The sequence below is a fragment of the Micrasema longulum genome, unplaced genomic scaffold, assembly GCF_059751315.1.
Source record: "Micrasema longulum isolate JH-2025_06_02 unplaced genomic scaffold, ASM5975131v1 h1tg000287l, whole genome shotgun sequence".
NCBI classification, from domain to species: domain Eukaryota; kingdom Metazoa; phylum Arthropoda; class Insecta; order Trichoptera; family Brachycentridae; genus Micrasema; species Micrasema longulum.
Window position 1 is genome coordinate 363,476 of NW_028277491.1, and position 51,428 is coordinate 414,903.

The following is a 51,428-nucleotide window of genomic DNA, read 5'->3' on the forward strand; positions in this document are numbered from 1 at the left end:
TGATGTGCCACATCTTTTGAAGGGATTCAGAAATAATACGCTTGTGAAATATGTTCATTTTATTCTAAATTCCGTGGCAAAGATTGCAAAGTTATCCCATATGGCACAAGCATACATCTACAACCATACAAGGGGAGAAGACTTCTTTCAAATGCATAAATTAACAGATTGCCATATTTTACCCGATAAACTTAGAAAAATGAAGGTCAAGGTTGCTACCCAGGTATTCAACAGGACAGTAGGCACTACCATGAAATCTTTGGCAGGGAATGTGGATGATATTGACGATGGAGCATCACAGACTGCTGATCTTATCTTGTTTATAAATAAACTAAAATCATTTAAATTTGTAGATTCCAAAACCCACAAAACGTCAGTACCGCCTTCAGTCCGCAACTGGATTACAACTCTGGAAGCTATGTCATATCTGAGTGAGAAATTACTCGCGTATTATTAATCCACTTTTGTTCTTCCACGTAACCTAAACCAAGAACCGTTGAAAACTTTTTTGGTATGGTAAGAAGTCAGGATGCACGTAACATTAACCCCACTTGTTCAAATTTTATTGATACTTTCAAGTCGCTTCTGATGAAATTGTTCAAATGTTTGATGTGCCACATCTTTTGAAGGGATTCAGAAATAATACGCTTGTGAAATATGTTCATTTTATTCTAAATTCCGTGGCAAAGATTGCATAGTTATCCCATATGGCACAAGCATACATCTACAACCATACAAGGGGAGAAGACTTCTTTCAAATGCATAAATTAACAGATTGCCATATTTTACCCGATAAACTTAGAAAAATGAAGGTCAAGGTTGCTACCCAGGTATTCAACAGGACAGTAGGCACTACCATGAAATCTTTGGCAGGGAATGTGGATGATATTGACGATGGAGCATCACAGACTGCTGATCTTATCTTGTTTATAAATAAACTAAAATCATTTAAATTTGTAGATTCCAAAACCCACAAAACGTCAGTACCGCCTTCAGTCCGCAACTGGATTACAACTCTGGAAGCTATGTCATATCTGAGTGAGAAATTACTCGCGTATTATTAATCCACTTTTGTTCTTCCACGTAACCTAAACCAAGATCCGTTGAAAACTTTTTTGGTATGGTAAGAAGTCAGGATGCACGTAACATTAACCCCACTTGTTCAAATTTTATTGATACTTTTAAGTCGCTTCTGATGAAATTGTTCAAATGTTTTATGTGCCACATCTTTTGAAGGGATGCAGAAATGATATGCTGGTGAAAGATATTCATTTTATTCAAAATTCCGTGGCGAAAATTTCAAAGTGGTCTCATATGGCACAAGCATACATCTACAACCATGCAAGGAGATAAGACTTTTTTCAAATGCATAAATTAACAGATTGCCATATTACGAAAATATGAGCACATCTTGAAAGATGTTAAAGAGAGCAAATCTCAGAATTTAACGCCTAAGAAAAGGAAACTTTACAATAAATCTTTGCAGCTAAAAAAAGCCAGAGGAAACATGGAGAGGAAGATTAGAAAGATGGAATGCAAAGTAAATAAAGAGCGCCATGTATCCTTTAAAAATAAACTGAATAAACTCACTTACAGTCTTATGTCTCAATTGAGACATAAAAAAAGGTATATATAAATAAAGGAAATAACCATAAGCATTTGTTTTTACAAAAGGACCAATTAAATCTTCAAATTTAGTTGGTATCCTAAAATCAGTCAAATCAAATATTTTTTAAAGAAATTTGGAATTAGTTTCAGTAATTTGTGACCAGGGTAGCTTAAATGCTGGTGCAATAAATATCCGGAAAAAGGAAACCCATGAACAGTACCTTCGAAATGGTTCGGAATGTAAGATTTATAGGTTTGAAATTGACGGCTATGAAATTCTACAAATGTTTGATGTGCCACATCTTTTGAAGGGATTCAGAAATAATACGCTTAAGAAAGATGATCATTTTATTCTAAATTCCGTGGCAAAGATTGCAAGGTTATCCCATATGGCACAAGCATACATCTACAACCATACAAGGGGAGAAGACTTCTTTCAAATGCATAAATTAACAGATTGCCATATTTTACCCGATAAACTTAGAAAAATGAAGGTCAAGGTTGCTGCCCAGGTATTCAACAGGACAGTAGGCACTACCATGAAATCTTTGGCAGAGAATGTGGATGATATTGACAATGGAGCATCACAGACTGCTGATCTTATCTTGTTTATAAATAAACTAAAATCATTTAAATTTTTAGATTCCAAAACCCACAAAACGTCAGTACCGCCTTCAGTCCGCAACTGGATTACAACTCTGGAAGCTATGTCATATCTGAGTGAGAAATTACTCGCGTATTATTAATCCACTTTTGTTCTTCCACGTAACCTAAACCAAGATCCGTTGAAAACTTTTTTGGTATGGTAAGAAGTCAGGATGCACGTAACATTAACCCCACTTGTTCAAATTTTATTGATACTTTCATGTCGCTTCTGATGAAATTGTTCAAATGTTTGATGTGCCACATCTTTTGAAGAGATTCAGAAATAATACGCTTGAGAAAGATGATCATTTTATTCTAAATTCCAAGGCAAAGATTGCAAGGTTATCCCATATGGCACAAGCATACATCTACAACCATACAAGGGGAGAAGACTTCTTTCAAATGCATAAATTAACAGATTGCCATATTTTACCCGATAAACTTAGAAAAATGAAGGTCAAGGTTGCTACCCAGGTATTCAACAGGACAGTAGGCACTACCATAAAATCTTTGGTAGAGAATGTGGATGATATTGACGATGGAGCATCACAGACTGCTGATCTTATCTTGTTTATAAATAAACTAAAATCCTTTAAATTTGTAGATTCCAAAACCCACAAAACGTCGGTACCGCCTTCAGTCCGCCACTGGATTACAACTCTGGAAGCTATGTCATATTTAAGTGAGAAATTACTCGCGTATTATTAATCCACTTTTGTTCTTCCACGTAACCTAAACCAAGATCCGTTGAAAACTTTTTTGGTATGGTAAGAAGTCAGGATGCACGTAACATTAACCCCACTTGTTCAAATTTTATTGATACTTTTAAGTCGCTTCTGATGAAATTGTTCAAATGTTTGATGTGCCACATCTTTTGAAGGGATGCAGAAATGATATGCTGGTGAAAGATATTCATTTTATTCAAAATTCCGTGGCGAAAATTTCAAAGTGGTCTCATATGGCACAAGCATACATCTACAACCATGCAAGGAGATAAGACTTTTTTCAAATGCATAAATTAACAGATTGCCATATTACGAAAATATGAGCACATCTTGAAAGATGTTAAAGAGAGCAAATCTCAGAATTTAACGCCTAAGAAAAGGAAACTTTACAATAAATCTTTGCAGCTAAAAAAAGCCAGAGGAAACATGGAGAGGAAGATTAGAAAGATGGAATGCAAAGTAAATAAAGAGCGCCATGTATCCTTTAAAAATAAACTGAATAAACTCACTTACAGTCTTATGTCTCAATTGAGACATAAAAAAAGGTATATATAAATAAAGGAAATAACCATAAGCATTTGTTTTTACAAAAGGACCAATTAAATCTTCAAATTTAGTTGGTATCCTAAAATCAGTCAAATCAAATATTTTTTAAAGAAATTTGGAATTAGTTTCAGTAATTTGTGACCAGGGTAGCTTAAATGCTGGTGCAATAAATATCCGGAAAAAGGAAACCCATGAACAGTACCTTCGAAATGGTTCGGAATGTAAGATTTATAGGTTTGAAATTGACGGCTATGAAATTCTACAAATGTTTGATGTGCCACATCTTTTGAAGGGATTCAGAAATAATACGCTTAAGAAAGATGATCATTTTATTCTAAATTCCGTGGCAAAGATTGCAAGGTTATCCCATATGGCACAAGCATACATCTACAACCATACAAGGGGAGAAGACTTCTTTCAAATGCATAAATTAACAGATTGCCATATTTTACCCGATAAACTTAGAAAAATGAAGGTCAAGGTTGCTGCCCAGGTATTCAACAGGACAGTAGGCACTACCATGAAATCTTTGGCAGAGAATGTGGATGATATTGACAATGGAGCATCACAGACTGCTGATCTTATCTTGTTTATAAATAAACTAAAATCATTTAAATTTTTAGATTCCAAAACCCACAAAACGTCAGTACCGCCTTCAGTCCGCAACTGGATTACAACTCTGGAAGCTATGTCATATCTGAGTGAGAAATTACTCGCGTATTATTAATCCACTTTTGTTCTTCCACGTAACCTAAACCAAGATCCGTTGAAAACTTTTTTGGTATGGTAAGAAGTCAGGATGCACGTAACATTAACCCCACTTGTTCAACTTTTATTGATACTTTTAAGTCGCTTCTGATGAAATTGTTCAAATGTTTGATGTGCCACATCTTTTGAAGGGATGCAGAAATGATATGCTGGTGAAAGATATTCATTTTATTCAAAATTCCGTGGCGAAAATTTCAAAGTGGTCTCATATGGCACAAGCATACATCTACAACCATGCAAGGAGATAAGACTTTTTTCAAATGCATAAATTAACAGATTGCCATATTACGAAAATATGAGCACATCTTGAAAGATGTTAAAGAGAGCAAATCTCAGAATTTAACGCCCAAAAAAAGGAAACTTTACAATAAATCTTTGCAGCTAAAAAAAGCCAGAGGAAACATGGAGAGGAAGATTAGAAAGATGGAATGCAAAGTAAATAAAGAGCGCCATGTATCCTTTTAAAAAAAAAACTGAATAAACTCACTTACAGTCTTATGTCTCAATTGAGACATAAAAAAAGGTATATATAAATAAAGGAAATAACCATAAGCATTTGTTTTTACAAAAGGACCAATTAAATCTTCAAATTTAGTTGGTATCCTAAAATCAGTCAAATCAAATATTTTTTAAAGAAATTTGGAATTAGTTTCAGTAATTTGTGACCAGGGTAGCTTAAATGCTGGTGCAATAAATATCCGGAAAAAGGAAACCCATGAACAGTACCTTTGAAATGGTTCGGAATGTAAGATTTATAGGTTTGAAATTGACAGCTATGAAATTCTACAAATGTTTGATGTGCCACATCTTTTGAAGGGATTCAGAAATAATACGCTTGAGAAAGATGATCATTTTATTCTAAATTCCGTGGCAAAGATTGCAAGGTTATCCCATATGGCACAAGCATACATCTACAACCATACAAGGGGAGAAGACTTCTTTCAAATGCATAAATTAACAGATTGCCATATTTTACCCGATAAACTTAGAAAAATGAAGGTCAAGGTTGCTACCCAGGTATTCAACAGGACAGTAGGCACTACCATGAAATCTTTGGCAGAGAATGTGGATGATATTGACGATGGAGCATCACAGACTGCTGATCTTATCTTGTTTATAAATAAACTAAAATCATTTAAATTTGTAGATTCCAAAACCCACAAAACGTCAGTACCGCCTTCAGTCCGCAACTGGATTACAACTCTGGAAGCTATGTCATATTTGAGTGAGAAATTACTCGCGTATTATTAATCCACTTTTGTTCTTCCACGTAACCTAAACCAAGATCCGTTGAAAACTTTTTTGGTATGGTAAGAAGTCAGGATGCACGTAACATTAACCCCACTTGTTCAAATTTTATTGATACTTTCAAGTCGCTTCTGATGAAATTGTTCAAATGTTTGATGTGCCACATCTTTTGAAGGGATTCAGAAATAATACGCTTGTGAAATATGTTCATTTTATTCTAAATTCCGTGGCAAAGATTGCAAAGTTATCCCATATGGCACAAGCATACATCTACAACCATACAAGGGGAGAAGACTTCTTTCAAATGCATAAATTAACAGATTGCCATATTTTACCCGATAAACTTAGAAAAATGAAGGTCAAGGTTGCTACCCAGGTATTCAACAGGACAGTAGGCACTACCATGAAATCTTTGGCAGGGAATGTGGATGATATTGACGATGGAGCATCACAGACTGCTGATCTTATCTTGTTTATAAATAAACTAAAATCATTTAAATTTGTAGATTCCAAAACCCACAAAACGTCAGTACCGCCTTCAGTCCGCAACTGGATTACAACTCTGGAAGCTATGTCATATCTGAGTGAGAAATTACTCGCGTATTATTAATCCACTTTTGTTCTTCCACGTAACCTAAACCAAGAACCGTTGAAAACTTTTTTGGTATGGTAAGAAGTCAGGATGCACGTAACATTAACCCCACTTGTTCAAATTTTATTGATACTTTCAAGTCGCTTCTGATGAAATTGTTCAAATGTTTGATGTGCCACATCTTTTGAAGGGATTCAGAAATAATACGCTTGTGAAATATGTTCATTTTATTCTAAATTCCGTGGCAAAGATTGCATAGTTATCCCATATGGCACAAGCATACATCTACAACCATACAAGGGGAGAAGACTTCTTTCAAATGCATAAATTAACAGATTGCCATATTTTACCCGATAAACTTAGAAAAATGAAGGTCAAGGTTGCTACCCAGGTATTCAACAGGACAGTAGGCACTACCATGAAATCTTTGGCAGGGAATGTGGATGATATTGACGATGGAGCATCACAGACTGCTGATCTTATCTTGTTTATAAATAAACTAAAATCATTTAAATTTGTAGATTCCAAAACCCACAAAACGTCAGTACCGCCTTCAGTCCGCAACTGGATTACAACTCTGGAAGCTATGTCATATCTGAGTGAGAAATTACTCGCGTATTATTAATCCACTTTTGTTCTTCCACGTAACCTAAACCAAGATCCGTTGAAAACTTTTTTGGTATGGTAAGAAGTCAGGATGCACGTAACATTAACCCCACTTGTTCAAATTTTATTGATACTTTTAAGTCGCTTCTGATGAAATTGTTCAAATGTTTTATGTGCCACATCTTTTGAAGGGATGCAGAAATGATATGCTGGTGAAAGATATTCATTTTATTCAAAATTCCGTGGCGAAAATTTCAAAGTGGTCTCATATGGCACAAGCATACATCTACAACCATGCAAGGAGATAAGACTTTTTTCAAATGCATAAATTAACAGATTGCCATATTACGAAAATATGAGCACATCTTGAAAGATGTTAAAGAGAGCAAATCTCAGAATTTAACGCCTAAGAAAAGGAAACTTTACAATAAATCTTTGCAGCTAAAAAAAGCCAGAGGAAACATGGAGAGGAAGATTAGAAAGATGGAATGCAAAGTAAATAAAGAGCGCCATGTATCCTTTAAAAATAAACTGAATAAACTCACTTACAGTCTTATGTCTCAATTGAGACATAAAAAAAGGTATATATAAATAAAGGAAATAACCATAAGCATTTGTTTTTACAAAAGGACCAATTAAATCTTCAAATTTAGTTGGTATCCTAAAATCAGTCAAATCAAATATTTTTTAAAGAAATTTGGAATTAGTTTCAGTAATTTGTGACCAGGGTAGCTTAAATGCTGGTGCAATAAATATCCGGAAAAAGGAAACCCATGAACAGTACCTTCGAAATGGTTCGGAATGTAAGATTTATAGGTTTGAAATTGACGGCTATGAAATTCTACAAATGTTTGATGTGCCACATCTTTTGAAGGGATTCAGAAATAATACGCTTAAGAAAGATGATCATTTTATTCTAAATTCCGTGGCAAAGATTGCAAGGTTATCCCATATGGCACAAGCATACATCTACAACCATACAAGGGGAGAAGACTTCTTTCAAATGCATAAATTAACAGATTGCCATATTTTACCCGATAAACTTAGAAAAATGAAGGTCAAGGTTGCTGCCCAGGTATTCAACAGGACAGTAGGCACTACCATGAAATCTTTGGCAGAGAATGTGGATGATATTGACAATGGAGCATCACAGACTGCTGATCTTATCTTGTTTATAAATAAACTAAAATCATTTAAATTTTTAGATTCCAAAACCCACAAAACGTCAGTACCGCCTTCAGTCCGCAACTGGATTACAACTCTGGAAGCTATGTCATATCTGAGTGAGAAATTACTCGCGTATTATTAATCCACTTTTGTTCTTCCACGTAACCTAAACCAAGATCCGTTGAAAACTTTTTTGGTATGGTAAGAAGTCAGGATGCACGTAACATTAACCCCACTTGTTCAAATTTTATTGATACTTTTAAGTCGCTTCTGATGAAATTGTTCAAATGTTTGATGTGCCACATCTTTTGAAGGGATGCAGAAATGATATGCTGGTGAAAGATATTCATTTTATTCAAAATTCCGTGGCGAAAATTTCAAAGTGGTCTCATATGGCACAAGCATACATCTACAACCATGCAAGGAGATAAGACTTTTTTCAAATGCATAAATTAACAGATTGCCATATTACGAAAATATGAGCACATCTTGAAAGATGTTAAAGAGAGCAAATCTCAGAATTTAACGCCCAAAAAAAGGAAACTTTACAATAAATCTTTGCAGCTAAAAAAAGCCAGAGGAAACATGGAGAGGAAGATTAGAAAGATGGAATGCAAAGTAAATAAAGAGCGCCATGTATCCTTTTAAAAAAAAAACTGAATAAACTCACTTACAGTCTTATGTCTCAATTGAGACATAAAAAAAGGTATATATAAATAAAGGAAATAACCATAAGCATTTGTTTTTACAAAAGGACCAATTAAATCTTCAAATTTAGTTGGTATCCTAAAATCAGTCAAATCAAATATTTTTTAAAGAAATTTGGAATTAGTTTCAGTAATTTGTGACCAGGGTAGCTTAAATGCTGGTGCAATAAATATCCGGAAAAAGGAAACCCATGAACAGTACCTTTGAAATGGTTCGGAATGTAAGATTTATAGGTTTGAAATTGACAGCTATGAAATTCTACAAATGTTTGATGTGCCACATCTTTTGAAGGGATTCAGAAATAATACGCTTGAGAAAGATGATCATTTTATTCTAAATTCCGTGGCAAAGATTGCAAGGTTATCCCATATGGCACAAGCATACATCTACAACCATACAAGGGGAGAAGACTTCTTTCAAATGCATAAATTAACAGATTGCCATATTTTACCCGATAAACTTAGAAAAATGAAGGTCAAGGTTGCTACCCAGGTATTCAACAGGACAGTAGGCACTACCATGAAATCTTTGGCAGAGAATGTGGATGATATTGACGATGGAGCATCACAGACTGCTGATCTTATCTTGTTTATAAATAAACTAAAATCATTTAAATTTGTAGATTCCAAAACCCACAAAACGTCAGTACCGCCTTCAGTCCGCAACTGGATTACAACTCTGGAAGCTATGTCATATTTGAGTGAGAAATTACTCGCGTATTATTAATCCACTTTTGTTCTTCCACGTAACCTAAACCAAGATCCGTTGAAAACTTTTTTGGTATGGTAAGAAGTCAGGATGCACGTAACATTAACCCCACTTGTTCAAATTTTATTGATACTTTCAAGTCGCTTCTGATGAAATTGTTCAAATGTTTGATGTGCCACATCTTTTGAAGGGATTCAGAAATAATACGCTTGTGAAATATGTTCATTTTATTCTAAATTCCGTGGCAAAGATTGCAAAGTTATCCCATATGGCACAAGCATACATCTACAACCATACAAGGGGAGAAGACTTCTTTCAAATGCATAAATTAACAGATTGCCATATTTTACCCGATAAACTTAGAAAAATGAAGGTCAAGGTTGCTACCCAGGTATTCAACAGGACAGTAGGCACTACCATGAAATCTTTGGCAGGGAATGTGGATGATATTGACGATGGAGCATCACAGACTGCTGATCTTATCTTGTTTATAAATAAACTAAAATCATTTAAATTTGTAGATTCCAAAACCCACAAAACGTCAGTACCGCCTTCAGTCCGCAACTGGATTACAACTCTGGAAGCTATGTCATATCTGAGTGAGAAATTACTCGCGTATTATTAATCCACTTTTGTTCTTCCACGTAACCTAAACCAAGAACCGTTGAAAACTTTTTTGGTATGGTAAGAAGTCAGGATGCACGTAACATTAACCCCACTTGTTCAAATTTTATTGATACTTTCAAGTCGCTTCTGATGAAATTGTTCAAATGTTTGATGTGCCACATCTTTTGAAGGGATTCAGAAATAATACGCTTGTGAAATATGTTCATTTTATTCTAAATTCCGTGGCAAAGATTGCATAGTTATCCCATATGGCACAAGCATACATCTACAACCATACAAGGGGAGAAGACTTCTTTCAAATGCATAAATTAACAGATTGCCATATTTTACCCGATAAACTTAGAAAAATGAAGGTCAAGGTTGCTACCCAGGTATTCAACAGGACAGTAGGCACTACCATGAAATCTTTGGCAGGGAATGTGGATGATATTGACGATGGAGCATCACAGACTGCTGATCTTATCTTGTTTATAAATAAACTAAAATCATTTAAATTTGTAGATTCCAAAACCCACAAAACGTCAGTACCGCCTTCAGTCCGCAACTGGATTACAACTCTGGAAGCTATGTCATATCTGAGTGAGAAATTACTCGCGTATTATTAATCCACTTTTGTTCTTCCACGTAACCTAAACCAAGATCCGTTGAAAACTTTTTTGGTATGGTAAGAAGTCAGGATGCACGTAACATTAACCCCACTTGTTCAAATTTTATTGATACTTTTAAGTCGCTTCTGATGAAATTGTTCAAATGTTTTATGTGCCACATCTTTTGAAGGGATGCAGAAATGATATGCTGGTGAAAGATATTCATTTTATTCAAAATTCCGTGGCGAAAATTTCAAAGTGGTCTCATATGGCACAAGCATACATCTACAACCATGCAAGGAGATAAGACTTTTTTCAAATGCATAAATTAACAGATTGCCATATTACGAAAATATGAGCACATCTTGAAAGATGTTAAAGAGAGCAAATCTCAGAATTTAACGCCCAAAAAAAGGAAACTTTACAATAAATCTTTGCAGCTAAAAAAAGCCAGAGGAAACATGGAGAGGAAGATTAGAAAGATGGAATGCAAAGTAAATAAAGAGCGCCATGTATCCTTTAAAAAAAAAACTGAATAAACTCACTTACAGTCTTATGTCTCAATTGAGACATAAAAAAAGGTACTTATATATAAATAAAGGAAATAACCATAAGCATTTGTTTTTACAAAAGGACCAATTAAATCTTCAAATTTAGTTGGTATCCTAAAATCAGTCAAATCAAATATTTTTTAAAGAAATTTGGAATTAGTTTCAGTAATTTGTGACCAGGGTAGCTTAAATGCTGGTGCAATAAATATCCGGAAAAAGGAAACCCATGAACAGTACCTTCGAAATGGTTCGGAATGTAAGATTTATAGGTTTGAAATTGACGGCTATGAAATTCTACAAATGTTTGATGTGCCACATCTTTTGAAGGGATTCAGAAATAATACGCTTGAGAAAGATGATCATTTTATTCTAAATTCCGTGGCAAAGATTGCAAGGTTATCCCATATGGCACAAGCATACATCTACAACCATACAAGGGGAGAAGACTTCTTTCAAATGCATAAATTAACAGATTGCCATATTTTACCCGATAAACTTAGAAAAATGAAGGTCAAGGTTGCTGCCCAGGTATTCAACGGGACAGTAGGCACTACCATAAAATCTTTGGTAGAGAATGTGGATGATATTGACGATGGAGCATCACAGACTGCTGATCTTATCTTGTTTATAAATAAACTAAAATCCTTTAAATTTGTAGATTCCAAAACCCACAAAACGTCAGTACCGCCTTCAGTCCAGGGCTCCATGGTCACTGCCATCAGCTTCAACGCTGACTAGCCGAAGTACCTCTACTCATCGAGTGTGGAGAAATTTGGGCCCTCACTCGATCGGTTATAACCAAAATAAGGGTACAACTCTTACAATTGGAAGACCCTTTTCTGTAGCTCGATCTAAACGAATAGACGAACAATTGGTTCGAGCTATAGTCAAGCAGTATTACCCTTTTAATATTGTTGACCATCCTGAGTTTAAAAAGTTTGTAAACATGCTGTGCCCAAATTACAATATGCCAAGCAGAAAAACTATTTCAAATAGCATCATTCCACGAATGTACATAAGTGGTAAAGAAATGGTTTTCGCAAAGTTGCAAAATGTTGACGCCGTAAGCCTGACTACGGATGGATGGACCTCAATAAATAACCATAGCTTCATTGCAATTACTGCTCATTTTATCGGAAAAAATTAAAGGGGCTGTTTTCTTAATTCACATCTTGTAGGTTGTACAAATTTTAAGAGACATACGGCAGAACATTTAGCATGTCAATTAAAGGAACAAGTTAATAAATAGGGTTTAAAAGATTATGTGTTGTATCGGATAACGCATCCAATATTGTTGCAGCCATACGATTAACCAAGTGGCGGCACTTTCCGTGTTTTGCACACACAGTAAATTTAGCTGTTCAATCTGGAATAAATTCCATAAAACTTCAAGTCGATAAAGTTAAATCTATTGTAGAATATTTTAAACGTAGTTCATCTGCTTTGTTGAAACTGCATATAATGCAATTACAAAGCAAGACGTACTTACCAGATGGAATACTACTTATGATATGGTTAACAGAATTCTAAAAGTAAAAGATGCCGTGTTGATGGTTTTAGCTGTGGAGAATCCACAGCTAAACTCCTTTCTCAACTAGACTGGACTATATTAGAGAAAGCATTACTTACTTTAGAATTGTTTTATGACATAACCGTGGAAATATCCGCTGAAATATCAGTAACATTATCTAAAGTATTATTTTTGTGAAGGCAATAAGGAATCATTTATGTAAACAATTATTCTTTTCTCACTTAAAGTTCTTATTTATTTTTTATTTTTTTGTCACATTTAATGTTTATATCTTTTTAATTTATGAAAACCTAATTGGTCTTTTTATGTTAAAAAAATTGCTGTTTTTAATACTTATTTTGTATGACTGTATGTTTTCTGAATAAAATAAAATAAAATAAAACTAAACGTTCCAGAAAACCTCACAGAGGTAGTCGATACGATAAAAAATTAAACCGTTGAAATAAACAATAGATTTAAGTCAGTAGAAATAGATGAACTATCCACACAGGGCAACATTCCTTGACCCACGATTTAAAAAAATATGTGTTTTCTTCCCAGAGTAGATTTGAAGAAACTTCAAATAAAATTACTGTGAAAATAGAAAACTTCAAAATGTCACAACCTAGTCGACCAACTCCATCAGCTCCTTCATCATCTTCGGATATTACCGTTAAAAAATCTGCTCTTTGGGATGACTTTGATGATACGGTTCAGCATGTTATATGTAACTTCAAATAATCCATAAGTCGCTAGCATCATCGAGATAAACAAATATATAAATGAACCACTAATAAGACGAAATAAAGATCCATTACATTGGTGGGAGGAGAGGAAACTCATATATCCTCGATTATATGTTGATGCAACGGAGATTATGGATTGTTGCTACATCTGTACCCTGCGATAGAATATTTTCAAAAGCGGGATTACCAATAACCACAGAGCGTAGTCGCTTGAAACTTTTTTCTCCAACGTTATGGCTAAAATGGTCAACTATAAGTACTGCATTGTACCTAAATGCAAATGTACAACCATTACTCCAGATAAAATATTTATCAATGTGCCTTAAAACGAGGCAATATGAAAAAAAATGGTGTCATGCCAGAAAAGATGCCAAAAGAAAATGAAAAATTTAGCGGTAAAGTCTATTATTTATTATCTAGCAATTCATATACACTTACTCACTCTACATAGAAATCAGAAAAAAAATATCAAGATAGTTTTCAAATTAAATTTTGCCAAGGAATGGTATTTAGGATTGGCAGCATCATTTAAAACTATTTCGTAAGAAAAAGTTTGACTGGTTTTTAGATTTACTTTCCCAAAAAATGGTTTTAGGCATACTAAATCTAAAAGACCTAAAAAAATGTCGGCCTCGTTGTGTAATGGTCAGCGCGTTAGCCTGCCATGCGAGAGGTCTCGGGTTCGATTCCCGACATGGTTGATATAAAAATATTATTTTAAAGGGTGTTTTCACACTAGAAAATTTCATAGTCCCTGGACTGGTACCTGAAGTGTAAGACTGATCGTCTTACCTGCATGTAACAAAAATGATCAAGATACCCTGCGATTGGTGTACCAATGCAGTGCCCTATGCACCATTAGGTGCGGAAAGGAAATGATGATGATCAAATCTAAAAAAGGAAGAGTGCAGATTAGGTGTAACTCATTTGTCAGACTAAGCCTCGGTATCCCAATCAGAAGCCAAAACAAAATTACACCTCAACATGCAGACGCAGAGATAATTTTGCCAAATTTCTCAACAGAAATTAACATTTATTTGTTTATTATTTATGAGCTATTCATTGGCTGGTTAAACAGATCAAAATTCTGCTAAATGTTTGAAATTTTGTTACTTAAGTTGTATTTTTTTACCGCTTTTCTAAACACAGTTGATATTACTCGAATATATGTTTTAATGAAAAAGCACATGATTAAATACAAGAGTCACCAATAATAGAAAAAGAGGACCTTTGAAAATTATTTTTCTTTCTGTATATATACAAATAATATTGCGTAGTATATTTCGAGTGTAATTGACTCATATAATAAAGTTGTAATTTATATTATGCAAATTAATAAAAATATTTTATCATAAATTAATAGTCGAACTTGGTTCCAATTATCAGATACAAAGAGAGATAACAGATGCATTGTTTGGCAAGTTAATATAAAATTGAATAGAAATAATAAGATTTGAAAAGAAAACGTCTAAAATCACTTTTCATATAAAAGTTTGGTAGGTCTTGAAACCAAATTCGACTATTTAGTCAAAACAATTAAAAACGTCGCTTACTAATGGAAAACATTTAAAAAAACTACATGCTAATGATTTTCTATTTTTCATAAGATCTTTTAAGTATTTTAATAAGATCACATTTGTATAATTTAAAAATGCAATAAAACATTTTCACAATAAATAAATAGACTTTCAAACATACATTCTTCAATACATAAATATGTATGTTTTATTATTTAACATGAAAAATCATAAAGTTAATGCTTCAAATATTTATTTTATTTTATATTAAATTGTATTCGATAATATTATATGATAAAATATACAAATATTTAATTCTTTGATATTACATTCATTTGTCGAGATATTTTTAATTTTAATAACTTGTAAATCTTAAAATCACAAGAAAAACATATTTTTTTAAAATCATACAGGACAACAGTCATCATATTACATATTACGTACTCCTAGGGAGCCTGCCCTGCGAGTCTATTATTTTACATTCAAAACAATTATTAAATACATATGTACGTAAAAACCAAGCTGAGTTATTGTAATCTTGTGGCGTAGGACAATACGTGTAATAAAAATAAATATGATCAAACAGTCTCAACCTGATTTATAACTAAGATTTTTTTCTTGTGACAAAGTAGGATTAAATATACATTTGGAATAAAGCACGAATATGTCACGGTTTATTATATTCAACATAATATAATTTGACCAGAAATCTTGGAATGTCATTTGCATAATTGACACAGTAAATGTTCCTTCAATATGAATCAAAATTGTTAACTTGCAATTTAGCTTACCCTGTTAAGGGGCTCGGTTATATTTTGTCACCTTTGATTGTTCTCCTTTGTTCCACACCTCGTATAAGAGTCCCGAGAAGACCTTCCATTTCATTAGCCGTCTCTTTCAATTGAGTATTGTCGAAGCTTGTTTCTAAAAAAAAACAAAAGTTTCAACATTTCGATGTAATAGTAAATAAAAAAAAACCACAAAAATTATAAAACATGGTCATCGTTTCCCTATTCGCACCCAGTAATAAAATAACATTGTCTCGAGACAATTTTTAACAAAAGATATTTTAAAAAAAAACATAAACAATATAGTGAATGAATTGTACTACATAAAAAAATTACTTTAAATTTAAGTAATATTTATCGGACGTACAACAACAACAAACCATCACGCCGTTTCCCCGTAAGGGTAGAACGCCACATCACTTTATCTTTGCATACAGATCTCGCTTCATCTACATTCATACATCTTCTCATGCACGCGCGCCGATTATTCAGACTTTTGACATGTCCATCTTCAAGTATTTGTTGGATTTGGTTCCTCTATTTCTGCATCCATCAACATTCGCATTGTAAATATTCTTAGCCGTTCTTTCGCTCTATATGTCTAAACCAGCGCAGAGCTCCTTTCTTGATTTTGTCGATAATGCTTGTCTCAGCCATATATAACGTACGGATCTCAACATTTGTGCATCTATCGTACATAGTTTTACCACACATTCGCCTGAGAGATCGCATTTCGACAGCATTCAGCCGACTTTCATCCCTGTTTTTCCAAGTCCGTACTTCGCTCCCATACATCAGGGTCGGGACCTGGACTCCATTGTGAACGGCTAATTTTGTGTTTGCACTCTGTTTCTGGCACTCACCCTCCTTTCAATATATTTCTCAGTCATTCCATCCCTAGTAAACATACTTCCCAGATACACAAATTCCTCTACTTGTTTTAGTATAACTCCATTCACAGTGATTTCACATTTAGTTATACTTTCATTTCTTTCAAAAACCATCACATTCGATTTATCGACATTCATCAGTAAATCACTTCCCTCGAATACATCGTAGACTTTTGTTACCAAGAATGAGGAACGTCAGCCCTACGGGAAATTGGATACAAAAAATGTTTTCTTGCGCGTGGTAAAAATTAGAGCATTAAATTGTACAGTGAAATTTATTAAAAATGTACGAAAAAAATAATAATAAATATTTTAATAAAAACGCACTACTTTGAATGACGTCACTGGTTCATATGAACAATCCAATGATATGAGAGCATTGAAGGATATCCGGTTTGGTCAACGTAAACGAACCAATCGGAAGAACTGTCATAGAACAACCTCTGACGTCGCACGCGGAGTTATTTCAGAAAAACAAAACTTTAAAAAATCATAGCGCTGATAATACGATATATAAAAATAAAATTTTAAAAAAATTTGGCTTAGTTTAATATTCTATTAACAAATAAAAATAGTTCTTTCATGCACTTATCGATATACACGTTGAACGGACGTAAATGGTAGATGAGGGAAAAATGTGGGGACGTGTAAATGGTGGGTAAGGGCGAATTGCGAGGACGTAAGTGGCAGGTAAAAGCAAATCGTGGGAATATAAATGGTAGGGAAGTACAAATTACAGGGATGTAATTTACTGTGCATAGAAGTTCAGTTTAAAATTACCATCCAGAGTGAAGTTATTAGCTAAGATGGACTGCAGTCTGTCCAGAACACTATCAAGATCGGCATTCAGTTCTTTCATCTTGTTGTTAGACGTTGCCACACTCTCCAGGTCAGCGTTGAACTTGTCTTCTGAGCTGGAAGGGCACGGACCCAATACTCTCTTCTTTCTCTGGGACGAATCCTTAGTGTCTTTCTCCGCATGTGTTTCTAGTGAAAAACATTACAAATTTTATCAATTTCGAATTGCAACAAGCGAAACATAATATATCATTGAAACAGAACTAGAAAAATATGGTGAAGTTAATTGGTTTTTTCCTTTTTGCTTGTAAATCTAAAGGCACTGTAATATGATTTGCAAAGAAAGTGCCCGCCCTTTCCAGAAACTGTTCATAAAAACCAGTGTTTTTTACTGTAATTTTTTATATGCTAATTTGGCAAAAAATATTTCTTAACAATCAAACCACGAAAATTAACAAAACTTAGAAAATTCAAAAGCTTTAAATGTACTTCTCACTGCAGGACAGACAATTCTAGTTTTCCTATGCTAATTAAAATCAGCAGTAATATTTGGCGTGAAGAATGATGACATCGCAAGTGTGATGCAAGTGTGATGCAAGAAGCGTAAGACTGATCATCTTACCTTCATGTAACAAAAATGATCAAGATACGCTGCGATTGGTGTACCAATTCAGTGCCCTATGCACTATTAGGTGAAGAAAGGGAATGATGATGATGATGATAAATTAATGTTTAAAAAAATGTACCGTTCGAAAACCAGGAGCTAATATCACCCATGGAAACCTTGGAAATGCTATCGTCATAGTAATTTGACATCGGCATCAGTGCACTGCTAACTTTGTCCATCTTCGATCCCTCCAAGTTGGGAGTGACAATATGCTTGTGCTCCATAATGGTGGTTTCATTAATGCATTCCTTGGCCATGATGGGAATAGGGCTAAAGGCTTCGAAGGCCTCCATCCTCAGGTGGCGATGTTGAGGTAGTGTCTTGTTAATAACTTGGCTGTCAAGATTTTCTGTATCCTCGCACTCAGGAAGCAAGTTTTCCTGGAAATAAGACTGCATTTAGATATACCCGTCTATTTGAAGGCTCCTGTTTTACATGGTGGTTATGAGGGTATTATGTATTTGCAAACACGGCTCGTTCCAATACAAGTATGTTGGTGTGTACCGTGTTTGCAAATAATACCCTTATATATTCCATGCTATACCCTGTAAAAAAGTATACTAAAATAATGAAAATTGGTGGATAAGTTAGGTTTCCTTGTATAAAAATCGATTCGGGATATTGACAAAAAAAGTATTGTAACTTAATTTTATTTTTGAAAATGAATTTAAAGAAATGGTAACAGCGATAATTCATTATCGCTTATCGCATGGACCTACCCGTTTATGTACATTTAGTACAACATCGTTTTCATGACTTGAGATATCCATAACCTTTATTTTATCTCAATACCAGTAGTAAGCACATGTAAATGGAGTAGGAAAAAAACAAAAATAAATACATCGCATTACCGTTAAGATTTTTTAAATTAATGCTCAAAAACATAATTTTTTAGAAGTGTTACATATTTTGAAACCGCGTAAAACAGGAGTCCGACATACTCCTCATGCTTACTTTCCAGCTTCATGGAATGTATGTCCTGTGTTAAGCCAGAACTAACAAAATGCACAAAAGCGTTGCTTATGCTCCCAGGTTTACTATATACATACATCTTTATCATTTATACCAGGCCATTTTTGCCAGATAAATGGTTTTAAAAAAGAGGCTACCCTATTCTACCCTACCCCCCTAGTGGATTTTTTAAAGCTGGGGCGTTCGCAATACTTACACAAACGCATTCTGTAGTATCTGTGAATAAGCTGTCTCTCTCGCGCTCAGACGCACTTATGAGCGTGACATAGACAACTATTGCTTTGTTAGTTGCTATTGATATGGTAATAAAATATACACAGGATGCTTCTGCGTTCGTCTGCATTTTGCTGCGATTCTTAATAGTAAAAAAATAAAAATATGTATTCGATGTAGATGTATTCAGCTATGGATTAAATACATTGGTTTATAAATATATATTTTCATTTAATCAAATCATGTATAGTGCTGGCGTTTTCGCAAAACTTACACAAAAACATTTTTAATGGACAGAATATTGATTTTAAAAATCTTGATATTATTTTTGATGTTTTTAAAAATCTCCTTTGGATTAGAGTGAAAAAAAACAATCACTTAGGAAAATATCATATATTTATTTATTTTTAAACAAGGATGTTTTTTGTTTAATATTTCATGTTCATTATAATAATAATCAATATAGTGTAATTAAAATGCACAGTACAAATTATATTGGAGACAATATGTATACAAACTTATTGATAAACAATAAAGATAGCACATTTGGTTAAAATTTAATAAAAGCTATTTTTTAAATCAACATCCTGTAGATTTTAAATGCATTTGTGCGGGTTTTGCGAACAGGACAACTTTAGTTAAACAACCAGTACTTTGCATGACATGACTTGGCACAAACCTCAAATCTGTTAACATCAAAAGTAGACCTAACCGAAGGACATCTATGACAAGATGTATGTCAATCCAGATCCAGATGCATGTGGCATTGGGAAATGGCGTAATGACAGTAGTAAGTTAAGTATTTCTTCTAACCTTAAACATCTTGAGTCGGTTAATTTGCACAGCAATCTGTCCCCAGTGACTATCCACCTTGTACTGAATCCTCCGGTCCATACTGTTTACTTGCTGCGCCTCATTTAGTAAACTTGACAAATTCTTAAGCGCTCTGTAATACATACACACAAACTTTATCAAAATATTTTTTAAATAATGCAAATATGTTAATGTTTTACCTAATTTTAGAGTTAAGAAACCCGACATAGGTAGCTTGGGTATTTGCTTGGGATTTTTGTCCATTCTATATAAAATATATTAGGATTAAAAATGTTAAGAAACTAATGTATAGTCTGGTTAAGGGCATCGGAAGCAAAGATAGCAAACTCCCGTTTTGGTGTTTTCGAAAAAAATAACAAAAACTGCTACACTAATGCCAAAAAGAGTCTTCATGTTAGAAATGTTATTTTCACTGAATTTAAACTTTAAGATACTAATAAATTAGCTTTAATAGAAACACGAATTCAAAAAACATTCTTAGTATTTGTATGTCACGGCCATTTTGAAAATTTGAATCTCGAGCCTGTCATTGGTCAAATAAAATGGCTGATGGATATTGCTATGTTTGCTTCCAAACACTATTTTCAAACCATCAGAAGTATGATTTTAAACTACATTTGCAACTCAACTCATGTTTTTCATAAAAATAAAGTTGATAAAATACAGAATGACATCATGACCAAAAAAAATTTTTTTTTGGAGGTTGTTATCTTTGCTTCCAATGTCCTCAGTTATCCTAAGAGTGAACTATGGCCGCACATCTTCAGGCCCTGTAGCCTCTCAATAATTAATATGTTTAACCCCTAGTGTCGTGAGATTTTAAAGAACTCCTGTTTTCAAAATTTAGTATTTTTTAAGTATTGAAAAATACATTTAAACAAGAAAAAATTAAAAATAATTTAAATAATAAAAACCGACCGAAGAGCTTGATTTCAAAATACTGTCTGTATACAGTGATTTTTAGTAACTCATTCCTTAACCCTGTATAGAATGTGGTGCCTGCTATTCCTAGCCGCACTCCCAGTTCATTTTAAAAGCTGCTATTTTCCGTAACATATACTCCCAAGTATTTGAAACTCTCGACCCTTTCGATAACTTGATTTAACAGTCAGGGGATATTGGGCATCGAGGCACAAAGTGTTACACAGTACATGGGTTTTTGCAATATCGATTTTTAAACCCATGCATACGGAGTACCTATTTAGCCTATCTACAGTGACTTTTAAACCCCCGACTTAATCATTAATTATAACTGCATTATCGGCATACTCTAGGTCGCAGAGTTTCCAGAAGAAGATGGATATTCCACGATCTAGTGGAATTGACGTTCTTAGGATTATAAAAAGGAATGGTGCAAGGACACAACCTTGATGAACACCGGTGGTGACCTCCGACCAATCTGTGCTATTTGAGTGAAGGGCTTTGATAAATTCAGCTAGTTTTAGAGACACCCTATTTGCTTCAAGCATTTTCCAGAGTGTATGTCTATGTGGACTATCAAATGCTTGTTCATAATCTACGAAGCACCCGACCAAGGAACTATTTAGTTCTTCGTTCTCCTGTAGAATACAGCATATATTATTTTATTTGGGAAATTAACAGTTCTACATACATATTTATAGTAAACAAACAGATATAGTGTTTAAACTCAGAACTAATAACAGATTTCCACAAAGTATACAAAGTTAGTAAAGAAAATATATTACATATTAAATAAATACATGTAAGTTTTTACATATAAAAATGTTATTTCATGTACTCGTAAATATTTTTCAAGAATCAAAGATTTTTTTTAAGAACAGTAAGTTATTGTAAATTGGGCGGAATGAGGACAAGGATGCTTGAAGAGAGGATAATGAGGGGAAGGGAGATGTACATATTTATTATTATAATGTTTACCAAGTTACATAATGCATTTTTAGTGTAAATTTTAAATCTGACAGAGTGATGTTTGTGTAATCTATATCTTTAAATTTTGTATTGTTCACTGAAAAAGTCCTACGAAAAAAAGCATTTTTAACATACGATGTTTTACTTATTGGTACATAAAACAGGTGGTATCGTCTACAAATCCTGGCTGGCACATTTATTGTTATTAAACTAAGTAGTTCTGTACAGTCAACTATTCCTGTCATAATTTTGTGAAGCAGTAGTTGGTCCGCACACACTCTGCGGTATTGTAGAGAAGTGATTTCATGGTAGGTGGAGGCAGTGAGAGTTGATACATAAGAAATACCGGTTTTATATTTTAGGTACTTTATAAATTTGTTTTGAATATTTTCTATTCTTGTTATATATATGGCATACTGGGGATTCCATATCTGAGATGCGTATTCCAAATGGCTTCTGACAAACGTATAATATAATGTAATTAGGGCCTTTGGATTATCAAAGTGTTTACTCATTCAAATTATGAAACGTAACATGCTAAATGCTTTGGAGGTAATTTTATTGATATGCGATTCAAAAAGTAGTTTCGAGTCTAGAACAATCCCAAGATCTTTAATTTCGTGCTTTCTCATTAGTACATTATTGTTTAGTTTGTAATTAAAATTAAGAATTTTTATTTGAATGTAACACACACATTTATTAATATTCAAAAACAGTTTATTTTCAATACAATAGTCAGTTAGACGATTAAGATCGTCTTGAATCATGAGGCAATCTTCTCGAGATTCAACTTTAGCGTATATTTTCATATCATCGGCATAAACTACTGGTACTAACTATGCACGACACTCTCCGATTCCGCGTTTACATTCCTTAGCCAACAAATTTACTTGTGAAATAGACATTTTTAATACGACAATTATTAATTTTAAAACGTTCTTAAATGCACTGTTTGAAGCAAATTATTAATGTCGTAATAAAACTTTCTTTTTCATACAATTCTTTCTCTGTTTTTGATGTGTATTATTATTATCTTATCTCTTTCTGATATTAATTTATCAAATATTTTTGTGTACCGTATATTATATTATTTTCACACATATACTTACTGTTAACTAATTTTCATTATTTGTTTTTAAGATTAATTTGTTAATAACATTTTTTTTATACGTATATATGTGTATATATGTGTGTATATATATATTTAGAATTCTCAACAAGTTATTTACAATTTGTTTTTTAATTTTAACATTGTTCTTATATTCATATTTTTAATCTTTTTTTTTTTATGCAAAGTTTCGCTTTTTATTTTGCATTGCAGTTTGCTTTTTATTGTTTCTACATGTATATAAAATCTTTTTTTATTTCTTTTAATGTGTTGTGTATTTATAAAATTATTACTTTCTTTGTTTGTAGTTACCTGTATATTTATTTTTATACTTATAAATATATGAAAATGTATTTATTTTTTTGTTTGAATTCTTTACAAGTTACTTACAATTTGCTTTTTAATTCAATTACTTTTATTATATCCATATAAAATTATTTTTTCTTTTTACTATGTAAAGTTTCACTTTTTATTTTGCATGGCAGTATGCTTCTTATTGTTTCTAAATGTATTGTTTATCTTTTAAATTTTTAGGCACTATGTTTGTACTTAACTGTATATTTTTTGTAAATGCCCCTTGGGCGTATTGTAAAATTAATTAAATAAATTAAATTAAATAAATAAAGAAGAAATTTTGAATAATGAAAGCAAACATCAATGTCATTTATATATATAAGAAATAATAGGGGATATGATCAGCGCATGACCTACCAGGTAGGAAACCCACCTAGTTCTATCTTAATACTCGCATAACGGGTCCTAAAACTCTACCGTATTATGTATGCGAGTACTTTTCCCTAAGTACACTAAGTAATGTGATGCCAGGATAGCTATCACAGTTTAATGGATTACCCTTTTTATGGAATGCCGTGACCTCCCTATTTACCCAGTCTCTCGGGCACCTTGAAGTAAAAATAAATAAAAAACATAATAAAACCAATAAAAAGATAGTATTAAAGGGGTATTAATGTAGGTTATCTACTTGTTTTGTGATTCCAACTGGGCGATTATATCCTGCAGAACAATCTTAGGATCGGATATCTGTTTTCCAGAGGCCTTGCCGATAGTGGAAGTGAAGATGTTCAGCTTCTCCCTGTCATATCTATGGCCCTGCAGGGGAAACTGTACAGGGGGGGAGGCGCGTGAGGGGGGCGCGCCCCTCCTACAGGATGCGGGGCAGCTCAGTACTCTCTTCACACTTTTGACCAGGCCGATCATGCACTTAGATGGCATGGCCTGGATAAACAAAGAAATACTTTAGGACAGTGATGGACCAAACTACAGCCTGCGGACCAGATGATATAGCCTGCTACAGATTTATTTTAATTTATGACAGTAGTTAGCATTTTACAATACGATGTTATAATTACAAATACACAATAAAATTACAATGATTTTTATTAATCGATATAAAAAGGGGGAGAAACTGACTTTTAGTATGAAGCTTTGTTTTTAATTTTTGTATAAAATTGTAAGATTCAATATGTCCATGTATTTGTAATTTTAACAAAAAAAAACGGGTTGGGTAGGTAGGAAGAAATTGCCTTATGGCAATATACCCGCGCTTTTATATGTATATAAAGTGTTAAATAAATATCAAACCCGAGACAAAAACAAAACATGCAAATTCTAAAATCGGCCTCGTAGTGTAGTGGTCAGCTCATGTGTCTACCATGCAAGAGGTCTCGGGTTCGATTCCCGACATGGTTGATGTAAAATATTTATTTAAAAGGGTGTTTTCACACTAGAATATTTCGTAATCCCTAGACTGGTACCTGAAGCACATGACTGATCATCTTACCTTCACGTAGCAAAAAATGATCAAGAAACGCTGCGATTGATGTACTGATGCCCTATGCGCCATTAGGTGCGTAAAGGGAATAATGATGATGATTCTAAAAAAATTCACTAAATTCCTTTTTTAATATTCGAATATTCATTTGCTTTATACACGGCACAAATTAAAATACAGTAGAACTTCGTTTATCCGAACTCCAGTCATGTGGATTGCCAAATATAAAGATTTTTTTAATTTAAAAAAATAAAACGGCATATTAAATTTGATGCTTTTGCTGACATCATGTTGAAATATTTTATGAAATGATATTATGGTGTTGGGACTTTATATAAATAAAAAAAAATAGTTTAAAAAGGAATGTAAATTGGAGATTAAGGAAATTTGATTATTTGGAAGATTTAAAAAAACAACTCGATGGCTACACGGGCTATACAAATACCTGCGAGTCTATGATTTCCTTGACAGCATGTGACTTTTTATGCCTATGAATGATGCCAGTAGTCTCTGGTTTTCCTTCATTGTACAAGTAACATCTCTCACATAACAGCATACCCCAGCACCGAGTACACTTGAACTTCAATCCCTGTAAAAGCAACATTCTACCATTTTATACATTAAACTATGAAAGTCGATGAACATTTCAGGTATCTGGGCGGAATGAAGACAGCAGTTCTGTGAGTGAAATAGAACGAGAACCCTAGACAAGTTCTTTCAATGAGGAAGTTCGGTGGTTTTTTTTATTTGTTAATAGACTATTAGACTAAGTCTATTTTTTTTTTTTTATACATATATCGTATTATCGGCGCTATGATTTTTTAAAAGTTTTGTGTTTCTGAAATTACTCCGCATGTGACGTCAGAGGTTCCCTTCCGTTTATTTTCTGTCAGTTCTGCCGATTGATCCGTTTACGGTAAGCAAATCGGAAGTCTTCCATAACTCGCATATCATAAATTGATTCATTCATGATTCAAGTAAACCGGATATTATTCACAGCTCTCTTATCATTGGTTTATTCTTATGAACTAGTGATGTTGTTCAAAGTAGTTCATTTTTATTTTTTAATATTATTTTGTACATTTTCAAGAAAACATTTTTCGTATCCAATTTCCCATAGGGCTGAAGTTCCTCATTGTAGTTGAAACGCCTCGTGGTATACTGGTTAGTACATTTTTTTACAATACTTGAGGTGCCAGGTTCAATTCATGGCAATAGAAATCCAGTAGATATAATGGTTAATTATCTTAAACAGATGGCAGCTACGTAAATGATTCTATATTAAAAAAATCATATTTTCAAAATAGACAATTTTTTTTACACCACTAGGGGGCTAGGAGGCCAAATTTCACCAGTGAATTAAAGCTTAGAAAATCCAGGCTTGAGAAAAATCACATTGAATCTTTGTATTCTCACCAAATATTCGATGCGTGCGATTCACATGAAAGTATAAATCTTTTTTTTAAAAATTATTTAAAAAGACTGCTTAGAACTGCTCCACTTAGCGGTATTAAAGCATTACGCAGTAGTATTGTGATTGCCCGGAATCGCACGCGGTATTCTGATTTCCAGAAATCACGCACAATTTTGAAGCTTCAATACTCACATGCGGTCTCGCGATGCGTTTGATATCATTACAGTAAGAACAATGTTTGCTGTGTTCCTAATATTTGTATGTGTACAAATATAAAAATATAACATTTTGCATTATTGTGATAAAGATGGCAAATTAAAAAATTTCCTGATTAACTTACTTAAAAAGATTATGTTTGCAACAGATAGTTTATGTAACAGCAATTGATATGTTCCTTCTTTCTCTTTACGCATCTTTACTCTCAGCAGTAAATAAACGAGTTAATAATATATAATAGCTTACACAGGGGTTTCTGGTAGAACAAAGCGTACACTTCCAGGGTGAGGGTGAAATGATAGGTGGAGTAGTCCTCAGTAGGCGCAACCTCTCACAAACGTCGGTCCAAGCCAGCATAGCGGGACCACTGTCTAGCCATTCCATCAGTCCATGCTCCGATAAGCCTAACATGCCAGGAGTCTGAATCGAAATACAAACAAACTTATTTAAATATTGTGTCACATATATGGGACTGTCTGGCCAGTAACTCAAAATGTTGAACAACCGTCAGGCAACCATAGAAAAATGCAGAACAACACACACGCAACCAACTCATGAGATTTCTTCCGCTCTCCACTGCATTACTCAAATTTATATTCAATTCCTTTTCAGTGGCTAAACTCATTTAAGAAAATTGCCTCTTATTCTCTAAGTTTAATATAAAAAAGTATACCTAAATCTTTTATTATGTTAGCAATATCTTTCATTTCATAAAACATGCAAGCTCGCTTTCCGTGTAACAGTTAACTAAACCACATGTTATGTTATGTATTTAATTTATTCACACGTAAAGAATATCACTACACACAACATTTTTTACATCAAATTCCTATCGGCACCCGAGAGCACAGCATAAATACACTAAATGCAATGTGTATCTCAATCATCTACTTTACAAAGGTAAGGTGATCAGTCTTACACATGGGTCTTACCAAAGACAATGAAATATGATACTGTAGTACCACATTTTAAACCAATATTTCATATCAGCCTTGCCCGGAAGCTCCTTGATGATTTTCAATTATTTGAGTTGGTTATTTCTTGCATATCAATTTTTGTTCTTTGTTTTTTTGACAAAGTGTTTTTATTTTAATTTTGATTAAATAAATAAAATTATTTGTGAATAAATAAAAGTAAACATAACAAACCCGGGACCACAAGCATGTTAGACGAATGCAAAAAACCACTACACGACGAGGAGGACTTATCTCCACATGATTTCTTTATGAGGATTTTCACCAGGTTGGAAAATGCTGACGGTGATAGCGGCATTTAAAACGGTAAATGTAAATTTTAAAAGATGCAAATCTTTATAGATCAAAGAATTTATTTTAAATTATCGGTTCATTATTGCTTAAAAGTTGTTCTTGCGATATGCAGATCTAAAGAGGCTAAAAAACCTCTAGAATAGATCTGACACAAAAAAATAACTTTGCTACAATTTATTGGTTATTATTAACACTTAGCTTTTATTTATTTATTTATTGTGGATAACTTATATAGCGCCATTTTAGTAATAAAATACCTCAAGGGCGCTTTACTACATTTTACTACATGAGCTACATGAACCTATGAAGTTGCCAATTAGTTGATTTTTATTGTTATTTCATACATTTTTGAAAACCTTCGCCACACAATTAAAAACTCTAATTTTTATCGCATGTAAAAATAAAAAAATTATATCCAATTTCCCGTAGCACTGAACTTTTTTTGCAAAAATAAATATTTGCGTTCTTATGATTTACCCAAATATTTCATTTTGAGGGTCATTTTCAACGAGTTGTAAATAACTCACTATTAGAAAATGGAATCGAGTTGGGGTAGAGTGGGATTCAAACCACAGACCTTTGGTCCGTGAGTCCGAGACACTAGCCACAGGACCACAACCCGATTTAAAATTATATATGTTAGTTAATTAGCTTGTTAGAGCAGGAGAGCCAAGTCAACCCTTACAAGTGCACAAGGAAAACCTTTCACAAGGAAAACCTGACCTCGGCGAAGCAGCGGTCGACCTCAGCCTGCACGGTGTGGCCCCCGAAGGTGGTGCCCTCACCCAGGTACTCAGGCACGGCTGCCACGCGCGCCAGCAGCGCACGCAGGCGGCGCGGGCGCGCGCACGCGTTGTGGTCGGCCGCGCCCGCCAGCAGGAAGCGCCACGCCGCGCGCCGCGCCCCCCGCGACAGTAGCGCCAGACCCACCTTGGCCGACTGGACACTGATGGACGAAGAGCGCTCCCTGCGAACACACCCAGATCATATCATCATCATACCCCTGTCCGCACCCGGTGGTGCAAAGGACACTGGATCCATCTTCCACTCTTTTAACACAACGCTTCAAATTTAATGTTTTTAGTAAAAAAACGTAATTTAAAAATTCATGACTGATTCTAAGTTCAAAATGTATATACCGTAAGAATTTTTTTGAACTCTTTCAAGAGAATTTTGGTGACAGTTGTAGTAAGGAGTCCATATTGTAGAGTTATACTCTAACTGGCTTCTCACTAATGAAGTATACATCAACTTCAAAGTGCCTATGTTTTTGAATTCCTTAGTCACTTGTAACATGAAGCCTAACATTTTTAGAGATTTACTAGTAATATTATTTATGTGCCTAATAAAGGATAATTTTTTATCAAAAAATGATACCCAGGTCGCGCACCTCAGAAGTTGAGCCTTATTGCATATTACCCATCAAATAATCAAATAAAATTTATTTATTTATTTAGTATTTCACAGTTTTAAAATGTACAGAGTTTATTTGTTTCAGGTCCCGACTAGCTAGGAAATTCCTGTGTTTAGGAAGGACCTTATTTTATTCATGTGTTTTTTTTATTTTTAATTTCATTAAATGATGCTTAATAAATTCAAAGAATAATAATAACATTATAAAAAATCAATATAAATTTAAATTAGAAAACATGCAAGTAATAATAATAAAAATTGAATCATAGAAATAGATTAGAAAATATGCCATTAATAGTAAATAAATGAGACACAATTATTATAATTGGGTTTTTTACTCTAAAAAATCTCATTATGTGGCATTTTTTTATATTTAATTGCATATTTATGGGCATCTTTTCACTACCAATGTCTTTTGGAGTGATGTCTATAGCCGGCATGACCGCAAACATGTCAGTTACATTAACACAATTGTGAATAATAGTTACATCATTTTGTTCAAGAAGAATCAATAGTTTAAAGTTAATAAATCTTAAGAATTTATGTTGAACTTTTTCTTAAAATAAAATTAGATTAAAATCTTACCTATCATACACATTTAACAGAAAGTTAAAAGTAAGCTCCGTAGCGAGATCAACGTCTCCCGTAAAAGAGCCCTCTTTGTGAGCGGCAAAATAAATATCTGTCAAAATGGCTTCTAGTTCAAAGGGCTCCAACACGAAGGTGCTTTCAGATAAACTGAGGCAATGGTGGCCAAACACTCCTGATATAATTCTTATACTGGGAACTAAAAAAAAGCAATATTTTTATATTTTGTATTGATTGATGCAAAAACCGAGCTCTATAAACTATAGATATAAACTTTTACCTTTTAAACTGTCTTGTAGAGAAATAATCTTATAGGCCATTCTATAAACAGCATATCGGATATCACAAACTTGATTCATCTTCGTAATAATTTCCTCAAAAGCCGGATGATCCCACTGTTTAACACAAGATTCATCTCTGCAACACGATTTATACATTTATTAATACAAATATTGTCATACTTCGCCCCATACTCTCGAGTATTTACAGAATTTTCTAGTCTGATTCTCTTTTTTGACAAGAACCTGATGGAGAAAAAGCATTAACTTATTTTGGAAAAAGTCAAATTACAACAAATCGGGTTGCATTTTTGTAACTTTTTGAAATACACCTACCATGTGATATATTATATTTTACTGAAAGGTAAAATCTCCAGTCCCATTATCTTATTAAAACTTTATTCCGAGTTGTCTACTCACGTTCATACAATTAATTGTTCACGCTAAAACTTCTTACAAACCTGATATAATAAGGGAATCCAGCTTCATTTTCACATTTTTTCCAGCCATTTACAGCCATTTTTCAAAACTTTGAGAAACAATTTTTTGCGGACATCGATATCGTTATTTCATATTACACTTGTCGGGAAGGCACTTGACGCGATGCGAAAAATAATGCATTTACATTTACTATTAAAATACTGTCGAATAACATTCATGTATAATTCGATATCAAGATGCAAATATAACTTTCACAATATGTTTGAAGCAGGAAATCACTGTTCGTGTCATAATTTAAATAACTCGAGCTCCCTACAAAAACTACGGAATGAAATAGAAACACGTTCCCGTTTCGAATGTGGTTTCGAAGTTCGAAGACGGAGAAGAGAAAAGAAAAATACTAATATGGCAGCACTGAGCCTATCTATACACCAACTAAAAATCTAGCAATTTTTCCATAAATCACTATTGGTTTATGACAAGTCCCTTTATCGATGCGATTCGTGTGATTTTTCTATTAGATTTGCATTCACCACTTGAAAGTATCGACATTTTAAATACAAATAGAATATAACGACATCACCGGCCGACGTCAAGGAGAAAAACTGACTTCTCCTCAAAGCGTTTTCGAAGCCCGATTTATCCAATCACGACGCGAAATGTATCTGGAAATCAAAATTCGACCAATCACAGCATACTTTTGGTATGCGCCGGCGCATTGAGCAGACCGAAGGTGAACGCCATTTTGAAGCGTCCGTCTATTGGCCTTGTCACGGTCCGGCCAGTGTTTTCTGAACCTCGCTACATCGTGTTTTTCTGTATTGTTTGTAAGTTTAATAGTGCGCGATGGGTGATTATCAAACTGTAGGACAGGATAATCTGGGGGTTGCGCAGCTAGAGATGGGAGGAAACCCGAACGCTCTAGCTTTACGCCGCCCATTCGATCCTCTAGCACACGACTTGGAAGCTAGTTTCCGTCTAACGAGATTCGCCGACCTCAAAGGTCGCGGTTGTAAAGTTCCTCAAGATGTCCTCAACAAGCTGGTCGAGTCTCTGCAGCAAGATTACAATTCGCAGGACGAGCACTCGCACTTCATGCATATGGCCATTCCCCGCATCGGCATCGGTCTGGACTGTTCCGTGACTCCGCTGCGCCACGGCGGGCTGTGCCTCGTGCAGACCACCGACTTCTTCTACCCGCTCGTGGACGATCCGTACATGATGGGCAAGATAGCGTCCGCCAACGTGCTCAGTGACCTGTACGCCATGGGAGTAACGGAGTGTGATAACATGCTCATGCTGCTCGGCGTGTCCACTAAGATGACGGAGAAGGAGCGCGACGTGGTGATCCCGCTCATCATGCGCGGCTTCAAGGACTCCGCGCTGGAGGCCGGCACGTCCGTCACGGGCGGGCAGACGGTGGTCAACCCCTGGTGCACCATTGGCGGCGTGGCGTCCACCATCTGCCAGCCTAACGAGTACATCGTGCCCGACAACGCCGTGATGGGCGACGTGCTGGTGCTCACCAAGCCGCTGGGCACGCAGGTGGCAGTCAACGCGCACCAGTGGCTGGACCAGCCGGAGCGCTGGAACCGCATTAAACTCGTGGTGTCGGAGGAGGACGTGCGCAAGGCGTACCACCGCGCCATGGACAGCATGAGCCGTCTCAACCGTATCGCCTCCCGCCTCATGCACAAGTACAACGCCCACGGCTCCACCGACATTACGGGCTTCGGCCTGCTGGGCCACGCACAGAACCTGGCGTCGCATCAAAAGAACGAGGTGTCCTTCGTCATCCACAACCTACCCGTCATCGCCAAGATGGCGGCCGTGGCCAAGGCCTGCGGGAACATGTTCCAGTTGTTGCAAGGCCACTCGGCAGAAACCTCTGGCGGGCTGCTCATCTGCCTGCCGCGCGAGCAGGCCGCAGCCTACTGTAAGGATATTGAGAAGCAGGAAGGGTACCAGGCCTGGATCATTGGGATCGTGGAGAAGGGTAACCGCACCGCTCGTATCATCGACAAGCCCAGAGTCATCGAAGTTCCCGCCAAAGATTAAGTCTAACTTCGGGAGATGTCTGACGTGCTTCGAGGGAAGCTTTTTTCTTTTCATTTTCTTATGTTTATTATTTCGCATTTCGTGGTTTGCGATGATTCCAAACTGTGGTATCGACATTTTAAAGAATTTGGGGAATACTTGAACATATTGTTTTAATAGATTTATGTAGTTATAATAAAAATAATTAAGTGTGCATTTTGTATTTCTATTTTACAATGTCATTTTGTCGCTTCGGAGCCGGTGTAAAAATTGGAATATGTATGTGATCTAATGAAGGAGCTCCAAGTCTCCTTTAAGTTATAGTTTTATCCTAAGAATATCCACACTCCACATTTATATCTGTCTTGTTCAAACACTAATCCTTTTTGAAGAAATGTTGTATTCAAACAGCATCATGTAAACATTTACAAAATAAAGTATAAATAATAAAGTTTATTTTCTATGAGCCTTTATTATTTATTTCCATAAAAATATTGTTTCTCTTGTGCCCGATTACACTAGTAGTTATTATTGATACTGGAAACATACTGTATCTTTTAACTAATGTAATGTGGCTGAATGTTGCTGCATATGATCTAGGCTGTGGTAGTCACGGCCTCGCAGATCAGTGGTTGGACCCCACTCTACCACAACTTTGTTTGTATTTTCTGTAATTACATATTTGCAACAAATATTGTAATAAAATGAATAAATATGGAAAAAGGACATTGCTATACATCATCATCATCATTATTCCCTTTTCGCACCTAATGGTGCATAGGGCTCTGCATTGGTTTACAAATCGCGGTGTATCTTGATAATTTTTGTCAGGTGCCAATCCAGGGACTAAGAAATATTCTAGTGTAAAAACATATTTTTAAATCAATATTTCATGTCAACCATGGCGGAAATCAAACCCAAGACCTCTTGCATAGTAGGCAAATGTGCGACCACTTCACCACGAGGCCGACAAATACAGTATACCTAATATATGTGATATGTTACTCAACAATATTAAGAGGAAACAGTCTTGACTTCTTCATACAAACCTATTCCGTATTTTCTCCCTGGATTATGGCACTAGAACATTTTTTTTTTTTTACCAACTGTGATATTTATCATTAGTGTGTCCGTGTTTTTAAAAAAAAAATTCTTATGGGAGCTAGAACCATACAAAAACCTTTAAAAGCGTCTAGTTTTATCTGCCGTATTTGGATGTACTGTATACAAATTTGGTAACCATTTTTAAAAAACTCAAAAGATACTGGTAGAAAATTTTATTCTGATAATCTTTCTTAAAAAAAAACCAGAAAATCGGTTCAGATTTGGAGTGCGGAAAACGGTGCAACAAAATGTCAATTTTATAAATTTTAGTTAGACACCAGTCCGACGTGCAGTTGTTTTTTTCGCGCAGTATTGGGGAGGCATTTGTGAGAGAGTGACAGAAAAACAATGTTCAAATACCATTTCATCAAAATCGTCATATCCTCTTAAGAATGGTGAGTTAAATACAGGAGCTCCTTGTCTTTGTCTCAAAGTATGCTCTAATTATGGGTAATTGAAAAAGGTTTTTTTATATTATGATAGTTTTCATTTTTATTAAAATACAGAATATGTAATGTTTTCAAATAAAAATATTAAGAACCTTCTGACGAATTGCATACTTGCAATTCAGCAGGACTATAATTTTAAGATTGTTTTGCATTTTAAAAAAAAAAAAAAAAAACAAAACTATTTCAAATCTTAGGTTAATTTTTAAGAATGAAAATTAAAATAAAAACATATGATCATGGAACGACATGTGATAACTTTATAAGAACAAAAGTATATCATTTGATACTTGGGTGAAGCTAGGGTTTCTTAGGACAGCGGTGCCCGTATTTTAACGGCCGTAGTGAACGGTGATGCGGTAGATAACCGTCGTAACGGTGACTAGAGTGTGGTTTCCTAGGAAAACGGTGTTATACGGCCGTTAAAATATGGGCACCGCTGTCCTAGGAAACCCTAGCTTTAGTTAAATATTATTTTTATAACTAACTGAAGTAGATTATAAAACCTTTTTGAGATTAAATATAAAAGAAAATCAATGTCGCATTTATCGTACATTCGTCGTTGTTCTACGATCACGAAGATATCTTTACATTATGACACAAATCGCACTACTGCAGTTGATCCGTCATAATAGATATTCACAGGTCATAGTGACAAGAGGAGCTTGCATAGCACTGACCTCCACCTCTAAGAACTGCCATCGATACGCATTCAACATTGTGGTCGGAAATTAAGTTCACCTCTTGATGACGAATCTAGGCTGTCGCATTGGAACTCAACTTGTAGTTCTGAGTTTACATCTGTTCTTTGCAAGCGGGTTTTCTTCAAAATATCGGTGGCATTGCATGACAGAAATTCTGTATGGAATACTCATTCTGTTGTGATGAAAATATATTCTGTAGAAACATTCATGAAGTGGATAGTAGATGATAATAAATAAATTTCACTGTGGAGCAGAATGGACTGCTAATAAATTAATGAAAGAGGAACTCTGAATGGCTATTAAATGGGGTTTTGAATACAAGAATGAAGAGGAAAGGATGCGGAATTTTTCAGAGGTAAAGCGGAGAGTCAGAACTATGGAGTACATTTTGCAGAAGTGTAAGAGTGTGAATCCCACCAATGGAAGGAAATGTTTATTTGTATTCTTACAAAAGTTTAGTTATTTATAGTTTTCATGGCACCTGAGAAATAAGACTGATCATCTTGCCTTATTTAAAAAAAAAGCTGCAATTAGTGTACTAATGCAAATAAAAATATGAATACTTTGCTTTTACTTAATTTTGAACTTCGTCACATCGATTTAAATGTTTTTTTTTTAAATTCAGTACTTAATTGAGATAAGAAAAGATACTGTAAAGGCGCAGAACCAAATTAGGGACTTCAGCCCAACGGGAAATTGGATACAAAAATGTTTTATTGCGCGCGGTAAAAATTAGAGTATTAAATTGTGCAGCCAAGTTTCTTGAAAATGTAGGAAAAAATAATAAAAAATATTTTAACCAAAACGCACTACTTTGATTGACGTCACTGGTTCATATGAACCAATCAATGATGTGACAGCTGTGAAGGATATCCGGTTGGCTTACCGTAAACGAACCAATGGGAAGAACTAACAGAGAACAACCTCTGACGTCACACGAACTAGTTATAGTTCTACATTATCTCTGGTCACACTAGAAGTTATTTCAGAAATACAAAACTTTAAAAATCACAGCGCTGATAATACGATTTGTAATTTTTTTTTGCTTATTTTAATAGTCTATTAACAAATAAAATAATTTAAAAAGACACCGAACTTCCTCATTGAATCAATGGCAGTTTCAGTCTCTCGTTAATGTAATAAATTAATGATTGTAACATGACAGCGACAGCAACATCTGTTGTATTTGGCACATGCAGGTTAAAACATGATTAAAAAATACAATAATATGGATGATTACGGAATGGAAAGTAATGTGTTTTCAGGTGTTCAATACAAAATATATGAGAACAAATATTTATCCATTATGAAGTTCTCCATCATTATTTCATGGCTTTTATTTATTGTGAGGTTGTGGGTATAACATGGTAAAATTAACACTGGAATGGCCGCATCCTTATTTTTTTATAGTTATAATTATTTTTTTTAATAAATCAGTGTACAAAAATTTTTCTTTTTCAAATATTCAATGTTTATGATGGTGATAATTTCTTCATTTTTGAGAGAATAAAGTTTTTTGAATGAAAAAAAACAATGAAAACCATAATACGTAAATAAAAAACAAGTGAGACAACCATTTGGCAATATAAAATAATTCATTTAGGATCTAGAAGCCAAAATGTTTGAATATGAAGGTCAAATTTGTTTAAATATAGTGCTGCAAATAAATTATGAAGATAACAAATAAGACCACACTTTATAAAATATTTGTATATGGTATAGGGTATAGCATATTATTGTTATAGTTCAATAGGCAATGAAACCTTTATCGTTTTTCAAATTACTGTTTGCCCACACTTACTCACCCACACTTAATATTAGTTTTTATTATTTTTGTGTAATTTTTTTTGCCAAAATTTGATTATATAATAGTTTAAATCATGTTGTCAATTTCTAAATAAAATGGTAAATAAAACACATATTCTCTATAAATACAGATGTAATTATTAATCACAAAAAGACAATTTCACTCTATATTATTTCATTGAAATAACAGTAGACTATCGTGTGTGGGGTTAGTGAACTTAGGTGTACCATTACACATACTGGAATATACAAAATAGTGTCATTGCTTAAGTAAATGTCAAATACAGATGAACTAATTACACTAAAATAAAATGAAAGTCAATCATTCTTAATTACATTAACACATATTTTTTACATTGTAAGTCATCGATATCTATTCTGTATCATTTACTCTTTGTATTTTAACTCTAGATAACTAAAATAATAAATACAAAATTGATACACCCGATTTCACTTGTATCGTCACTTTTATTGATTGAATTAAGAGGAAGTATTTTCTCTAATATCACGCTGAGTGCTTCTTGTAGATTCGAGTTTAGTACACTGCATTGTTTATAAACAAAAATTATAGATTCACATAATCGCGCAGATCTTGCTTCTAATATTGAAATGTAATAGTAAAAAAAATAATAACTTCTGAGTTAATCTGTGGCACCCACAATAAATTCTAATATTTCATTTTATTGACAAAATCAATCATTATATTATATTACAAATTAAAAAGAGGCGATATAGGAGTTTAGATAAACAGCGACTGGAATAAGACTATGGGGAGTTGAGCCGAGGCCTTTTCCTAGGTCTAGTGTCATCAAGGCCGGGAACGTCAGTATTGTTTTCTCTTTTCTTAGGAGAGTTCTAGAAAATAATTAGAAAAATATGACAATTTTAAAACATAATGAATATTTTTTCTCTTTAGGTTGCTTTTTTTTATTTTCAATCTTGGAATAGTGCACACTTAAACATACTCTTATTTTCGTTATAATAACATTACAAATTAAAATAAAACCATTTCGTTTTGAACCAACATTTTTTTTAAATTAACGGAGAAAAAAAATAGATATAATTTTTTTACATTATGACAGATACGTCTTAACCTAAAGTTTAAAATCATGTTCTTTTAAACATTTTGTGAAAAAAAAAAAAAAAAAAAAATTATTAATTACATATTTGCGTATATGTAATTAATAATTAATAATTTTGTTTTGAAATACAGTTTGTTGAAATTTTCTTGTTTTGATAAAAATCCAGTTATTATTCTTTTTTATTTTTTTTATATACAACAACAACAAACCATCACGCCGTTTCCCCGTAGGGGTAGGCAGAGAGGATAGAACGCCATAACACTCTATCTTGGCATACAGACCTCGCTTCCTCTACATTCATACATCTTCTTATGCACGCACGCCGATTATTCCTACTTTTGACATGTCCATCTTCAAGTATTTGATGGACTTGATCGTGCCATGTCTTTCTCGGTCTGCCTCGTTTTCTGCATCCATCAACATTTGCATCGTAGATCCTTTTAGCCGTTCTTTCGCTGTCCATTCGCTCTACATGTCCAAACCAACGCAGCACCCCTTTCTTAATTCTGTCAATATATACCTAATATAAAATATTTACTAATCATCATCTAGCACATAATATATTGTGTTTTAAATTTTGCATGAATTTTGATTATACCTAAAATTATCCAGACCACCTAATTTTATTTTGTGATTTCGGATATTTTATATCTGGAAGCCTATCTTATACTTTTCTCTACAGTTACGGCTGTGTTCCTGCTGCTTATAAACAAGAACTTTTTCCAAAACTCTATGGCCGTTTCGGCATTACTAATTTTACTTTTTAGCTTATAAGATAATAATATTTCTAGCAAGCCAGGAAACTATATGAAAAGAGTTGTGTAGATATTTATTGTAAATAAATGTAATTAAAATAAAAAAGAATATCATAAATATTATTCTCTTCTTAAAGAGATTTACCATTTTTGTTGAAATTTCAATACTTTAAAAAAGAAATCAAAAGCCTTAAAATCTTTTTTTGATCTCAATAAATGTTGATATTACATGTGAAGAAGATATCAAGAACCAAATTAATAATGCATAAATAAATACCTTTTTTCCCCATTGCTGATGTAGATATCTCAGCAAAATATTAGTTTTCTCCGTGACAATAACTGCAAATAAATAAATGAAAACATTATTCCAAAAGTAAATATATATTTTTAATGTCTGCCAAAAATAAAGTTCAAGTCTAGATTCCCAACTGCAATGAGCTTTGTAGCTGCAATATTTGTTGAGATCTAACCCCCTTTACGTACAGTGATACCTTGAGATAATGTTTCATACTCGACGCACTATAGTTCACGACCAAACCGACCAAGCGCAATACTTTCAAAGAAGCGTTTGCAGTATACACTCACACCTTTACAACGCCATATTGTATGATCCGATGTGATTAATAATGAACGAGATATATTTAGTTGAAAAAAAAGGGCACGAAATACAAAATGACTTTTTCCTCAACCTGATATTATATTAAGATATACTTTAAATTAAGACTAGGGTTTCAAGGTTCAGAATTCACTCTACCATACTATAGTTCCTCTTTCTTATTTAGAACTACACAAAAAATAAAATGTATCATAAGAATGCATTGCTCTTTAAAAAGAAACCTTTTCAAAGTAATTTTCAAAAATAGAAATGGCTGGTTCCTAAAATTCACTCAAGCATATTAATTTTGGGGCTATTTTCAACAAGTTACAAAGAACCGTGAAAGAAAAAGAGAATCTTGTTGTTATAGGGTGGAATCCGAACCTTGAATCTCTGCACAATCTATTCAATAATTCAAAATTAATATTTATTTTTATATCTCTGAAGTAGTCAGGTAAGCACAAACTTTGTAATTTTCCATTTCAATTCATGTTTCATCATAGTTTGTTATCATAACGACATATACTAGTTGGAGTAATAATAATAGTTGGAGTTAGAAACATAATCACATAACCCGTTCTTTTGTTAAGGCATTTTCTATGTAAATAATGCAAAAATAATAAGTAAAAAGCTATATTAAAGCAGTCCTATAATTGAGCCAATGTACCTACATAGAAATATAAAAAAAATAGATGAATATGTTTTTTTATTTTAACATTTTCTTTTTAATTATTGCTGCCTAGTACGAAAAAAAAAATTCAGAACCTGGAGTGAAGAAGCCTTGAGATTTAAAGTAAGAATTTGAGATCTGATTTTCTTTTTATTAATGTCTGTTTGCTGGACATCCAAATAAAAACTAATTTTTAGAGATACCAATAAAGCATAAAGTAAAAAATAAATATATTTTACAAAGGAATGCACTCGGATAAGAGATAATAATAAGTTAGTAAAGCAAAACTCACTCTGTTCTGAAGGAAAATCTGTTGTAGGTAAATAGACTGATGGCCTCTTGGAACAGGTTCTGATGCCATTATCTGTATTAAAGAGGGTGAAATTATGTTCGTCGTAAGATGGAAGATCCTTCAAAAACTCGCTCACGGACTGTAAAAATAAATTACGTATTATTTTATGAATCGCCAACCATCTACCATATCACGATACTACTGTCATCGCTGACAGGACTCCAAATTTTATAAAATAAAGGTCACAGGATTTCAGTCCGAGACGAAATTGTACAAAGCGAAGAGAAAATTTTCGTCTGCTTTATTATGACTGCATTGAATTTCCCAATTACAATGATTACTTCCATTTTGTGAAGTGTAAGGTATACCTACCATGGCCATTTGGTCACCCATTGTAACCTTACAATAATTTATATAAATTTATCGATAAGTTCCTAAATTTAAAATCATAATGAAAACACCAAAACCTAAAAATAATTCTTATTTCTCACCATATTTGTAACAAAATCTTTAAATTCGAGAAATTCTAAACTACTTGACAACATCAACTAACACGAAAGTAGCAGCGATTCGTTTGATCAATTGCACAACATGAAAAAAACAATTTAAGGCTATATTCATATTAGTTAGCTTCAAGCCGTGGCAGCACTGTGAATGTAACAAATGCGGTAATTTTAAAATATTAATCAATAAAAAAGTTTGATCAAAGTATTGGGTGGATTTTATTTTCTTCGAAAGTACGATATATCATATTGTATTCGTATGAAATTAAATAAAATACATACAATCAATCTACACACAAACCAATGGCTTTAAAAAATCGGTAGATAGGTATATCTTGACCAACGAACACCTGTCTGTTTTTGGGTGGTTGAAAAATATTGCTTTTTGCACTTAGCCCGCTAATACAAATAATTTTTTATACCCCATCCGCACCCAATGGTGAATAGGGCACAGCATTTGGCTGTTCTTTTTTTTTAATGCAACGTATCTCGATCATTTGCTATAGGAAGATAATGTCATCAGTCTTATGGTTCCGTTGTCGGTCCATGGACAGTGAAGTATTTCAGGATAAGCTTTAACAATACATATTTCACGTCGACATTGCCAGGAATTAAATCCGGGACCTCAACCACTACCACGCGCCGCGCCTTGACCAAGCGGATGAATGACTGAATTCTTTTGTTTATGAAATAGAACCAGTACCCTGGACGGGTATTTCAAGCTCGATGGCTACTCTTAGGTAAAAATCCAGAAAAAAAATCAATTAGGGATAAGTCCGCCTCTTAGTGTAGTGATTCATGTTACAGAGATGAAATACGTAGATAGGTATACCTACTGCATTCAGTGTTTCAATATGGTTCCAATGTAGTGCCTTGTGCACTCTTGGATGTAGATAATGATGATAATGTTAATGATGAGAAATCGATAACTTTTAAACATGTATCGGCTTAAATAATAAATCATTATTTGTCACTACTATTTTATAACACTAAGTTTTAATTATTATCAAAAAACATTTTTGCAACTCGTAAAAAAGTACTTAAATCGAATTGTTAAAATAATAGTATGTTTTTAAATGTTGACATACTAAATTATTCATTATTATTACTAAGCACCTACCTATTTATTCCAAGAGCATAAACGGGCATATAATTTGAATTTCGAAATGTCGTGCATGTTCGGAAATCGCAACATGCGAAGTAGGTATGTTCGAGAAAGTAATTTTCAAATACCACAATCGACTACGTGCCTTAGATAGCCGAGTAAGCACGAAGTACCTACGTCACATGAATTAAAATATTGTTTGTTGTCCATCGACCTATTAATACGCATTGACACGCCCTGAGCCCTCAAATATGATGACACTTAACCTTAGAGTAATAATTTGTTACAGCTTATATAGAGATGCCCCTTCGCTCTGTCGCATAGAAAAATAGCGTTCCAAGTTTTTGGTTTGGTTTTTGGTTTAACAACAAACGTGTAACGGACGGTTTCGATTTACACTTGCAATTCTCGGTCTGAGTACCTACGGCCTGTTGTATTGCTGAAAACTGTAGCTTACTTCGTGATTGATAATCATATAATGGTTTTTGTCCGTATTTATTTATTTTACAGAAACAAACAGTCAACAATCATTAAAATTACATAATAAAGACAGACCAGCGATTCTAGATAAAAATCACACATATTTATATATATATTATATTTTATATATATATTGTATGTATATTTTTTAATGCATACCTATGTGTATATGTAAAAGGGTAATTTTGTGTGTATTTGTATTAGATGGTGTGCAGATGTGTGTTTATGTGTATTTGTGTGAGAGTAAGTGTTCAGGTGTATGTAAGCGTGTGCATCATTAAAAAGCAAGTGGGAGCGTATCGCAGCCAGATATAATAAGTCATAATTTATTTTGAATAATTTTAGGAACATGTTAAATATATCAAAAGATGAAAAAAATTATTATAATTTGAACAAGAGCGATAGAGGAAACAAGTGTTGTGCATAATTAGTGTTACAGACTGGCAAATGGAATAAATATTTATATCTTGTCTCATCAAAATGGAGCTATGGAATACGAGCGACTCTTTAAGCCATATTAATACTCTGAGCACTTTACTGATGCCCAAACGCTTAGTATTGCCCAACGCGTATTTAGTTGTTCTGTGACCACCAGCCGGGTGTGACGTGAGGTCGATATTTAGAATTATAATATACCAGAAGGCGCGTAGAATCAAGTTAACGTACACCCCACTCTGTTCAAAAATTGACAAATACTTTTACTAGGCAAACGTAAAAAAAACATTAAATAATCATTTAGTAGTTGAGTAAAATTAATACAGCTTATTTTTATACTAAAGCTTATTTATATAAAGTCGGGTAAAAATATCGACTACCCTGGCAGCACTCACAAAATGTCCGCCTTGTTTTATTTAACAATCTGACAGATGGTAAAATAATCGAATTCTTTAATAATATTATTTGTGAATCGATACTTACACATGAAATGTGATCCCACCTTATTTCTTTTCAATCCCAGCAGTATTTTGAAACTAAAAAATAACACAACACGGCGTAGTTGAATTTAAATCGGCAGTTGCGTACTAAGCGACGTCTACAGAGTAACTAATGGCCAAAACGCAAAACCACTCATTTATGAGTAGTTTTGTCGGCTTCTTGGACTATTATAATTCATGCCAAAATGCCTAGTTGTGTCGTGAAAGCGTATAAAAACTGTTAGGATAAATATTGCAAAAACGATGGTGTAATTTTTCATTGGGAAGTATTTGATGGTAAATGATTAAAAAAGCTTGAAATAATTCATACTTATTCAAATACAAGTATTATTCATTTGAAATATCAAACTACGCCTAGCCGCACAAAACCGAAGCTCTTCCCTTGTAAAAGGGTTGCACTGGTAGTAATAAGGTTTTAAAATATAATAAATATAAGTTAATATAAATATGATTTGAGTATTCCCAACATCCAGTAAAAAGAAATAATAAATAGGTAGAAATTAAAGGAAATAATCTGATCGAAATCCATAAAAAACTAATGTTAATTCGAAACATTCAAATACAAACTTTTTTATATGTTGAAAATGGGTATCCTCTCAGTTTTTGTAATATATGCATTCTCACCGAATGCAGCCCTGGGACATTACAATGGGAAGTAGACATTTATCTTCGATTTTATCTACAAAGTAAAATTAAGGTTTCTGTATGAAAATCAGAATATGGATACATTTTTTATCTCAAATATACTCATTTTTGTACACAAATGTTGATTTTTCTTTATAGGCAGTCGAAGAAAACTCTGTGGTGTAATGGCTTGTCGTAAGAAACTTGAATCACGCTCCGAAGGCTCTGGGTTCGATTCCTGATAATAAAACAAAAATTAAATCTGATTGTTCTCAAGCCTGGGTGTTATGTGCAGTAATTCACCACTGTAATTGTGTTTTCTGGTGTATTGTGGTGATTATTTTTAATTTGTAGGTACCTAAATTAGTTTTAGTCAACTGTGTTTTCAGTATGTCCAGGGCCGTGATTACGAACGACTATCTTGATCGATATATACTGAGACGGTATAAACTAATATCGATATTTGTGTGTGAAAGTGTGTATATTTGTAAGAAAATTCAAATTAATTTCGTCAGCAACCGATAATTGAACTTGCTTAGAAATAAAAATTGTACACACATTATATTTTTTACAGAGAAAACTTAATTTTACTTTGTTTATATACAGGGTGTTCTTCAAGCCCTGTCAGATCCGAAACCACAGTGATCAGTATGGGCAAGAAGACATATTAGCATATTTAAAAATATATTTAAAACAAAGAAAAAAAAATTAAATTTAAAAAAAAAAAAAACAAATCTTGCTTACTTCTGCAGGGGGGAAGTGAGGGGAGCGCGGCGCAGTATTGGATTCCCCCCTCCCCCCTCGTTTCTCCCTTGCAGTAGTAAGCAACCATTTGCTTTTTTTTATATTTCATTAAATTTTATTCCTTCTAAAAAATTTTTTTAATGTGCCAATATGTCTTCTTGCTCATACTGATCATCGTGGTTTCGGATGTGACAGGGTATAATGAACACCCTGTACTTGAAGATAAATTTTATCTTCCCATCGTAATCGAGGCTTAGGGCTGCAATTACAAACGCTATCTTACTCGGTACATATCGAGACGGCTTAAAGTAAAATCGATATTTATGTACGAAAATTTAGATATGTATATGAAAATTTAAAACTGAATTCAGTTCACTGCTGAAAATCGGCGTTTTTATAGTAAATAATACAATATATTATGTTTCCAAAACATTGAAAAGTGTACAACTAAGCCAAATTAGATGTAGCACAATTATGAAAAATTTAATTTAAATTAAATTATAAGCAAACATATTAGATACTGTCTATCCTCACTAGGTATGGTAAATACGTGTTCTGTTGTGGGCAGCATTTGTTTATTTTTATATTATTACTAATCTTAGCCAGTATCCTCGTAGGTAACCTGTGAAAAACTTCAGCCTTACGGAAAATAGGATACAATTTTTTTTTTAATGCGCTGTAAAAATTAAATTATTAAATCATACATATGTCAGTTTCTTGAAAATGGACGAAATACTTTGAGTGACGTCACTTGATAATAGGAAACAACCAATGATAAGAGAGTCGTGGAAGATTTCCAGTTTACTTACCATCAACGGACCAATCGGCAGAACTAACCGAGAAGAAGCCGCAGAGAACTTAAAACGTCACAAGCGGATTAATTTCAGAAATACAAAATTTTAAAAAACCATCACTGATAGTACGATACATAAAAATTAAAGAAAAAATAGTTAAATAGTCTTTCAACGAATTTTTTTTAAACCACTGAATTTCCTCAATGATGGTGTTTAGAAAAAAATATATACATATTATATTTGTCACGCAGAAAACTTAATTTTAGTTTGTAGATAAAATTCAAAATAAATGTTACCTTCCTATTGTAATACGGGCCCAGGAACCCGAATACAACGGGAAGTTAACATTTATCTTCAATTTTATCTACAAAGTCAAATTACGTTTTTTGTATAAAAAACAGAATATGTATGCATTTTTTTCTTCTAAACATGTTCAATTATAGGTTACCGACGAAGATACTTTACATTTTTATGAATATATATTTGTTTTCGTACACAAATATAGGTTTGTCTTTATAGACAGTCGAAGGTAACTCTGTTAACTTCCTATTGTAATCGGGGCCCTGATTTTTTGCAGTAACTGGATTTAACCCTTTATGGAATTTACCAAGATGTATAGATATCTAACATAAATGGAGGGGTTCTTGCTAGATGTAATTTTTGCATGGCGTGAACACGCGCACCCATTGGCGAAACATTAAACTTTTTCCTCTCGTTCTTTAGCACATTATCAAATTGTTGCACGAATATATTGTACCGGTTCATTAAACATTAATAACAACAACGCCAAATCAGTGTTTATTTTCTTTTAATTACGCCATATTTAATATGTATTGATTTAACTGCAAAGTAAAGAGCGATTTTACTTTAACTATTTTTCTCAATAAATCAGCATACTATTTTCTTATTTTTCATTATACCTACCTACTAAAGGTAAATGTGGATCATATCGATGGCAGAAACGTAAATTTTTGGTTCCCGTCGTTATGCGCCATAGGCCCTGATTACAAGAGAAGGTTATTGGCTCATATATTGTTGTGTTATATTTAGTAATAAAGGTGTTACGCTTGTTTTGTTTCTTTGTTATTCTTAATAAGTGTTTTTTTAATAAAAAATGACCACATCATGTAAGTCGCGAATTGAGTTGAAATAACAACTAGGAATGTAATTCATGTCTATTATACTTAGTAAAATACTTTGTATTAGGGACATGATTTATAAATAAAATAAAAAAATTAATAGATTGAGTTTTTCTACAGATATTTCTTGGTGGAACTACATTTTAATAGTAATAATAAAGTCTTTCTTTCGGCTTTATTCGGCGGAACTAAACAAACGCGGGATTGACGTGGAAGGAGTGAGAGTGATGGATGGCGATAGGGTCTCCTGGAGGCGTCTGTAGGGATGGGCTGCCATTTTTTTAACAAGGGGCTCGCGGGGGTAGGTGGTTGGGAGGAGGGTTCATGTGATAGGGGAGGGGGAAGTGTATAAATTTGTTCTAACTATCCAGAACACTAATACATAATAAAATTTAAAAAGTACTATTTAGACAAAAAACGGGTAGGTCTCTTTTACTGCGCATCCCTAATAAATATATTTCTCGGGAAATTCCGAAAGGCAACAAAATTTGATGTTACATAATACATTTAAAACATCCACTGAAATTGCATTTACGTAGGTACTGTTTTGATCTGAAAATATTGATTTCTCTTAATTTAACAAGGGGCTCGCCGGCCCAAGTCAAAGTTAACAAGGGGCTCGCGCGAGCGAGATGTTCACATCCTCCACTTAGGAGCGGATATGAAAAAAGAAGAAGGAAAATTGGCAGTTGTCATTATCTGGTTCATTTTTCTGCAATATAATACACGAATAATTTATCAAAAAAAGGACACAACCAGGAACGACCCAAACCTGTGAATTTTACTCGATTCGCTAGAGGATTCGTGTTAAGTCAGGGTACTTGTAACGCATTCATAAAAAATATACATGTAAACGTACACATAATAAACGTGATTATATTTATACATTTATGCTATATTTACTTGAATTATGTTACATAATATATTTTCTACATTAGACTTCACCATATTACTTCCACCGTATTAGTTATTCCACATTCCATCACAGTAATCCTTTCCCATTCGAACAAAGTTATTACTCAAACCAGAATGATTTATTTTTTAAATTCAGAATCCCCCGTCGGCGTCGCCTAATTCAGCAAGTTAAAGATAGTCCTTTCACTTAGAAACGCCTCTTTTCTAAAGTTATTTTACTTTTTGGTAAATAGTCATTTAAGGAATGTGTATTATATATTTGCATTTATATTTAGTTAGACTTAACGGATTCCCAATCATGTTTTCAGTATCTAAATCCATTGCGTATATACGTGAGAAAATTGGTTTTGTGGTATTCTCGCTTTCTCCATTCTCGACATTAATCACAGCTATTTTTCACTGGAAAATCCAGCCAAAGCGTCACTGAAAAGTTGCGAATCCATAAATGCAACTACATCGTTTAGAAAAAAACCTACAGAAGTAAGGAAGCAGAAAGCATTTTTTTATTTAGTTTGAAGTTACCAGTACAGTAAAACTTCAATCATCAGCTGAGGAATTGGTTAAACTTTATTCAGTAGGAATTAATATATGTATTTATTTATCCGCTTATTCGCACCATTAGCATTGGTGTCCTATTAACTACATATTATATTTCATAGACTCATTTTCTTTTTTTATGTTTAAATATACATATTTTCGTACAGAAAATTATATGTTACTTTATAGACTACTAGCTTTTACCCGCGCCGCGGCATCGCTCGCGTGGTACTATTTTATTTATTTATTTATTATGTACATACAATATTACATTTTAGTTATTTTAAGACATTTTTGACATTTTTTTTTTTTTTACAGGACTCACCAAGCCAATGAATATGGCTTGTCGGTAAAGATCCTTTACAATTAATCATATGATAGTCCTGCATGGTTTTATAATAATAATTACTACTAACTTAGATATAGGGAGCGAAAAAAAAGTACATGTAATTGATGCTTTCAAAGAAAAAATATTTAGAAGATGCAAAAAAAAAAAAGCAAAAAAAACAAGTGAATAATTTTAGGATAAAAAATAAATAAATACAGAACCGGAGTACCAAAATTTTAAACATAAGTGTTTACATATTTAATGGGCACAAAGCATTTTATTAAAAACATTATTTATTAACATATCCATATCTATATCTATATCTATATCTATATCTATATCTATATCTATATCTATATCTATATCTATATCTATATCTATATCTATATCTATATCTATATCTATATCTATATCTATATCTATATCTATATCTATATCTATATCTATATCTATATCTATATCTATATCTATATCTATATCTATATCTATATCTATATCTATATCTATATCTATATCTATATCTATATCTATATCTATATCTATATCTATATCTATATCTATATCTATATGTAAGTCTGTATCTATATATCATCCTCATCCATATCCATACATATTTATACCCGTACATGCACACACACATATCCATACATACATATATACACATACATACATACATAGATACACGTGAACATACATATACACACATAAACATCCATGAAAATATTACTTAGTTATAAATTCTATATTTAACTAAAATTGGTTAATTAATTAGTTTGGTTGTTTAATTGTTTACGTGGTTAATTATTATTATTTTCTTATTATGAATGTCTTCTTTAATTTCTAAGATTTCTAAGGTGTCTAATCTTAATATATTATTTTCTTTAATGAAGAACTTTTAATTCAGTGCCTTTATTAAAATTATGATTTTTTAATTAAATAGGAATTAAAAGTTATTCACGTTGAAAACAAAAAATAAAATTAGACAACTTGGAATGTAAAAAAGCGATTCATAATAAGAAAAAAATAATAAAAATCACATTTCCTTCAGTTCACTCCTGTCTAGTTTTGAAGATAGTATCCATCTCACTTCACACTTGCCGTTTTTAAAAGAACAAAATGACAAAAACACTTATATTAGCTTTATAAAGGATCATTGTAATATTTAGTAATCACTGTAAAAATAAAAGAGGATAGAATTAATTAGTTTAGTATACCTTCATGAAAAACGTGTGTAACTTGGAAACCGGTTGGTAGAAAAAAAAATAAGGGATTAAAAACAATGTTTTTTTTCTTCATTTTATTAAAACAGACTTGCTCCACGCACAGGGGTTCTAAATCCGATTCCTTATGAAATCACAATAACTAAATTAGATTTTTCTCAAGCCTGGGTGTTTTATGGTGTAAATCGCTTCTGTAATTAGGTTTCTTGGCCTGTTGATTTGCAGAAAAAATAAACGACTTATTTTAAGAGCAACTTTGTACAATAATATTGGGTTTACTATATAATCAGAGAGGAATTGAAGAAGAAAGTAACACTAAGTGGAACGCTCTACTTCCAAACCACGACTTGTTACTTTGACATTACCCCAGCTAACAACTGTATTCAGTATCTATGAAATTGCTTAACCAATTGCATTATAAAGGTACTTTCAATGAGTTCCTAGTAAGTACAAATACCAATGGTAAAAATCAACAGATAGAAGATTAGAAGAAATACGAATGATCAAACATCAGAATGGTGAAAGAAATGGCACACTCCACAACCAAAATTTTTTAGTGCAGTCAATCAAAAATATATGTTTTGTATATTCTCTCATAACCTATTTGTTTATTTCATTCCCAATCCCTGAATAATATTTTAAAAGTAATTTTGTAAGTAGTTATTTGCTTAGCTTAGTTAATTATTAATTATAAAATATTATAAAGATTAAACTTTTTTATTAGTGTCAATTGACTATGTTCCCTTTGCGACCTCCCTCATTCCACTAACCCACTTAGACCCGCGTCTGTTAACGCTCTCTTAGCCGAGCGATGTCTTCCCACATATTAAATCTTTGACTTGATTATTATAACTTCCACTCACGTGCTAAATTTTAAGAAATGAATTCTATTCGCAAAGGGAACATAGTCAATTGACTATAGTCACTCCTCCCTCCCTCACTCCACTAACCCACTTAGACCCGCGTCTGTTAACGCTCTCTTAGCCGAGCGATGTCTTCCCACATATTAAATCTTTGACTTGATTATTATAACTTGTGCTAAATTTTAAGAAATAAATTCTACCTAACGTCCTTTCCCTCATTGATCACTGTAGTACACGTAGTATTTACGAAAAATGCATAAATTACATGCAGTGTTAAGGGGAATGCAAACACCACCATCTCCGAACATGCACTAAAATTAGGTTAATTATATTTAGTGATATGTTGCAGATTGTGTGTTGTCGGAGGTTATGAAGGGAGGGGCTAAGAGGTTGAAAATTACATGATTGATTAATTTTCAAATAAAAAAGTGGGGTATATTGAAAAGACATTTGATTATATATTAGGAGAATATTGTGTTATTAAACTTTTTTAATAGGAAACACCTCCATGCTGTTCAATTTAAATCCGTTTTTATTATTTGAATGTAAAATTTTAACTCCTGTATCGTTATTAAAGTCGTGATCTGAATTTATGAGATGATTGGCAAACTCCAAAAAAATTTAATTTTTTAAACATGTCATGTGTTGTTTAATATGAATTAATGAAAGCTACGTGACGTTTTCTCAATATTTCTTGGTGGACACGTATTGCATTGTGATTGGTACACCCCTGAGTTGTTTAATATACTATTTTTATCATTACAATTTATTTTTAATTTTCCCATATTATTTTTTGTTTAAAAGGCAGGTTTAATATTTATTGGCAAGAATTTAGAAATTTTAATTGAGATATTATTTACATGTAGAATTCTTCTCCATTTACAAATATTAGCTGTATCCTTGTTATCTTTATCCGGGAGGTTATAAAAAATTATTTACCGTTTTTTGTTTAAGTTGTCTATCAAAAAGGATATCAGTTTAGTTTGCGTTGTAACCGTTATTTATTGCAATTTGTTTAATGGTGTTTGGTTCAATTTCAAAATCGTCTTTAAATAAAGGAACTCTAACCAATCGGCGTAACATCAAATGGAAGCTGGCATCCTTGTGAGAAATTAAATGGTTCGGTCAATTATTGAAGACAGTATCTGTGTTCGTTGGTTTCCGATATAAGTTAAATTTTGTTTGGTTTTTTTTACTTGTTAATATTAAGTCTAAAAAAAATAAATTATTATGTTTTTGGATTTCTAAAGTAAATTTATGTTAAAAGTATTGATAGATTTTAGAAACGCGTTTAACTGGCGTTCTGTTACTGTCTAAATAC

General features: G+C 33.3%; 3 protein-coding genes across 3 annotated transcripts; 1 reads left to right on the forward strand and 2 right to left on the reverse strand.

Annotated features, from left to right (window-relative positions):
• Positions 1-15,253: 15,253 nt before the first annotated feature.
• LOC148282812 (uncharacterized) lies at positions 15,254-30,956 on the reverse strand. The gene is made up of 11 exons (XM_088224481.1): positions 30,450-30,956; positions 29,991-30,127; positions 29,708-29,909; positions 28,433-28,676; positions 26,688-26,861; positions 25,257-25,400; positions 24,002-24,255; positions 20,001-20,133; positions 18,082-18,382; positions 17,318-17,524; positions 15,254-15,783 (listed from the first exon to the last, which is right to left on the reverse strand). Exons 1-11 carry the CDS (start codon positions 30,506-30,508, stop codon positions 15,668-15,670), a joined length of 1,971 nt encoding a protein of 656 aa, XP_088080607.1. The 5' UTR covers positions 30,509-30,956; the 3' UTR covers positions 15,254-15,667.
• Sps1 (inactive selenide, water dikinase) lies at positions 30,833-32,932 on the forward strand. The gene has a single exon (XM_088224482.1). It carries the CDS (start codon positions 31,276-31,278, stop codon positions 32,485-32,487), a length of 1,212 nt encoding a protein of 403 aa, XP_088080608.1. The 5' UTR covers positions 30,833-31,275; the 3' UTR covers positions 32,488-32,932.
• Positions 32,933-36,641: 3,709 nt separating this feature from the next.
• Positions 36,642-40,544, reverse strand: LOC148282814 (DET1- and DDB1-associated protein 1). Its single transcript, XM_088224483.1, has 4 exons — positions 40,412-40,544; positions 39,921-40,059; positions 38,641-38,702; positions 36,642-37,381 (listed from the first exon to the last, which is right to left on the reverse strand). The coding sequence occupies exons 1-4, from the start codon at positions 40,463-40,465 to the stop codon at positions 37,292-37,294; spliced, it is 345 nt and encodes a 114-aa protein (XP_088080609.1). The 5' UTR covers positions 40,466-40,544; the 3' UTR covers positions 36,642-37,291.
• Positions 40,545-51,428: the final 10,884 nt, after the last annotated feature.

Excerpts from the sequence above, each read along its gene's own strand:
- LOC148282812 (XM_088224481.1), bottom strand. The coding sequence starts at position 30,508 with ATGGCTGTAAATGGCTGGAAAAAATGTGAAAATGAAGCTGGATTCCCT. Across the intron at positions 29,910-29,990 it reads TCTACAAGACAGTTTAAAAG|TTCCCAGTATAAGAATTATA; the intron begins GTAAAAGTTTAT and ends GCTTTTTTTTAG. Across the intron at positions 25,401-26,687 it reads GTTCTACCAGAAACCCCTGT|GGATTGAAGTTCAAGTGTAC; the intron begins GTAAGCTATTAT and ends TTGCTTTTACAG.
- Sps1 (XM_088224482.1), top strand. The coding sequence starts at position 31,276 with ATGGGTGATTATCAAACTGTAGGACAGGATAATCTGGGGGTTGCGCAG.
- LOC148282814 (XM_088224483.1), bottom strand. The coding sequence starts at position 40,465 with ATGTTGTCAAGTAGTTTAGAATTTCTCGAATTTAAAGATTTTGTTACA. Across the intron at positions 40,060-40,411 it reads AAGATTTTGTTACAAATATG|TCCGTGAGCGAGTTTTTGAA; the intron begins GTGAGAAATAAG and ends TTATTTTTACAG. Across the intron at positions 37,382-38,640 it reads ATCAGCAATGGGGAAAAAAG|AACTCTCCTAAGAAAAGAGA; the intron begins GTATTTATTTAT and ends ATTATTTTCTAG.